The following is a 71,887-nucleotide window of genomic DNA, read 5'->3' on the forward strand; positions in this document are numbered from 1 at the left end:
GGCTCACAGTGTTTAAAAAATAAAATAAAATTTTAAAATAAATAAATTTATTTTAAAAAGCGGGAAGGGATTTCCCTGATGGCGCAGTGGTTAAGGATCCGCCTGACAATGCAGGGGACACGGGTTCGAGCCCTGGTCCGGGAAGATCCCACATGCCGCGGAGCAACTAAGCCTGTGCGCCACAACTACTGAGCCTGTGCTCTAGAGCCTGCGAGCCACAACTACTGAGACTGTATGCCACAACTACTGAAGCCCACGTGCCTAGAGCCCGTGCTCTGCAACAAGAGAAGCCGCCACAGTGAGAAGCCCGTGCACCGCAACGAAGAGTAGCCCCCGCTCGCCGCAACTAGAGAAAGACAGGGTGCAGCAACGAAGACCCAACGCAGCCAAAAATAAACAAAATTAAAAAAAAAAAAAAAGGCGGGAAGAGGGTGCAGGTAGGCAAAAGCTGTAGCACTTTACTTTGCAACCGCTGTGGCTCAAGTCCTTATTCTAGAGTTCAACTACCTTAATGAAGATATACTTTGGTGTAATAGAAAGAGCACAGGACTTGGAGGACTTATCAGTCTGGTATCAAATCCTGACTCTACCATTTAGTGTGGCCTTGGTGGGGACCCTTAACTTCTTTGAGCCTTAGTTTCCTCATCAGTAAAATGGAGATAATTCAGATTCGATGGGAAGATTTGAGAGGAAAGTATTCTGGCACACAGCCGAAGATCAATAAATAGTTATAAATTAATGTACAACGCGGTCGACGCTCAATAGAAGGAGATCCTGCAGGGTCGGATACTCCCATCTCCTGGGGAGCTCCAGAGCTGAAGGCTCTTCGCAGCCCTCTGACCACCAATGCCTGAAGCTCAGCCCAGAAACCGGCCCACATCCTTCCAGCCTCAATCAGGGCCCCGAGCAGGCCCCGCAGAGGACTCTCTGGGCCTCGTTCTCAGGCCCACCAGGGTACAGTAGGCTTAGAGCCTAGCTTCGCCTTCCCTTCTCTTCCCCGCCCTCTCTCCTCGGAGCCAGAATCAGAGGAAGCCTCACAGCGCTTCTCAGCCCCTGCGACACAACTCCACTATAGGGGAGTTTCTCCGGCCGTTAGCATTCGGATGAGGCATTTCGTTTTTTCTCATCTCATTTAACTCGCGGTTTTCTGATTCTCGTACACGCTCATCAGCCCCAGGACACTGCAGCAGGTAGCGGAGGCCACACCCCCCCTTCCCCAGCAGCGCCAGGTGGGCTCGAGGCCATTTAGGAGGCCTTGTTGCCTTGGAAATTTGGGCGGGGCTTGGGAAACGTCAGCCCCCGTGCCGCGTTTGCGCAGGCGCTCGGGCCCTGGACCCGAGTTCTATCGCGAGAACTCCTCCCGGAAGTTCCACGTCAAGCAGTCGGCCGGTCAGCGGGTCGGTGGGTCTCTCCCGGACTGCTTCGTCGGCAGCGAGTAAAGGCGCCCAGGCTTGGACCAACGGAGCCATGGTAGGTCCAGGCCCTGCAGGAGGGAGTGGGGCCCCTGCGGCCAAGGCCAATTTCTGGAGCTCCTGGCCTGAGGACCATAGTCAGCACCTGAGCACCTGGGCTCCCGCTACGGCCGCCGCCTCAGGCCTTGCGGGGTCCTGGTCCAGTTTGAACTCTGGGAGGGAGGAGGCGATGGGTGGTCTGAGGAGGCAGTGCCTGGAATTGAGGGGTCCCTGACTCCTCCGGTGCTTACGGCGTTTGCCAGAGGTCCTGCGGTCTGCAGCGGGATCCTTGGTGTAGGGAAATAGAAGAGACCGAAAACGTTGAACTCCGTAGAAGGCATTGACGAAACTGCCTCATTATGCCTTTAAAACGGCGACAGCTGATTTTGCACTCATGTTGGGCTTGTTCTGGTATAGTATGTGCTGACCGCAAACTACGAACTTAAACAGGCAAGCCCCGCTCCCCCCAAAAATGTAAATAAAATGCATAGAGAGTCAAGAGTGGAATTTCAGATGCTTTGGGACCCCAGCTTAGGTTTCTAGGGAGAAACGAAGAGTTGGGGAGTTGTTTATAAAACTGGTTGGCGTACTTTTCTGCATTTGCAAATATAGCGGCTGATAAGAATGACAGTCATGACAGCATTTTTTATTATCACCCCCAAACATACTCTAAAATATTTTTGCACAAAATGAGTTATAATAGTAAGAAAAACAGTACGATAGTGTGAGAATTTCTTTCCAAAAAGATGTAAGAAATTCAATATTTTGTATTTAAACATTTTCCTGCTTTTTTTTCACTTGTTAGGAAGCACAGGTTCAAGGATTTTGGAGCTTGAAGACCGTAGGGATTAATAAGTCCAAGTTCCCCACCTTGCAGTTAAAGGAAAAAAATAAATAAAAACTTAAAATCAAGTTAGTTGAAGGCTCATTGCTGAAGAGTTTTAACTACAGCAGAAGTTGATTCCCTGGGGAAACTTGTGAACATTATGGATACTTCCAGAAAAATGCATAGAGAAACACAGCATTACATAAAATTTTAGTGGGTTCACTCACAGATACCCCCCCCCCCCAGTCCTCATGCATGAACTTCCTTGGGTCCCCAGGTTAAGAGCCTCTGAACAATACTCAAGTCATTTAATTATGCCACCTCGTATTACCAGCCACCTGCTCTGGGGTGTGCTGTGCTTTCAGCACTGGACATTTTTGGAAACAGCCCTTGCACCTGCCTAATTTAGTTTTCTTTTGCAATGTTTAAGAGTATTTTTATAATTACATATTTCATTGTTTAACACATTTAAAATCTTTTATATAACTACAAAATGTGAATTTATTTATTCACTCATTTACCATAGAGTGTTACTATGTGCCATGGATTTTGCTAAACATTTGCCTCCTAATTCTCACAACAGCTGGGAGAGTGAGTTATAAATGCTTATGGAGTGGTTACAATAGGCCAGGCACTGTTCTAACTGTTTAACACTGAATTTAATTCTCATTATACTAAGCGGTAGATAATAGTCAACGGTTTTACATTTTTCAAACCTGAGAGAAGTTAAGTAAACTTACCCACTGTTGTACGTTTGAAATGAGTAGTGGAACTGAAGTTTGAGTCCATCATGATTCTTTAGACCTCGATTATACTGTCTGTACTTAAACCCCTATACCCAAATATATAAGATACTGTGGAGATAAACACATGAATAAGCAGTGACCCTGCCCTTAAGGAGCATCTGTTCTAGAAAGCAAAAACAGACATGTGCACAAATGTTAAATTAAAACCTGTAGGATCCCGTAGGAAAGGATGCTTCTGGTAGGGTCATCTGAAAGATCATAGTAGGGGCAGTAGCAGTTAAGCCGAGTCCTAAATGCATCCAGCTTTTGGGAGATATAAGGAGACATTTAGAGTTAAGGCTGCAGTATGAGTACCTTACTCGTTTTGGTATTCCACGGTGCCTAGTACAATGTCTCATTCAAAGTAGGCACTAAAATCTTGGGAGAAATACAGCAGGAGCTCTTGGCTGTGCTTCTTAAACTGAGATTGTGCATTGGGGGTATGTAGAGTTATACTGGGGTTGCTCAGTCCCCTGGACCACCTTCCTGAAGTGTCACTTTTACTCAGTAATCAAGCGTTTAAAACATTTTTAATAGTAAAATATACATAGTTTATAAGTATACAGTTTCCTCATTTACTAGAGGAAAAAGCCTCCACCGTGGTTCCTGGCATATGATAGACACATCATGTTTGCTAACTCTGAAGAGACCAGAAAAAAAGAGTTAACATTTGTGATGGTAATTAATGGGACAAAATTCAGAAATGAGTGAAGTAAGAGGTCCTGCTTCAGCAAGGTATGTGAAGATGATGGTTTGAGAGTAGCAAGTTTGAGATGGAGAAGAAAGTAAGACAGTGGAAACATTTTTGTGGCTATTGTAGAGAAGAGCCAGAGAACTCGGATCTTTTAAAGGAAAGTAAGAGGTGTAGGTTGTTGCCAAAAGTGAGGGAGGCCTGTATAGAAGTCAGAGCAAGGTTCGAAGCAGTCAGTGACCCAGATTTGATAGAGATCGAAATCGATGAATAAAAGCCTTGTGAGGTGTTTGCTTTGTCTCAGGGAATTATCTCTGCGGAAATTATCTAGCAGTCTTCATTTGTGTAGAAAAGTAACGTTAAATTTCTGTCCCATTCATGATCATCACGGAAGATCGCAAAAATAAAAACTTGATGATAACTCAACTTGCCAAATAAACTTTTAGGTTGTGTGTAAAACCTGTTGAAGGAGAAACATATTTTAAATCCGTCTTCCTCAGATCTGCTTCCAAGAGAGGATTAAGACTACTGCCCTAAGCCATCATTATATATAATGAGTTAACTTTTCTCCTAGAAAGGTATCCTTGGGAGAATTGAGAAAGTAGTTATTCAGATCATTTTCTTTCTGTGGTTTAGATGAGGAATCCAGGTTGAAAAAGGCTGTTTTAAACTATTAGTATTTTATGACTCGAGGGAGTATTTTAGCTTCGGTTTAAAATTGTAATTTCCGTTTGGTTCTTGTAACTTAAATACATTAAAACATTATAAACATTCCCATTTGGCTCCAAAGCCCTTCATGGACATGGATATAACCCCTATTGATCCCACATTACATTGCCTAGCATTTACTAATATTATTGCCAAAATAAATCTAATACTTTTCTCTGAAGAACTCAGTTTTTTAAAAAAATAATTGAGGTATAATTGACATATGATGTTATATTAGTTTTAGGTGTCCAATATAATGATTTGATATTTGTGTATATTGTGAAACAATCACCACAATAAGTCTAAACACCTGTCACCATACATAGTTAGAAAAACGTGTTTTTTCTTGCAATGAAAACGTTTAAGATCTACTCTCTTAGCAACTGTCAGATATGCAACACTGTATTATTAACTACTGTGCTGTACATTACATCTCCATGACCTACTTATTTTGTAACTGGAAGTTTGTACCCTTTGACCCCCTTCACCCACTTATCCCTCTTCCACACTCCACCTCTGGGAGTTACCAATCTGTTCTCAGTATCTGTGAGCCAGGTTTTTGTGTTTTGTTTTTGGGGTTTTTTTTCATATACATCAACCAGAACAATATATCACAACATATTGAGGGCCGAAGCAGATATGGGAAAACAAATGTCTTCTATTAAGTCAGAATTTAAAGAGTTTTGCAAAAATGTGAAACATTGCTACTCTTCTCACTAAATTTCTTTTGAAACTATAGTTTTCATAACAATATCTTACTTAACATGTAATGGGGTTAGTTCATTTTTAAAAATGAATTAATACACAAATATTTTAATGTCTCAGTTTTAATTTTTAACATGGTAAATATTAATAAATATAATCTACCTGAAAAGAAGCTTTTTAGTGTCCTCAAAAATAAAGACTGTAAAGGCGTCCTAAGACCAAAAAGTTTGACAAGTGCTGCTACAAATTAAAAATTTTTTAATACTCATATTTTTTGTATATATGAGTGAATAAGTAGGTGTCTGTAATTTAGCAAAGTAAAAATTGTGTCTGTAATTTAGCAAAGTAAAAACTGAATTATTTTGTAGGCATGATAATGCACTGTTTTTAGTTAAGATCTCAAGCATGTTTTATTTGGCATAGCAATTTAATGTTTGTTTTTTATGTTTGTCCTTAGCCTCTGCGACTCGATATCAAGAGAAAGCTAACTGCTCGATCTGATCGAGTTAAGAGTGTGGATTTGCATCCTTCAGAGCCGTGGATGTTGGCGAGTCTTTACAATGGCAGTGTGTGCGTTTGGAATCATGAAACACAGGTAGGAATTTTTAAAGACTTTATTAGAAATACTTTCTTAATCTGTTTATAATGAAAGAGAAGAAATATAACAGAGTTCAGTAGTATATGCATACTGCTTTCTTAAATAAATTGGTACGAAGTATTTTTAATAAAGATAAACTAATACTTATGAGGGTAGAGCTTGTGGGAGAAACTGTCTAGGCTCATTGTATCCAATATTTAAGTGTTAAGTTCTGAGATAGGTAGTCTTAGCTCTACTTTGAAATTAAGGAAACTGACACCAATATAAGATCACTTGCTCTAGATGAAAGTATTTAATGGTACTTAATTTTCCATTCAGTGAGTATTCTACCCATCTTAAGAATGGGATTTTTACTTGTATTAAATTTTCCCCAAGTGCTCACTGTAATGCATGATGCAGGTAACTTTCAGTCAGCCATACAAATTATAGATTATATCAGAGAGAGATTTGTAGTCAGCTTTTCATTACACATGACAATGTGCCTTTTACAGATTATATCCCTTAAATGCTTTCATCTGAGTAAATAATAGGTCTTTCAGCTTAGTTTGTCTTATCTTTTCCAGTCTTTGTTGGCCATCCTTAATCTTTTTCTTTCAAAGTACAGAACATACCATACAGTTTTGAGTCTATTTATACAGTAATTATCCCCAACATCCAAGATTAAGTTCTTAAAATCCAGATAAAATTCACATTTGAGGGACTTAAGATGGCAAAAATAGGCCTTAGGGAACCAAGTTCAGGAGTAAACCTAAAAACACCCTTACAGCGTATATCACTCTAATGAAACAGTAAGGACTACACAGTCAGCCAAGTCCCACCAGTGACATTTTATTCACATTAACCACTTTGTTCTCTGCTGTATCCCAGTGCCTATGACATTACCTGACACACAGTAAGGGCTCAGTAGTTATTTGTTGACCTAGTGAATAATAAACTTTCCTTTTATCAGTATATCACTAGTTCAGAATTTCTGTCCTGTGACTTCAAATCTTTATCTCGTGAATTCCTTTTGCCCTGATGCGGAGAGTATGCTTGTTCACTGCTTTTGTGTGGGTGGGGGGGGGGGAGATCTACTCTCTCCATGTGTTTACAACCTTTCAGATTTTATGCTTGGCCAGATACACTGGTACCTGCTCCACCCCCACCGTGCTCCCTGATGCTCCCTGGAGTCCCCTCTGTCAGCTCCATTTAACCATTTCTCAGTTCTGCCCTGTCACTGTAGTTGTGCTCTAAAGCCCGGGTGTACTTCCCTTATCTTTCTCCAGGCTTTACTGTAACATAACTCTGCTTTATCTGGGTCATCTACTTTGCTTCGTTTTTCTTTCTGTACCCTTCTGTGCCCTCCTGCAGGGCCATCTACCTCCCCTTTCATAATTCATCTCATTGGTAATTTTTTGTTTAATTTCCTTCTTTCCTTCAAATATGGAGGTTTTATGAGGACGGATTATCCTAGTGTTAATTCCCATTGTTATTCCAAGTGGGTACCTGGCAGACAGGCTCATAGTAGATACTCAGTTTTTGTTGAATGGTTGACCTGTTTTTGGTTCTCCCTGCTTTTCCTCCTCTTTTTATCACCAACAGAAGTTACTTGCCACTTGTGTATTGAGAGCAAAATTCTTGAAAGAGCCAAAAAGGTTTTTGGAAGTAAATTCAAATGTACTTGAATTTCAAATAAGGAGATATTATACTCTTTGAGGTGATGGGTGCAGCAGTTAAAAAATCAGTATGTTATATACACAATGGAATGTTTCTCAGTCACGAAAAGGAACGAAACTGAGTTATTTGTAGTGAGGTGGATGGACCTAGAGTCTGTCGTATAGAGTGAAGTAAGTCAGAGAGAAAAACAAATACCGTACGCTAACGCGTATACACGGAAGCTAAAAAATTGGTCCTGATGAACCTAGTGGCAGGGTAGGAATAAAGACACAGATATGGAGAATGGACTTGAGGACACAGTGGGGCAAGGGGAAGCTGGGACGAAGTGAGAGAGTAGCCCTGACATATATACGCTACCAAATGTAAAATAGCTAGCTAGTGGGAAACTGCTGCATAGTTTCCCTGCTAATTAAATGATGTGGGCAAGCCTTTTAACCACGTTGAGGCTCGGTTTACTTACCTAAATGAAGATGATATGTTGCCTTCTTTACTTCGCAGGATTGTCAGAAGGATTAAATGAAGTTGATAAAATTGTGTACGAGACCTATAAGGCACCATACAAGTGTTTCTTTCTTTTCTTACATTTCGCTGGTGGTTTACATGTTGAGTGTGTAGCGTTTCCTCCTGTTTAGCTTGTTTAGATTCTGGAGTGGGAAGACCATCCCTTAGGTCATTTGTATCAGCCACAGCACTTAACGTGGACCTGAAACATGACTGTTAGTTCTGTAGCTGCTTTATTTTTAATTGCTCAGCAGATCCCTGAATTTGTTGGCTCCTCATGAGCTTTCGTGCATTTGTCTGTCATCTTATAGGTTGCATGTTCTACCTGTTCGCAGTGTCTGTATCACAGTCAGCTGCTAGTGGTTGTGCAGGTTGGAGCTTATGTCCCCACTTATTCAGCCTTTGACTGAAGAATCTTTGAAGTCTTGCTCAGGAAGCCAGAGTGGGCTCAACAGTTCTTGTGAACCAGTCCCTATTTTTAAATTTGGTGCACATGGTTAATCAATCAGAATATGCTCTTTTCATTATTGTCTTGTACAGAAAGATAGATTGAAAAGTGATAGTTTGATTTTCAGAATTTTAAAGAACAAGGCATCAAAGTGGGAGGACAAAGAGATGCATTCATCCCTGCTCTTTCTAGCAGGGTCTCCTAGTTTTCCACCTTTATCCTGTGTATATAATTCTATTCCGAGCAGCTTTAGGGACATCTAAATCACTGTGTTCTCGTACTTCACTAAAAGGAAACGGCATCTGTATGGAAGCATATTGCTGAAGTGTACAAAAGAATTGTATCTTGTTTATAAGTTTATTTTACGAGTTTATGGGTTTAATTTTTAAAAGAAGAAAACTAGGGGCTAATTCATTCAACAAATACTTATTACACATTCATTGTTTTTCAGCCGCTGTTCTAGGCTCTGGGTATACAGTGGTGATCAAGATTCCTGCCCTCAGGGGGCTTAGCAGGAAAGATTCACATTAAACACATAATTATGAAGGTGCTATGTTGTGAAAGTGGAGTATAACGTCCTCTGGGTGGGTTTTCAGGCGGAGGGAACATGAGCAAAGGTAAGGCACTGGGAGTAGCCAAGGCTGAAGCTAGAGAAGTAGGGAAGGGCTGGAGCACAGAGGATGGGGAACTTCATCTTGTTGACATTTGCTTTCTTTTGTCATTTATAAATATCTGCACTTTGAATCTGTTAAAGAAAAGATCTTTGGTCTATTTTTTTCATTTGACTGTTGCACTTTTATATTTTAGCCTGAGAACATTTTATGATTAGTAGTGATATAAAAAATCAGATGTTTTAAATATAACAGGATAGATTTTACAGTTACTTTCTCATGACTCAAAGTGTATATTCTTGTGAAATTTTTAAGACACTGGTGAAAACATTTGAAGTGTGTGATCTTCCTGTTCGAGCTGCCAAGTTTGTTGCGAGGAAGAATTGGGCTGTGACAGGGGCGGTAAGTAATTCCCTGCGCTTCTAACCCATCTCTGAACCTGTCAGTGGCTGCTTTGGCGGCGAGTGGCAGAGCTTTGACTCTTGCTTTGTTTTGTTAATTAGTGCATTGTTTTGGAACCTGGGCTTTATACCCTGAGCCTATAGTATACTTTTTTGTGCAGTTTATTTCATAACAGTAACGATGGTGTTAAACTTTCCATTTCTAGGATGACATGCAGATTAGAGTGTTCAACTACAACACTCTGGAGAGAGTTCATATGTTTGAAGCTCATTCAGACTACATTCGCTGTATTGCTGTTCATCCAACCCAGCCTTTCATTCTAACTAGCAGCGGTAAGAGATGACCCCTTTTGGTCGTGTGCATCTCTTTGAGTAATTCAGTTTCATTCAGTGAGACATGCAATTCTTTTAGTGCCGTTACAAGCAGAGTTCTAATTCCAAGCAGCCTTTCAACTATTTAAATCCATTAACGTGCTATCCGTGCTGCTTGCTTCTGTATTTTAATGAATATCAGCTCTACTTAGGATTTGTATAGCAGTTGCTCCAATTCCCGTCAGCGAAGACCTGAAGGTCTAGACGCTGAAACGTCTGCTGAACGGAAAGCTAATTTACATGCTGATTGCGTGAGGTTTTGGCAGATTGCCATATACCCGAGTCAATCTTATCTTTATACTCAGACTAGTTTCTCCTTGGTATTATGTATAAAACAGTGGAGCTTTAGGAAGGCATTTAAAACCAGTTGCACTGAACTGGTAATAGCACTTTGAAACATTTTTAATTTAGAGATTGTGAAGTAACTCAAAACTTTTTTTTTTAACCAATCTTGTATTAAAAGAGAAATGCTTATTTCTGAAATAGTCATTGCCGTCATTATTCATTCATACTTAGACTGTAATCAGACTTGTTCCTCTTTCATCATTCTGTAAAGCCCATTGAGTCTGTCTCAAATTTTTTTCCATGAAATTTGTATATTTGCTATTAGTAATCTCTCTCTTTTATCTCCAATCTTTAGAGAGTTAAATTTATTCTTAGAATTAATAAGCATTTTGAAAAATCTGTTCAATTCCGATTCTGTTTCTTTAAGACGTGGAATATATGATTTGTGTTAGATTTGCTGCCTTAAAAGACACAGAGACTCTGCACCTTAGTTCTGAATGAAAGAAATAGAAATTGCAGCTAACTGGAGACTTTCTTTTGGTCTAGATGACATGCTTATTAAACTCTGGGACTGGGAAAAAAAATGGTCTTGCTCACAAGTGTTTGAAGGACACACCCATTATGTTATGCAGATTGTGATCAACCCCAAAGATAACAATCAGTTTGCCAGTGCTTCTTTGGACAGGACTATCAAGGTAGGATGTCCACTGTTGGTGTCAGTTATGATTGTTGGTGAAATATAGTTGTGTCAGGTATTTTACTACTGGCTGCCCAGAAAGTTATTCCTGTCTGAGAAGTTTCTCTCAAAAGCTCATTTTGAAGCAAAATAGGACTTCTCATTTTGATCCAGAAGGGCATATTCTGCTGAGAAGAACAGTGTGGCAGCTCTGTGCTCTTAATGAAGGAGTGTTTTTCCATGTGGAAGCAATATGATGTAAGACCTTTTAAACCTTTGCACACCCAGAATAAGAAAATGCCTGTATCTTCTCTAGGTCACTGTTTCCTCTCCTTGAGTATATTTGTTGTTGACTTCTGCTGATTATTAATCTGTTTTATATTTAAATGTCATCTGCCTCCATTCTTTTTCTTACTTCATTTCTCCATACTGCTTCCAGTTATCTTTCTAAAACATGGATTCCATCTTGTCAGTTCCCAGTCTAAGCATAAAGTCCAGATGCCTTGGTGTGGAATACAAGCATTTCCAAGACTAGCCTTAGCTAATGTTATGAGATATCTCCAGTAACCCTGGTCTACTCACCATTTTCTAGAGAAGCCCTGAATGTTCACAGAACCTTACCTAATTCAGCTGGTCCTTCTGCCTGCGGTATTCTTTATTCTGCCATTTTGATTTCTTTTCCTCTGGAGAATTACTCATCTTTCAAGGCTTATTAGCACAGTTATTTACTCTGAGAAGCTCTCTTCAGACATTCATTTCACCTCTAGACAGAGCCAGTCATTTTCATCCCATTCCTTCCATCGCTTTTTGCCTCTATTATGGCCTTCATGTTGAATAATAATGAACGTGTCTCCGGAAATTTTTATCCCTGAAATGTTGATGTTTGGGGCAGGAACTGTGTGTTACCCCCTCCCCCAAACAGACACATGTTACCAAGCAGCACAGTGCCTTGCCTATACTAGATGCTTAATACATGTTGCAGTGAGTGTAAATACATTCCTTTTCCCACTGTGATATTTAAATTATTTCTATATGCATAGATTTAAAATATACATTACATAAACTTTTGCTTGCATGTATAGGCTTACATCTATATAACATTTTTATTAGTTTTCCTTTAACTTTTATAAAATGTTATATGCTGTTTGTCTGACAATTTATTATTAAATGTTATATGTTGAATATCTTAGGACTTCGGCTTACTTTATTTTTTTTCCTTTCACTGGATTGTCCTTGCTTTTGACATAGGTTGAAACTTTGAAATTAGTTTTAAACTTTCTTCACTAAATTAGGTATATCTTGAAGACAAAAATTGTCTTATCTTTGGCTCTAGTAAAGTTTGTTTACACATCTTTATACTCCCCACAGGGCCTCCCATGTAGTAGGCATACAAAATAAATACTTGTAAAGGTAAAGCTCAATACCAGTGCTGTAGTAATATTTGACTAGTTTTCCATACTTTTAATTTTTTGACTAAACAGTAGTTTTCTCCTTTTAATACATCCTACTAAGTCCACTTTCATTAGCTTTATATTAAATCTCTCATGAAGTCATTTCCTGCCCTTAAAGTAGTGTTTCTCAAAGTCAAGACACCTGGAGTGTCTGTTAAAAAAATCTAGATTCCTGGGCTTCCTTGTAGATCCACTGAATCATAATCTCTAGGGATAAAGCCTGGAAATGGGCATTTTTCAGAGAATGCTATAGTGATTCTGCCCCCTGGAAATTCAAGGAAAGTGAGAAAAAACAAACACAAGTGGGTGAAAAAATGAGCATTCTTCAGCGCCTCTCCCCCTGGCTTTGGCATTTATATGACCTGTCAGGGGTGTGGTGGAGCTGCCTTCTGAAAAGCAAGGCCCCATATTGACTGGCAGATGCTGTTGCTCTCTGAAGGTGTGGCAGCTGGGCTCCTCGTCACCAAACTTCACTCTGGAGGGACATGAAAAAGGTGTGAACTGCATTGATTACTACAGTGGGGGCGACAAACCATACCTCATTTCAGGTGCAGATGACCGTCTTGTGAAAATATGGGACTATCAGGTACAGTTTTTTCATAACTTACTTGCCATATGTTAGATATGCTTCTTACGGTTTCTTACAGGACAGTTAAAACTTGGGTTGTTGAACTCTGTTTATAGCATAATAACTTAAGGCATCAGAATTTGCACCTAAACTGTGGTCTCAGACTTTCATTTATATTTGAAAACTAGCAGACAAATGAATAATGTCATGACATCACCATGGTACAATCATTTTGCCACAAAGACTCCTGTAAACCTAGGTATGTTACTACACTTTTTATCTCCAAGAGTATGTTAAATTTTTATTTTTTTGTTTCTCACATCAAAATTTCAATAAACAGTTAATAAAATGAGGCCTAGAAACCAGTTGTACTGAGATACTCAAATTTGTGTTTAAATACAGGATAAAAATATTAAAGACATTATCTTAGGAATTTGAGGGAATGATACTTAGATGAAGACCACATCTTTCGGGGGTGTGTTGTGTTTTCTTCTTTAAATGTGATAGTTACATTTACATTTGCCTATACTATCAAATAATTAGAGAAAATGTGTACACAGTAAGATGGTTCTATTTCAAAAATCTCTGTATTGAATACTGTTAAGAGTCATAACCACTCTTATTTATATGTATCTGTGCACTGGGAAAATTAAGGATGAGTTATTGTTTGCCACTAATAAAAGTGTTTTCTGTGCACTGATTACAGAATAAAACATGTGTACAGACACTGGAGGGACACGCCCAAAATGTGTCTTGTGCCAGTTTTCATCCTGAGCTGCCAATTATCATCACAGGTTCAGAAGATGGTAAGTTAGAAATGAATATTTATTCCTGTGTTTAATCTCATTACTAAGTGGATATTTAAGCTGACTAGTGCCCTGCATTTTCATTGGAAGTTTCAAAGGATTTTGATATTTTATTAGAGTAGACTACTTAAGGTATAAAAGAGCAAAGGGGCATTATTATCAGCATCATTCTAACGTGTTTTGACTCTGTTACTTAAATAAGAGGACACCCAGAAGTGCTAGAGAAAAGCTGAAAAAGCCTGTGCTTTGGAGTCTAAAAGCCCGGGGTGAAATTCAGCCTCTGCCACTTCATAGATGTGTGGTTTGGGTACATTATGAAATGGGCATAGATATACCTGCCTCATAGGATTACAGTGAAAGGATGTGAAGAAATCACGTATAGAAAGCATCTGGCACATAGTGGGCACTGTACCCAGGAATCCTGTCATTATTTCACACTTAAGATCACATTTCTTAGTTTTAGTTTCTTATAAATTTTCTATTATGTATTTATGTTGTTTTATAAAATCACAGACTGTAGATCAAGAAATGAAGCTGTCAGGAAGTGTGTTCTGTTTGAATATAAAGACTTCTATGTGGCTGGTTCACCTGACAGTTCATTCTTGGTTGTTCAAATCAAAAGGGCATATTCACATGGTTGTTTTCAGGAACCGTGCGTATTTGGCATTCAAGCACCTATCGCCTCGAGAGCACATTGAATTATGGCATGGAGAGGGTATGGTGTGTGGCCAGCCTGCGAGGGTCCAACAACGTTGCTTTGGGCTATGATGAAGGGAGCATCATTGTGAAGGTAATCTCTCATTACACTGTCTCTGAATAGATGGACATAGGGGAAGCAGTTATCTTCCAAGTCACCAGTTTTGTTAAACTGGCACTTCTGTCATTAAGCTCAAGAGATTAAGCTCCGGAGATTTAAAGTGCAAGAAAGGAGCCCTCCATTAAATGAAAATAGAAAATGTTTATTTTTTCGTGGTTTTATTTTGTTGTGGTTTTATTTTGTTTTCCTTTTCGTTGCTAAGAGTCATTTGTCATTCCTCCAGCTTGGCCGGGAGGAACCTGCCATGTCCATGGATGCCAATGGAAAGATAATTTGGGCCAAACATTCAGAAGTCCAGCAGGCCAACCTAAAAGCAATGGGAGATGCTGAAATTAAAGATGGAGAAAGATTGCCACTGGCAGTAAAGGATATGGGCAGTTGTGAAATATACCCTCAGACTATCCAGCACAATCCTAATGGGCGGTAAGCCACCACCAAAATCTCCCTCTGGGCTTCTGTGTATGTTTGCATATCCACAGCATGTCCCACCCCTGCCCTTTGGTGGGCATTCCTCATTGAGCTTTTGCCGTGGCCTCACAATCCTCAACACAGCAGCAGGCAGCCATGCTTCTGATCGGGTTGGCATGCAAGGTGAAGCACAGTTGCCTTCTTGGCCTCATCCCACCACGCAGTTTTGAACAGTTGAATAGTTTTGTGTTGACTCTTTATTTCAAATGTGTTGGTATGTGTCCTTCCGCTCCTTCGAGGCATAGAATCATGTCTTATCCTGAGGCTTAGTGGGTGCTCTCTAAATACTTGCTGACTCATTGCTCTTAAGGAGAAGAGTTGTGAGGTCTTTGTCTTTTGAAAAAATATGGGGACTGCTAATAATTCTGCTTCTTCTCTGTAATTTGAATCGTCAGCTCTGTTTCTCCCTTAAGATTTGTAAAGCACTGAACATCTTGTGAAAGGAGAGTTTCTAGTACAATAAGTTTAAACCTGTGAGTTTTAAAAATTACTTTACAATAGATCTTGGCATTTTATAATGCTGTCCTGAGTATTAAAAAAGACAGAGTATATAAACCAAGTATGCTGCCTAGTTCAGTAAATGGTACCCATAATTACTTGTAATAAAATTTTCTTATGAAGATTAAGAACGCATTGCATTTTTCCCCTTAATATCATAAAATGTTTCTTGCTTAAGTTTTACATTTCACCTTGGCAATCTACTAACAGCCAATATGTCTATTGAGAAAATTTTGACTATGCAACATTCTTTTTTTCTTATATTTAACTGTTAAAATATCCTGTTTATTTTGATAAATTTAACAGTCATTAAAAACTGGGGTAAGATATCTTTATTCATTTGAATGATCAGCTTTAAAATGAAGATAGCCTTGCAACAAGATAGTGCCTTCCTATGGTGTAAATGTAATGAGCAAACTGCCAAGCATCTTGGTGCTCAACAGATGCTCGTCGAATTAGTGGAATCTTCCCCTGTGTGCCTCCACCCTTTCTCATCTTCCTGACCCTTTGTTTATAAGAGAGGCCACTGCAGTAACATTTTCAGCAGTAACCCCCTCTTCATAATCTGCTTTTGATTTGTTGGGTGGAATATTTATGTCTAGCTCCGTATTCAGAGAAATATATAACTTTAAAAGATAATAGGTTCATTGTAACAGTCAACTGAAATAATGTTTGTTATTAGAAATACTTCACCATAAAGATGAATCATTGTTTCTTAACTTTTACATGTCATTGGTCCTCTGTGCTTCCCTCCCTGGGTTCTATAATTTCTAGGTTTGTTGTGGTGTGTGGTGATGGCGAATATATCATCTACACAGCAATGGCACTGAGAAACAAGAGCTTTGGGTCTGCCCAGGAGTTTGCGTGGGCCCACGATTCTTCAGAGTAAGTTTTGGCTGTGTCATATCCAGCTTGCCCTGATTGCCAATGGGTGTTCTCTGTGCAGCTGTATTAAAAAGGTTTGCAAGGCTCAGTGTAGGCTGTGCTTCACCATGTTAAGGAACAGTTCTCACCAGAGCTGTGTTAGAAGATTGGTCAGGGGCAGCTATGCAGCCTGAGCTGCCTCTGCCTTTTCTGTGTTCAGTATTGAGCTGGCTCACTCAATCTGATACAATAATCACATTAAACCGGGGACCCAGCACCTATTTCCTTGGTGGAGCCCAAGGCAGGGCCTGGTACTTACGGGCTGAAGGCAAAGTAGGCCCTCAAATCAAGACCATGGCAGGCCCTCCCCAGGACCTGGCATCCTAAGCTGCCGCTGCCCTTTTCTGAGCTCCTGGGGAGAGATGCTAGATTCTGATGTAATCTTGATGAAAACCTCAATGAATCTTTTTTTTTAATATCTTTATTGGAGTATAAATGATTTACAATGTTGTGTTGGTTTCTACTGTACAACAGAGTGAATCAGCTATATGTATACATATATCTCCATATCCCCTCCCTCTTGAGCCTCCCTCCCACCCTCCCTATCCCACCCCTCTAGGTTGTCACAAAGCATCAAACTGAATCCCTGTGCTATGCAGCAGCTTCCCACTAGCCATCCATTTTACATTTGGTAGTGTATATATGTCAGGGCTACTCGCTCACTTCATCCCAGCTTCCCCTCCCCGCCATGTCCTCAAGTCAGTTCTCTACGTCTGCATCTTTATTCCTGCCCTGCCATTGCAGGTCTATTTACAATAGCCAGGACATGGAAGCAACCTAAGTGTCCATCAACAGATGAATGGATAAAGAAGATGTGGCACATATATACAATGGAATATTACTCAGCCATAAAAAGAAACGAAATTGAGTTATTTGTAGTGAGGTGGATGGACCTAGAGTCTGTCATACAGAGTGAAGTAAGTCAGAAAGAGGAAAACAAATACCGTATGCTAACACATAGATGTGTTATCTACACATAGATGTGGAATCTTTAAAAAAAAAAGGTTCTGATGAACCTAGGGGCAGGAAAGGAATAAAGACACAGATGTAGAGAGTGGATTTGAGGACACAGGGAGGGGGAAGGGTAAGCTGGGACGAAGTGAGAGAGTGGCATGGACATATATACACTACCAAATGTAAAACAGATAGCTAGTGGGAAGCAGCCGCACAGCACAGGGAGATCAGCTCTGTGCTTTGCAACCACCTAAAGGTGTGGGATAAGGAGAGTGGGAGGGAGATGCAAGAGGGAGGGAATGGGGGATATACATATGCATATAGCTGATTCACTTTGTTATACAGCAGAAGCTAACACAACATTGTAAAGCAATTATACTCCAATAAAGATATTTAAAAAAAAACTCGTTTTCTGTAATGTTACCTCCCATTCTTTTTTTTTTTTTTTTTTACTATCTTAGGATTCATTTCATTTTATTTAAATATATCATTACCCTCCTTGAGAATCTAAATCAAGGACTTGGGATCCTAATTTGAAAATGAAACAGAACAACACAGAGGAACCTGTTTCCTCGAAACAGTAGTGGGCTTACAGAATGCCTTTTAGGAACTTATACCTAATTAAATCTGTTCATTCCTTGCATAAACTTTAAGCATCCTCAAATTTTATACATCTCTAAATAAAGTGGAGAAAAGGGGAAAAACCACATTTATCTGCGTAATTCAAATAAAAGTATTTCTTTACTCACGTCCCATTCTTAACAAATTCTGTCTGAATTCAGAATGTTCATAAAATAGTCTCATTAAAAACAGGAAAAATTTATGTCTCAATTATTATAGTCACTGACCAGTTCCATTTTGATTCCTGTTTGGTGCATGTAATAAACTTCGGGGCTTACACGTCTTTTTCAGACACTGAATTACATCTTTACAGTTCTCTTAGTTTTGTTTTCCCCATATTTTGTGTTGCCTCTTCTGCCAGCAGTGGGTAACTTAAGCCTCATTGTTGCATAGTAAGATGCATGCTTTTTATTTTTTAACAAAAAGGTCACTGAGAGGTAAGATCTTTTCATAAATTTCCTAAATAAATTCACTCATGCACAGTTCCATATACTAAAAAGTACGTTGTTACCATCTTAAGCATGGTTGCCTTACCTCTCTCAACATACCTCTCCCTCCGTTTTGATAGTTTCCTCTTTTCAGCTTTATCCAGCCCAGACCCTGTTCAGCATCTTTCCCGTCTTGAGCAAAGTACTTGTCAGATCACTTTCTCATATACTCCCGAGTATCCAACCACAGCCCCTTTTCAAGGCAGAGGCCTGAGTATATATGATTTATTAAGTTGTTGCCAAACATGGCTGACTAATGAGCCACTTATAATAAAAGTTTTTATTTTTTAAGTTACTTTTATTGAGGTATAATTTATACCAAATAAAATGTACTGTTTTAAGTGTATATTTCAGTGAATTTGGACAAATGGATATAATCCATAACCACCAGCACAATCAAGGTATATAGAACAATTCTGTCATCTCAAAAACAATCCCCTTGTGTCCCTTAACAGTCAGCACCCCAGCCCCTACTCCCCAGTAGATTAGATTTGTCTTCTTTAGGGTTTCATGTCAGTGGAGTTGTGTGGTATGCACTCTTAGTCTGGCTTGTTTTGCTCAGCATAATGTTTTTGAGATTCATCCATGTTGTTGCATGGATGGGTAATTGGTTCCCTTTTTTGCAGAGTAGTGTTCCATTATATGAACAGACCACAGTTGGTTTAGTTATTCACCTATTGAGGAACATTTGGATCTTTTCAGCTTCTAAAATAGTTTGTAAGCCCTAGTAATTTGTGTAATAGACCTTGTGAAACCCATTCATTATTTGTCCAACTGTAAGCAGGTCACTGATCTCTGAGGAAAAAATATAATATTGAATTTTCAACTATTAATTTTATATTTTTGCATAATTCACTACTCACATATATTTGAATATATTTGTAACATTTGGTGGAATTGCAGTTTAGTATATACATAATATGCTATGTTTGCTTTCCTTTTTTCCCCCCCCCAGATATGCAATAAGAGAGAGCAACAGTGTTGTAAAGATATTTAAGAACTTTAAGGAAAAAAAATCATTTAAACCAGATTTTGGAGCGGAAAGTGAGTGCTGTTTATATATGATACAATTTTAGAAGCTTTGTAATGGCTCAAAAACATCTGAAGATCTACATATTTTTTTTTGTTCTTTTTAGGTATCTATGGAGGCTTCTTACTGGGAGTCAGATCTGTAAATGGCTTAGCTTTCTATGACTGGGACAATACAGAACTCATACGCAGAATTGAAATTCAGCCCAAACACGTGAGCTCCCTCCATTGCTGTTTTTGGAGTGTACATCTTTGTGACAAGCTCTGAGTCCCTGAGGCCAGAAAACACCCTTGTACCCTGCTGTCCCTGTTCCATTGTGCTGGACACAGTGCCACGTACCTCAGGATTGCTTAGAAAAGTAGAGTCGTGGTATTTGAGTGAGGTAGTAGATGTTGGGCTTTTTGAAAAGGATAAAAAGTTATACAAGTGCCAAGTGCTGTTCATATTTTAAATGGCTTTAATGCTTTGAAGATAAGTAGCCAGGGAGTTCTTGACCCGGAAGGGCCTGCAAGTCTCCCACTCAGTTCAGAAAGCCTTTTCATGCTTTACCTGATAATGGCTGTTTAAAATTTAGGTAGCCGTTCTGCAGTGACAACATTTTCAACCTTTAGATCTGCCTGCTTCTTTGACAGCTTTAACTGTCAGGAAACTATCTGTGGAGACAAATCCACCTCCCCAGGGTCCTGGTTCTGTCTTCTAGAGCATGCATTTTCAGCAGGGGGATGTCATCCCCTAGGGGGAGGAAATTGGTTCCTGAAACCAATTGATGAAAAAAAGTACACTCTTTATAAAGCATAGATGCTCATATGTTTATACATATTATGTGTTTGTGTACCTTATGTATATGTTTATGTGTTAATATATGTATAGACATATAGTATCTGTGATACTAAAACTTCAGGGGCAGACGATTGGGAAAAAAATGCCTTAAAAAGGTTTGGGGTGGGGGTCATAATGGGAAAGAAAAAAAAGTGAGAAACACTATTCTAGAGCAATAAGGAATAGGCTAGGGCCCTTCTGAATCTCAGCACACCTGGCGCTTACTGCCAGTGCTCCTTGCTGCTTCCCTTAGGTCTTTCCATTTTTATAAATAGAACAGTAGTGCCCTTCCACCCTCCCAAATATGTGTGTATATACATGACAGAATTGTTAAGTGTATACTTAGTATCTTAATGTAGGAAGATAAATCTTGTAGGAAACAAAGTGTATGCAGTTTGTCATACCCACTCAGAAATCCGAAATCATTTATCTGTGTTTTTGTTTGTTATGTTGCAGATTTTCTGGTCTGACTCTGGAGAGCTCGTCTGTATTGCCACTGAAGAGTCATTTTTTATCCTTAAATATCTGTCGGAAAAAGTTTTGGCTGCACAGGAAACACATGAGGGAGTTACTGAAGATGGCATTGAAGATGGCTTTGAAGTAATTGCATCAGCACAACTTTAGCTTTGTTTTTAAATGATTTATATTCTTATAGCAGAACTTCACTCCTTATAACATTTTACTATAAAATAGGTTTGGGGAAACTAATAAGCATTTAAGGAGTTACGGTAAAATGTGAAAATTAAAATCTTGGCTCAGAGATCAGGGTCTGAAAGTATTTGTTCAAAAGAAATTTGTGCTTTGATTTTAGGAAACCTTTAGACTAACTTTGATTATCTTTCAGTAAGGAAGTTAGAAGGTGTTTTGGTCTTAAGACAGTTTAGCCAGAGTTATTTAAAATGAGCTCTCAAATGTAAAGATGAATCATCCATTGTGGAGGTGTCTTGGAAGACTTTTTGAAATACTTATTATGCCAGTCTCATGTATGTTAGGAGTTTAGATCAACACATTCTTAGATTACAGCTTTGATGCAACAGTGAGATTTTACAGTACAGATACTCATCCAGGAATCTGTTCTTAAATGAAGAAAGTAGAAATTCCAAGGAAAGATTTTCTTTCTTGAAATAGGATTCTTTCTTTGCATTTCTTATTCTACGTATCACCCCTAATTATATTCAGTTTTCTGTCATTGACAGGATTCCTATTGCTGAATAAGATAATAATAGACTTTATTTTTTTCCTGCAGGTTCTTGGTGAGATTCAGGAAATTGTGAAAACAGGGCTGTGGGTAGGCGACTGCTTCATTTACACAAGTTCTGTGAACAGATTAAATTATTATGTCGGAGGAGAAATAGTCACCATTGCCCACTTGGACAGGTAGCTGAGTATCGTTTTGCTTTTTGTCTTTAGCATCCTAAATTTAAAAGCATACTTGTTAAACATAAACAAAACCAATTGCTGGCTTTTAACAATGATAGGCCTGATTTTTCAGCGTTATCGTTTTAATAGGTGGCAATTGCTAACCAAAATTGCATCAATCAAATGGAAAGATTTTGAGCAAGAGGCAGAGTGAGTGAGTGACTGCAAGAGAGAGAGAGTGTGTGTATGTACTGATTTGGGCTTAGTTCTAAATTAGTTTCTGTTTCTCTTACAGGACGATGTATCTCCTGGGCTATATCCCTAAAGACAACAGGCTTTATCTGGGGGATAAGGAGCTCAACATCGTTAGCTACTCCCTGCTGGTCTCAGTGCTGGAATACCAGACAGCTGTCATGCGGAGAGACTTCAGCATGGCTGATAAGGTCCTCCCGACCATCCCGAAAGAGCAAAGGACCAGGGTTGCTCACTTTTTGGAAAAGCAGGTACGGGGGTGGGGGTCGGTGGTTTGTTTTGTGTGCGTTTTTAAAAAACCAGCAATTTGAACGAATGTTAATACGAATTTGAAGAACTTTATTTCTTAACTGCCACTGATTTCCTTATGGCAATGGAATTTCTCTTGTGAATTTAAGTCACTTGTTACACTCCTCCTCCTCCTTTCTCATTGCCCTTCGCATCCCCTTTAAATGTTGGAGGTGATTATTAGTCTTCCCTTTTTGTAGACTTCTTTTCTGTTCTATCAGTATTTTCATTTTTATGCTGCATTTTTCTCTATCCTAGCTGGCTTCTCTCTCTCTCTCTGTCTCTCGTCTCTCTCCCTTTGTAAAATATACATAAAATTTACCTGATAAGCCTTTTCCTTACTGTAACAATTTTTAGTGTAAATTCAAAGTTATATGTGCACAAAGTATAACGTTTTGCAAGGCTTAGGGAAAAAACAGCCCTCCCTCTCTCTCTCATTTCTACTCCCTAGCGGTAATCACTTGTAATTATTTTAGCTGACTCTGTTGGCATTTATTTCCACATGTCTAACACACTTATATTGCTGTTTCTCAGCTTTAGGCATTTCTTGGGACCTTCCACTCTATACAAGATGAGGAATTTATCTTTCTTTCACTCCCCCTGCTTCTACCAATACATGCCACTTTCCTATTCCTTATCCTCCCAATATAGTTACATCATAATTTTGATTAAATTGGTATTCATTGTTTATATTACTGTGGCTGTGTAAACACTGTTCATAGCTGAGCCATGTGATATATTATAGCAATAGCTTTCTCTCCTTGCAGTTGTTTTTTCCCCTGGTGTTAATAATTGTTTCTTTTTTTTAAACTTTGCTTATTTTTCTATGTGCTTAGGGTTATTCTCCCCACTCTGATGGTTCTCCAGATTTCCTTGAAATCTCCTTTCAGTATGTTCAGTCTGCTTCAGGCTGAACTGGTTTCTGCCCTCATCACGGATATCCCCTCACCATCATGTTGGGGCTTCCCTTTGGCTCTCTTGAGTTGGATCCGTTGTTTCCTATATTCCCTATCTTCTTTCCTGGTTTACTCCCTCATTTTGCTGGAGTACGTCCTTCAGTAGTTTCCTGAGAAAAGGGTTATTTATTAATAGCAAGTAAATTTTTTTGTGACCTCGATTATCTGAAAGTGCCATTGTTCTACTTTAAAACATATTTGGCCGTTTAACTGGATATAGAATTGTAGGTTGGAGATGATTTTCTCTCAGAATTTTGAAGACGAAATTCTATTTTGCCTTCTGCCTTCTAGCTTCTAGTTGTTGAGGTCTAAAGCCATTTATATGCCTGATTCTTGGTACCTGATCTGTTTTTTCCTCTTTGGAAGTTTTTTTGATCTTGTCCCTATTGTCCTGTGATGTTATCATGATGGCGGGCCTTGGTGTAGGGGTCAGTTATTGTTCATTCTGCTGGGTATTAGATGAGCTCTCTTAATTGGAAACTCATTCCTTCATTTTTGAGAGATTTTCTTGAATCATTTCTCTGTTGATTTCCTTCCTTTGTTTTCTAAATTCTCTCTGTGCAACTGTTATTCAGATGTTGGACCTCTTGCACTGGTTTTCTCATTTTGTTATTCTTGGACTTTTAAAATCTTGTTTATGGATCAAAGTTTCTCTTCATACCCTCTGTAAGGGTATGAATGATAGTTTTTGTTGTTGAGTTTTCTGTTCCCTTTATGTGGTATGCTTTCTTCAGATTGCTTATTGGTTCATTTTGATCTCTGTCTTTCCTTTTAAAGATTTTCCTCAGGTATCTGATGATCTTTGGGCACGCATTTAAGAGTGGAGGTCTAAGAAGCAGGTCAAAAGATCTGAGTTTATGGGTGAATTTATTGGCTGGACTAAAAATAATGTGATGTGGCTGGACCTTTTGATTGGGGAGCCTCAATCAGTGTCAGTATCTTCATCTAATGAATTTAATGACTCTTCATTTATTCATTTAGTGAAATTAATGAGCACTTAATATTGTACCAGGCACTGTTCAGGCTGGCATATGGCCCTCATTGACATTTTAGTATTTTTAAGTCTTACCCCTTTGGCTGGTTAGTTTACAGAGAAGCTCCCCAATCACCATCCTTGTGCGGGCTGAGCAGAGTATGGCTTGGTGTCTCAGTATTTAGTATTTCAAATATTTAGTCTCAACATCCATTCTTATAATCTCCTGTTTTCCTTTTGCCACTCAGCACTCCTTCTGGGTGTTCAGGGATCCCTCAGACTGGGGACCCTCTAGTTTACCCTCTCCAAAGAACAAGATTCCTGTCTTCTGTGTGTGTCAAGAGTTCAGGGCGGGGAAAGGAGTGGGGACCTGGGGTATCTAACTGCTTCTTATATAGACTTTCAGGCAGTTTTGTTTATTTGCTGGTTTTAGCACTACCCTTCACAAGACACCTCTGGGGATTCTGAGGTGTGAATCAGGTTGTTTCTATGCTGTCTTCACTCCTGATTTAGGGATTAGTCTTCTCTAGTGTTTTAACTTGAATGTTTGTACTCCTCCACCAGCTTTCGAGCTTCCAAAATTGTTACTAATGTCTCTGCTGCCTTTCTGTGTGTCCTTGGGAGTTTATGCTTTTAAAAAAGAACCCCCTAAGTGTCATTTCAGTGGGGATTTGCAGGAAAGCAAAAGTAAGTGTATACAGCCCACTCATTCCATCTGCTTTGCCCTCACCTGTATCTGGCTAGTTCTATAGATCTTCCATCCTCCACTCTTGGATTTTATATTGTCTACATCAGTGCTAGGGAAGAAAGGGAGGAATGCAGGTTATTCAGAATGCCTTGTTACATTGGACTCCTGGGAGAGTGGAGGGAGGGTAGCTTGCATAGTCTGGGAAGTTATTTTAAGCACAGTGATACAGCAGTGCTGAATGTCTACCCAGACAGAGCTCCGACACCTGTCCAGCTTCTCCATCCTGACCGCCCCCAACAGAGCATTCACTCTCAGTCTGAGGAAGTCTTCTGCAGCCTGAGCTTTTTGACTCATATACCACATCCCTGGAGCTGAAGACCTTGCCCGTAGGGAAGACCCCATCATCCCTGCTTGTCTTGAGGGAGAAGCTAATATAGTAATTACAGTAGTCGGTTTAAAAGCTTGTTGCTGGGCTTCCCTGGTGGCGCAGTGGTTGAGAGTTCGCCTGCCAATGCAGGGGACACGGGTTCGTGCCCCGGTCCGGGAAGATCCCACATGCTGCAGGAGCGGCTGGGTCCGTGAGCCATGGCCACTGAGCCTGCGCGTCCGGAGCCTGTGCTCCGCAACGGGAGAGGCCACAACAGTGAGAGGCCCACGTACCACAAAAAAAAAAAAGAAAGCTTGTTGCTGTTGACTGGAGCATGGGAAGGCAGTTTTAGACTTCTGTGCTCTGGAATACTTGCTGATGAGTAAACTGGACATGAGACCAACAGTAAAGGCATAGGTAGTGACACCAGATCAATATGAGGACCTGAAAGCAAAATGTTTGCTAAATGACCTGCAGATGATAGAAAATTGGAAGGTTTTACATTCGACTTCCTTTTCTCTGAGGCACTGGACTAGATCGCTAAGGCCCAGCTCAGGAGATTACGGACAGCTAGGTTTACACCACTGTGCCTGTCTTTCTCTTTTTGAAGTGGCTCTTGTTCAGTCAACTTTCCAAAATCCTTTTCTTTTTGACATTTGTTTACTTTTACATTTCTAAATTTTACTGGTTGTTGTTTTACTTGAGTTTCTCAAGCATTGGTCAGCTTCCACTGCTTAGAAAACAGTAGACGTTGTGTGACTGAATTTTGTCTGCCCTGTTTTTTACCAGTTAATTTAACAGCTCCTTAATTTTTCTGTCTTCTAATTGAAGAGTATTTTTTATTTGTTACTTTGTTTGATTTAAGTAATGGGGCTTCCAGTGTCAGCAGCGTATTTAGTTTGAGAGAGCAATGGATTGTTTGCCATGTGTGTGCACTGTATATGTAGACTACACACACAGGTTCTTCTGTACATAAACACATATTTCATCTGTTTAGGGCTTCAAGCAGCAAGCTCTTACAGTATCCACAGACCCCGAGCATCGCTTTGAACTTGCTCTTCAGCTTGGAGAACTAAAAATTGCGTACCAATTAGCAGTGGAAGCAGAGGTATGTACTAATTTATGATTTTTTGTAACTGATGGAAGGGTCAGCAGGTACTTATATGTGTTTACTGTAAGTTGTGTTTTAAAGTTTTCTGAAATGCAAATTAGTGACTCATTTTGGTGAGGTTGCCGCCTTTCTTGGGTCTTCTTAAAAAATGAATTACGTTTATCTTTGCATAGATTAAATGGATTATATTGGAGATATATATTATTATATTCTTATTAATATATTCTTAGCATTGTAATTTAAGAAAAAGTTTTTTTTTTTTAATCTTACATGAGATCTGTTTTGGAAGAGAAGGAAAGCTAGAAGATAGTAGATAAAGGAGTCTGGAACTCTAAAAGGATGCAGACACAGCAGTAATTTGCCAATATCCCAAACTAGTGAGGAAGATGTTGTTTTTTGTTTGTTTGTTTGTGGTACGCGGGCCTCTCACTGCTGTGGCCTCTCCCGTTGCGGAGCACAGGCTCCAGACGCGCAGGCTCAGCGGCCATGGCTCACGGGCCCAGCCGCTCCGCGGCATGTGGGATCTTCCCGGACCGGGGCACGAACCCACGTCCCTTGCACTGGCAGGTGGACTGTCAAATACTGCGCCACCAGGGAAGCCCGAAGATGTTGGTTTTAAAGAAGGGTTCTGACATTTTGAGACAGTTTAATGACATTTTTATGGATCGTTGTATATTTTGTATATTGAGGGCTCCCAGTTGTGGTTTAAGTCTAGCATTTACTGGTAAATTCATTTCAGATGTACTAAATAAATTTTAGCTATGTTAAGATCCAAATGAGCAGCATTTTATTTGATTTCTGAGAAGCTACAAATGACATAAATAATATTTATTCTTAAATATTTAAGGACATAAAAAGTTTTTTCTGCTTTCAAAAAATGGTATTCAATCGTTCCTTAAAATAATTACAGCAGTCTAATAACCTTAAAACTCGTTAGTTTTAGTTTCACTATGTAATTACAAAATAAAAATATAACGGGCTGATGATTATTCACATGTAGCATTAAATTTGATTTGTGTTTGAGTTAATCTTATGTATGTGAATAATTTCAATTTCCTCATTATACATTTTGTCATTCCGTTCTTATTTTGATAGAACCTACTTAAGCACAGCTCAGTATACATAAAATATGTATTTTATAATTATAGAAAATATAAAATTGTTAGTACAATAATGTTCAGACTAACAGAATAATGTTGATGTTGGAAATTCAAATGTTTATTTAAGAGATATTTTAATGTGGAATCTCTTTTCTTACAGTCAGAACAGAAGTGGAAACAACTTGCTGAACTTGCCATTAGTAAATGCCAGTTTGGTCTAGCCCAGGAGTGCCTGCACCATGCACAGGATTATGGGGGTCTGTTGCTTTTGGCCACTGCCTCTGGAAATGCTACTATGGTGAACAAGCTAGCAGAGGGTGCGGAGAGAGACGGCAAGAATAATGTGGCATTCATGAGCTACTTTTTACAGGGCAAGTAAGTATTAACCCAAGGTCTGAAAGAGGTGGGCACAGTAATAAAGCACTGACTTCTGCACTGACTTCAAGGGTGGTCTTTGGAGAGGAACATGAAGAAGGAACCGTGGAGAGAGCGCTGATGTCTGGCCGAGTGGTGCTGCTGATGGCAGCAGGCAGGAGGACAGTGCTGCTTTGGAAGAACTCAAAGGATGCTCTTCAGCAAAGGATGTTCTTACCACTAACATTTGGTCTAAATGTTTGAGCAAAATGAGCTGCTCAGGGAGGCTCAACTGGGAGAAACGTTAAACCGCTTTCTCAACAGCCCTGCCACTTACTGGCTAAGGTATTTTATTTAATGAAGGCAGGAGGCTGTTGGGCTGCTTGCTTTATTTGGTACCTGAACGGCAGGTGATTTTACCCAAGTGGAATAATTCTGATCTGCTTACAACAAAAATAAGGTGGATGAGGATGCCAGTTACGTTTAGATCTGATTTCAACTGTAAAGCATAAAAATGTATTAAAAAGTCTAGCAGTTAGTGCGTATCAGATGATTAGTTGACCGTATTATGAAATAAAACACAAAAGCATTAACTTTGCCCTACGTACTTTTTAAACCTCACACTTAATCATAAAAACTTTGAATGTGTGTGTTTTATAACATGTATGTGTAAATTTATATACCTATAAGAATAGGTCCACTATTTCTTATCAATAACTCAAAAACCCAACAACATTCTGAGAATATTTTATTTGGTGGCAAAACTTGGCCTAAACGCTGAAGTATTATTATTAGTTGCTTTTATGCCACTTGGTTTGTTTTTATTGCATTTAGTATTCATGTGTTGTAGCAGAATATTGATGTTTGTGACTCTGATGCTGAGGGTATTATGTAACGTATGGTATATGTACTTTCTAAAATCCAAAAGGTATTACCTTTTTAAAATCCAAAAAATTCTGAGTTCTAAAGCACGTTACCCACTTTATCAAACTTACACAGGAAAAAGTTAAAAAAGAAAATGGACACCTGGATATTTTCCTACTGGGCACCACTGGATTGTCCAGCACAGTCCATGTTAGAGATGCTGCCCGCAAAACTGTATTTGTGAAACCGAGTTTCTGCTCTTCATATTCTGAAGCCCTTAAATGTGCTCATCTAAGCTACCTTGTTTTAAAAAGCCCCTTTAGATTCTTCTTAGGGAAGTTAAGGTGATTGAAAAACCTCTCACACTTCTGGAGCCCATTATGTAACACACTGGTGATGACAGGTAGTGGCTCAGTGACAGAAGAGAGGTGTCTGTGTGCGTTGGAGAGGGAGTGCTGACTTGCCAGCGCTAAACCCACATCTCTTTAATGTGGTAAAAGTGTTATTATTACGGCGTTTATTCTTGGTAACAGTGCTTCTCCTTTTTAATCTTTAGGCTTGATGCTTGCCTGGAGCTCTTGATTAGAACTGGACGACTGCCAGAAGCTGCCTTCCTGGCACGGACTTACTTACCCAGTCAGGTTTCAAGGTACAGACTTTTCCTTTTAGGAAGAAATGTTTCAGATAAAAACAGAGCCCCTAACAGTCTCCCAATGGTTCTATGATATCTGTAATAGGGTGGTGAAACTCTGGAGAGGAAATCTCTCAAAAGTCAATCAGAAAGCAGCAGAATCCCTCGCTGATCCAACAGAATATGAAAACCTTTTTCCTGGATTAAAAGAAGCCTTCGTTGTAGAAGAATGGGTGAAGGAAACACATGCTGACCTGTGGCCGGCCAAACAATACCCACTTGTCACGGTGAGTGCCTGGGGTGCCTCATCCCGTGTGACTACAGGGTGGAAAGGCATTCACGACTTAAGGTTTTGAATTGCACCACATACATTATGGTTCGATTAAGAGCTAGTATCTGGGATTTAGGCCAAGTTTATAGATGAATTATGCTTTCAGAATATTTCATTTCATCATTGTTTTATTCTTTGATAGCCAAATGAAGAAAGAAATGTTATGGAAGAGGCAAAAGGCTTTGAGCCCTCAAGATCTGCATCTCAGCAGGTCAGTCAGACATGAGAGAGTCTGGTTGGGATCTGTTGATTTTAAGTACCATTTCCCACTTCCCAATCCTGATCTGCCTTCCCTTTGGGAAAAATTTCAAATTCCTGAACAAATTCCTTTGTTTTCATGTGTTTCTACTTGGGTTTTCAGGAACTTGATGGGAAACCTGCTTCTCCTACTCCTGTTATTGTGGCCCCCCCCACAGACAACAAAGAAGAAAAGGTACGGACATCATACCCAACTTCTTATTGGACCCCAGCCTCACCCTCCCTCCCCGCAAATGTCTGCAGGATGTGCAGGCCTCTGCATTTTAAGTGATGTAATCAGTTTCAGAGCACGGGTTTTGAAATGAGAAGATGCCCCTTTTGGACTGTTGTTTTAGTTCTCTTTGGATCATGAATCACAGATAACTTTTAATAACTTGGCTTTAACACAGTACCATATAACTCACCCTCTTCCTTTTCTTTGCAGAGTTTACTTGAACTGGAAGTAGATTTGGATAATTTGGAATTAGAAGATATTGACACAACAGATATCAACCTGGATGAAGATATTTTGGATGACTGAATAATGTTTCCCATTTACTCAACTAAACAGATCATTATTATGGACAGGTATTGATCATCACCCTGACCACAGTGCTTTGGACTCTGAGAAACTCCTTAGATTTTTTATATGTAGATGCTGTGGCCCACTGGGAGCACAATGCCCTCATCTTCAGAGGAGTTTATGTGCAGCATCTAAATCACAATGTTTCCTTGTTAACTAAGACTGCTGTGGGCTTTGATTTTTTTCATACTGTCATTAAGACCATATCTCATAAAATCTTTTGAATTAATGAAGATACTTCAAAGTTTCCTTTCTGCATAATGAAAATAGGATTCTAGTTTTAGAAGGCTGAGCCAAAACTACACCTCACCTAGGGATCAGCCCGCATTCTCTTTTCTTTGAATAACTAGTTTCAAACACCACCAATCACATTTTTCTTAGAACTGAATATCCGGGCTAAACCATTTTCCTTGACCTCCTGGCATTATTCCTCTCTATGTAGCTTTCTTATGCCTTGCCCTGACTTTGGTAGGTACCCGTTTCTGGAATCAGGGTCTGAAACTCCAGCTCCTCTGACCTCATTAAGCTGGGCTCTAGTTAAATTACCGACTGGCCCATTTGGTAACACAGAGAGGCACAGTACTTTTTTTTTTCCCTTTCTTGTTACACTGTACTCATCTGACATGATTAGAAAAATTCATAACCAGGCACTAAGATGTACTTCTCAGTTATCCCCTTGTAGCCTAGGAAAGTGAGCAGAGTAACAAGTTTTTCTTTGTATTTCTGATAGAGGCACTACTTGGAATTTAAAAAACAAAAGAAGTAATTTTATAGGGAGAGAACTCCCAATTTTGACATTTTTAAACCGCTCAGTATTAACAGAGAAAACTAGCCAGTATTTAGTAAAATGAAATTTATTTAAAAAATATTTTTAGGAAGCTGCAGAATTGCTCATGAATGCTTCTTGATAAGCTTGCAGTGTTAATTCTATATATGCTCCCTTCTGTGCTTCTGTTTCTGCAAAGACCTGTTTAAAAAAAAAAGTTTGAAAATAATAGAGCATATACTATTGATAACGTTTTTAGTTTTGAGACATCACTAACAAACATTTCTGTAGTAGCAAAGGAAAGTCCCAGTTTAAAAAAAAAGCCTTCCACATTTCCAGTATTTTTCTGATTACCAAACAATAAGCATACTACATGGACAGAAAACAGTATCACAGTTAAAGTAAAGTAATACTAATTCTAAACACCAGAGGTATCCAAATATGGATGCCATCTTTCAGAAAAAAATTAAGAAACCTGACATTGCTGGATCAAAATAAAAACCATTAGGTTCAAGAGAAATCTGGAGGATGAGAGTTAGCAAACTGATTTTTCACTTTAAAGAATGGTTTTTTTCTACCCCACCTATGATGTCATCATCACTGGTGGTTTTTATCCTTAGTAAGCTTTATAACTGCTTTGAAGTACGCACGAAGTAATATTGGGATAGAAGCCAGATCCACAAATACATGTCTACCCTGAGCATTAGAATCTAGAGATGAAAATTACACAATGGTCTCCCCTTCCCTTCCTGAAAAAAATCGTCTCTCAACATTTACAGAGACATCTATGTTAGCCCATAGTTTTGAGAGGTATGCAATTCGTAAGGCTTGGCATTATACAAGCACTACGCTCCCAACTTCTGGACACCTGAACAGGAATGTGACCGAACTGGAGGACAGGAAGCGGCACTGGGGACGTGTGCTACCCGGCAGTCCTCCACCACACCCTGCTGGTGACCTGACCACTTAGTTGCCAGTACTGCAAAAACTAAGGCGGCTACTGCCCCACTGTCTGAACTTCTTGGCCTCCAGCAGCAGCCCTGTTTCTACTGTCCAGGCTAAAGAAATATGGGAGCTCTGATCACTCTGGTTCAAGGCCACAAATCTGTTTAGTTACCATTAAATATGACCCACTTAAAAATTCTTTCCGACTCAGTCACCCACAGTAGCTAATGTGAAACAAGTCCCTTTACCTTAACCAAATGCAACCCTTCGGCAGCCTGCTCGTTGGCCTGTCGAGCTGACTGGCCGTCTGGGTGGAGCATGTGATAGAGCTGGACCACGCTGGTGGCATCACCGACTCTAGAGGGCAAAAAGGGTTTTACTGTTAAAAGGGTTTATTGCTTTCTCCTTCTTAAAGTTTTCTTTGTACTGTTTTCTTCGTTTGCTTCACAGTCCTATAAAATGTGCCAAACTTTAAATTACATGTCAAACTTTCCTTGGGCCAGAAAAAAGTTTTCTACTGCCTTCAGTTTCATATTTTCAAAGGCACTTTCAGGAATACTGGCTAGTTTAGGCTTCATACCAACGCTGAGATAGGTAGGGCAGGCGTCAGTACAGGCAGGGCCCAATTTATGACAGTGAATATATTCTAAATGTGGCTGTATCCTTTTTGGAAGCAGAACATCATTTCTTGTAGAAACAGCATTCTAATGGTACATGATTTCCAAGCCGGCCCACATCATCACCAGATAACATAATCCAACTCAGAGGGTGTGACTGTACCTTCATCCTACATAAGCCGGAGGCTGGTGGTCATGGGGATTGCTCAATGCCACTTGCTTTTAGGTGCATTAGCAGTGACATCTGCTAACGAATTTTCATTGAGACTCTGAATTAGCGGACAGATGCCTCTGTATGAGGCATTTTAGGAGTCCAAGGCAAGACTCCCAGGCCTCCTGTATTCACAGGGACCCATCCGTTAAAAATCAGCATCCTAGGGAAGCAGATTTGAAATTATGCATACCAAACAAAAGAAAAGTCAGGTTCTACCTCAGCAACCTATCTTGTGTCGCACAACTATCTATGATGAAGCTGTAACAAAAGCTCAATTCTTACAGTTTGTACTTATCTTTTGTGAAACCTATAAACAATTTTTATCAACCTTAAAACTTACCTAGCCTTCCCCAACTAAATAATCTCTGTGCTCTCACATAGTCAATACCTTCCTACCATTTGCCACCTCAAAGCTGAGAGGGTATATAAAAATAACCCTTCTAATGGCTTCACAGGCAAATTCTATCAAACATTTAGAGAAGAGCTAACACCTATCCTTCTCAAACTCTTCCAAAATATAGCAGAGGGAGGAACACTCCCAAACTCATTCTACGAGGCCACCATCACCCCAATACCAAGACCAGACAAAGATGTCACAAAGAAAACTACAGGCCAATTATCTCTGATGAACACAGATGCAAAAATCCTCAACAAAATACTAGCAAACAGATCCAACAACACATTAAAAGGATCGTACACCATGATCAAGTGGGGTTTATCCCAGGAATGCAAGGATTCTTCAATATATGCATATCAATGTGATACACCATATTAACAAATTGAAGGGTAAAAACCATATGATCATCTCAATTGATGCAGAAAAAGATTTTGACAAAATTCAACAGCCATTTACGATAAAAACTCTCCAGAAAGTAGGCATAGAGGAAACCTACCTCAACATAATAAAGGCCATATAAGACAAACCCACAGCCAACATCGTTCTCAGTGGTGAGAAACTGAAACCATTTCAGCTAAGATCAGGAACAAGACAAGGTTACCCACTCTCACCACTATTATTCAATATAGGTTGGAAGTTTTAGCCACAGCAGTCAGAGAAGAAAAATAAATAAAAGGAATCCACATCAGAAAAGTATAACTGTCACTGTCTGCAGATGACATGATACTATACATAGAGAATTCTAAAGATGCTACCAGAAAACTTCTAGAGCTAATCAAGGAATCTGTTGAGTAGCACGATACAAGATGCACAGCAATCTCTTGCATTCCTATACACTAATGATGAAAAATCTGAAAGAGAAATTAAGGAAACACTCCCATTTACCACTGCAACAGAAAGAATAAAATAGAAACCTACCTAAGGAGACAAAAGACCTGTATGCAGAAAATTGTAAGACACTGATGAAAGAAAGATGATACAAACAGATATACCATGTTCTTGGATTGGAAGAATCAACATTGTGAAAAAGACTATACTACCCAAAGCAATCTACAGATTCAATGCAATCCCTATCAAACTACCAATGGCATTTTTCACAGAGCTAGAACAAAAAATTTCACAATTTGTATGGAAACACAGAAGACCCCGAATAGCCAAAGCAGTCTTGAGAAAGAAAAATGGAGCTAGAGGAGTCAGGCTCCCGGACTTTAGACTACTACAAAGCTATGGTAATCAAGACAGCATGGTACTGGCACAAAAACAGAAATAAAAGATCAATGGAACAGGACAGAAAGCCCAGAGATAAACCCATGCACATATGGTCACCTTATCTTTGATAAAGGAGGCAAGAATATACAATGGAGAAAAGACAGTCTCTTCAATAAGTGGTGCTGGGAAAACAGGACAGCTACATGTAAAAGAATGGAATTAGAACACTCCCTAACAGCTATACAAAAGTAAACTCAAAATAGATTAAAGACCTAAATGTAAGTCCAGACACTATAAAACTCTCAGAGGAAAACAGGCAGAACACTCTCTGACATAAATCAAAGCAACATCTTTTTGGACCCACCTCCTAGAGAAATGGAAATTAAAAATAAATGAATGGGACCTAATTAAATTTAAAAGCTTTTGCACAGCAAAGGAGACCATAAACAAGATGAAAAGATAACTCTCAGAATGGGAGAAAATATTTGCAAATGAAGCAACTGACAAAGGATTAATCTCCAAAATATACAAGAAGCTCATGCAGCTCAATATCAAAAAAACAAACAATCCAAAAATGGGCAGAAGACCTAAATAGACATTTCTGCAAAGAAGATATACAGACTGCAACAAACATGAAAAGACGCTCAACATCACTGATCATTAGAGAAATGCAAATCAAAACTACAACGAGATATCATCTCACACCGGTCAGAATGGCCATCATCAAAAAATCTACAAACAATAAATGCTGGAGAGGGTGTGGAGAAAAGGGAACCCTCTTGCACTGTTGGTGGGAAGGTAAATTGATACAGCCACTATGGAGAACAGTATGGAGGTTCCTTAAAAAACTACACATAGAACTACCATATGACCCAGCAATCCCACTACTGGGCATATACCCTGAGAAAACCATAATTCAAAAAGAGGCATGTACCACAATGTTCATCGCAGCTGTATTTACAACAGCCAGGACATGGAAGCAACCTAATTGTCCATCAACAGATGAATGGATAAAGAAGATGTGGCACATATATACAATGGAATATTAGCCATAAAAAGAAATGAAGTTGAATTATTTGTAGTGAGGTGGACGGACCTAGAGTCAGTCATACAGAGTGAAGTAAGTCAGAAAGAGAAAAATACGGTATGCTAACACATATATATGGAATCAAAAAAAAAATTGGTTCTGAAGAACCTAGGGGCAGGACAGGAATAAAGACACAGACGTGGAGAATGGACTTGAGGACACAGGGAGGGGGAAGAGTAAGCTGGGACGAAGTGAGAGAGTGGCATGGACATATATACACTACCAAACGTGAAATAGCTAGTGGGAAGCAGCCACATAGCACAGGGAGATCAGCTCGGTGCTTTGCGACCACCTTAGAGGGGTGGGATAAGGAGGGTGGGAGGGTGGTGCCAGAGGGAGGGGATACAGAGATATATGTATGCATATAGTTGATTCACTTTGTTATAGAGCAGAAACTAACACAACATTGTAAAGCAATTATACTCCAATAAAGATGTTAAAGGAAAAAAAAGACCCTTCTAGAGTGGGGTAAAGAATTTCTTAGGACATGGTGACCTTTGAGAGATGCTCTGGGCTCATTCCAAGGCCCATCCACCCTAAATGCCATGTCTTGGTAGAACTGAGAAGCCAGAGGTGAGAAACTAAAACTTTCCAGAGGAAAAATATTTTTTAAATGTTTAGTATAAATCTGTTGTGTTTGCTGTAATCTAATAGTCCAATAAATCTGACAACAAAAGATAACAGTAATTCTCTTTAGAGCATAACCATGTGAACCCATGAAGAGCTTAAATGGGTTTCTATATCTTAGTCATGCTTAGGGCTTCTTTACGTTCATGCTACGGTACAATGCCTGTGTCTCACAGAATAATTTAGCTTCACACCCAGCTCATATTTGAAAGTAAAAAAAAAAATTTTTACATGTAAAGATTTTAAAGACATCTCGATTCAAAACCAACAGTGGAACTTCAGTTTGAAATAAATGTGCAGAATCTCAATTCTGGCCTGGGCTCCGTTCACTGAGGACATGCACCCTCTACTGTTTAGCCTGGGATTTGCAGCAAACTGTCCTGTTCAGCATTCCCACAGAAGTTTTACTTAAGCAGATCAGGAAATTCAGGGAACTCAAAATTCCCTCCCAGTATGCAAACGAACTGCTTCAGAGGTAAAGCGTACGTGTGATGAGTATTACTATAATATTGCTTATTAGTACTCCTCGATAAAGAACTTTAATTTTCAAAGCAATACATTTTTTTAAAATTTATTCCTTTTTGGCTGTATTGGGTCTTCATTGCTGCACATGGGCTTTCTCTAGTTGCAGTGAACAGGGGCTACTTACTCTTCACAGCGGTGCGCGGGCTTACTGCGGTGGCTTCTCGTTGCAGAGCACGGGCTCTAGGCAAGTGGGCTTCAGTAGTTGTGGCATGCGGGCTCAGTAGTTGTGGCTCGCGGGCTCTAGAGCACAGGCTTGTGACACACGGGCTTAGTTGCTCCTCGGCATGTGGGATCTTCCTGGACCAGGGATAGAACCCGTGTCCCCTGAATTGGCAGGTGGATTCTTAACCACTGCGCCACCAGGGAAGTCCAGAAGTACATTTCTGTGTTGCTCTAATTTCTTATAAAAAAGGTTAAATTCTTTTTTTTTTTTTTTTGCGGTACGCGGGCCTCTCACTGTTGTGGCCTCTCCCGCTGCGGAGCACATGCTCCGGACACGCAGGCCCATCGGCCATGGCTCATGGGCCTAGCTGCTCCGCGGCATGTGGGATCCTCCCAGACCGGGGCACGAACCCGTGTCCCCTGCTTCGGCAGGCGGACTCTCAACCACTGGGCCACCAGGGAAGCCCAAAAATGTTAAATTCTTTTTATAATAAAATAATTTCAGAATATTTACATTTGAGAAGCTTTATAAGAAAATTCATTCACAGGAGATGTCACTGCTAATGCACCTAAAGGCAAGTCATTTTTGAGCATCCTCATGACCACCAGCAGCCTCCTGCTTATGTGGGATGCAGGTATATTTCTGCCCTCTGAATTGGGTTACACTACATATGCTGGAGAAGAGGGCTAGCCTGGAAATCACTTACCATTAGGAATCATGTTTCTATGAGAAATGACACTGTTTCCATATGGGCTGTAATTCTTAGACAATATGGAACCTTCTAGTTCCAAATGCCTTACCATTGTGTGCACGGTTCAGATTACACGGAGGATAGTCTGAGTCAAAACTCCTTACATTCAAGATGGCAATAATCACTAAGCTGTCTGGTGACTTTCTTACTACAGCCATGTTGGTTTCTTTTCCTTGTTATTTTGCCCTTTCTCTAACTCAACCAATGGAAAGATACTCGAAAACAATCTTCTCCTCAGTTCATCACAAGTTGTAAAGTATTATTTCGGCTAGAAGGCTGGGTGCACACCAGTTGCATGCTAAAATACAACAGACATTCTTTGTTTCACGCAACTTTGAAAAAAACCTGTAACCTTTTTAATGCCTTAAGAATCTTGCAAAAACAAGGAGGATCAAAAGCAAGAGTATTTTCATAAATTAAATGATGACTTTTACTGAAAAGCACCCATCAGAGCTTATGTCTACTTCTTTACATTTCCTATTTAATCCCCTTTGAGTATATGGAAAGTTCACTGGTGTCCAGGAGCACCAGTAAGGCCAGGGATAAGTCAATATCCAGGGTATATAGTACAGATCCAAAGCCATTTACTCTTTCAAAGAATCCAGCCCTGTTTACACAACACGGAAGCAAAGACTGAGAAAACTGGGTTATACTGGAAAAACAAACCCATAAATAAACTGAGGTAAGTGAAATCTATCACTGGACAGTACATTGTTATCACTGGAAAAGTAACATAGATTAAATACAAGTTTAATGATAATAAGAATTTCTTTACTTCCTAAGATCATACTTACAAATCTCTCTGAATCTGGTCAATCAGTAAACCATCAATCTTTTTCTTATTCACAAAATACCAAGCCATTCCACCGAAGTGTCTTGTTGAACGTAAAAGGTCATACTTTCCATATTTATCTATATCTTCGTAGGTCTGATGATGAATCTATCCACACAAAATACAACTTTTCAGAAACGTGAAAATAAATAGAAGTGAGCAGCATTACTGGGTATACATCTACTACCATGTGAGCTGCCCAAGAAAGTATCAGTAAATGAGGTCTACTTATACCGGCCTCCACTATCACTAACCAGCAGATATGATTTAGACCAGCCCTCCACTGTAGAAGTATATAGGGCCTGGAACAAGTCTGCCAAACATTTATGGCCAGATCAATTACTCTTCAGCAGCTACGCAGTATTTATGAAGCTCTTATTACATATATATATATATGGACCACTGGAAATAATGGGCCCCCCACTCCCTTTTTTCCCTATCCAATCAACTACCCCATTCCAACTTATTAACTAACGTTCCTTCAGTTCTTCTAGAGTGATCTTCCTAAATGAGGACTCTGATGAGGGCATTCTTGTGTTCAAAAGGCTGCTGACTGAAGTCCAGATTCGTCAGCCTAGCATCTGAGGTCACCTGTGATACGGCCCCATCTACCTTTCTAGCTTAATCTTGAACCACTCCCCTACATATACACTCCATGTGCAAGCAAACCAGATGACTGGCCACTTCTCAAGTATACTTTGTTTCCTGCCTGTTGTTCATACTTTCCCCTCTACCTGAAACACCTCTCCTCACCCAACTCCACCAGCCATAATGTTCCCTGCCCTCCTAGAACCCTCTTCAAGAACCCTATGACGCCTGAGAGCACACTGTAACCTTCTCTTAGCACCTAACACCTTAGGCCTACAGTGGTAATTATGTGTATACTTAACTAGCACTCTTCCCCACAATCATTTCTGGACTTTGACAGGGCTCCCTATCCTAGATCATGCCATAACCTATACCTCCACAATAATACCTTATACGTGGAAGGTACTATATGATTATTTATTAAACTGAACTGTAAGATACATACACTGCATTTTGGCAAATTTCAGTGAACAACTGCTTCCTGTGTGAGAAACTGAAAAAAGAATAGTCTCTGCCATCAAGTTTGGGTCTTATCTCTACCACTGACTAGCTGTGCAACTTTCAACAAGTTACTTAACTCTCCAAGCTTAAGTTCTCCCATCCTTCAGTCAAGGGCGGTTGTGAGGATGAAAATATCTATCTGGTATACATCAGGCACTGGACAGGTGTTCAGGCATTTCCCTTCTCTTCCCCCTGTATCAAAGCTTATAAACTAACTCATTGTGCTGGATTAAAACATCATACTCGTAATCATATTTGAGCCCATACTTTAGAAACTGTAAAGTATACTCACTTTGATATATTCAGCAGAATCTGGCTCAAACTGGGCAACGCAGAGATTGAGGACATCAACATGCCGGTCCTGGCTATACATGGTCTAAACCAACACAGCAGAGGTGGAATTAGATGAGAAGAACATGAGAGTGCAACACCTGTCCTGACGCCATGCCGGGCCTGCCCATGCACACACAGGCCACATCTGTGCCCAGCAAGAGGGATGCAGAAACAACACAGGCTTCGGAACTGTCACACCTGGATTCAAATCCTAGCTAAGCCAATTACAAGATAAATAACCCTCCTTATCATTAGAAATGTCTGTTTATCAAAGCAAAATGCCCAGCAGCACCAGAGCCAACTGTTCAACAAAGAAACCATCAGCACTACCTCTATGAAACCAAAATCACCTTACCTGAAGATTTTCTTCCTTGAAAATTACTGGCGTTAAAATTCTACGACCTTCTTTGGGGAAATAAACCTGAATCATCCGGTCCCTTTCTTCCCAAGAGGCTTTGCGTAGTGTGCCACTTGGTTCTCTGACGACAATAAAACGCTCCTGAAATAGAAAACATAATCAAGGATGAGTTCGTGAGGACTTAATTTTTAGTTCCAGTGTCCCACTAAGCACCATTATAAGAATAACTTGCAATCAACAATATAAAATGCAACCGGGAAACATAAGATGCAATCATCTGTATGATTTCAATGATAATAGTAAGCCTCAAAGACCCGGCGAGATTTGATACTCCCTTCACTAATCACTGCCGTGCCTCTGACAAGCAGAAACCTAAATGAAAGTATGTACTAAATGTGATCTATAGCCCTCAAGTGGATTCAATACATAAAACGGTTCAACTAAAAAAAGGTGACCTGAGATTCATCTAAATCCATTTCAGAAGAAGTGCTATAAAACCTTTCTGAATTATTTCATTTCCCCATCCTGAAGTCTCACACAGACAGACTTTACTACTGTTATGATTTATGTTTAAAGTCCCAGGGGTTGAAGGAACAAACCCACAGGTGTGGAGTCTTAATCCCACACCTCTGTGATGCCTCATACTGGAGACAAAAGCGTCAGAGAGACTGGCTGGTCCACCTGCCAAATCCCAGGCCACAGGACTGCTTCCTCCACTGAATTCCACCCACTGTGTGTACCACCCAACTGGCCATTTATCACGTGCAGGATTCTTAACACCTCTCAGATATTGTTAATATTGTTACAGAACTGGAAGAGGTCAGGAACTGTGGATTACAATTCTTTGCAACACCCAGAGTGACTTACACAGAGCTTTGCTTTGCACATAGCAGATAAATGAGACCCATCTGACTAATGTTTAAATTAACCAGATGGTACTGACACTCAACTCTTCAGAGATGTAAGAGTCTCTGAATGTGTTCTGAGGATAATATAATTAAAACTTTCATCAAGCACTGCAAATAGAAAAAACAATAGCAGATGGTAAAGTAACACAGTTGTTCCTCAAAAGGACTTTGGTAATTTGAATTCCAAGTTCCTTTCTCCCTCTCAGGTTATAGAATGCTCCCACAACCAGCCTGCACAGCACTGCAAACATATATAAAAGCAAAAACTCTCATTAAAAATGAAACTCTGATCCCTGTTCATTATGTCAGATATAGAGGTGACTGATGTACAGACATGGACTTTGCTCAAATCATGTCTTCTAACGAAAATCACGTATGATAAAAAGATTAGTACAGGGTGGCCCCTTTCCCAGCCCTATCACTATGCAATATTCTACTGCATTTTGTGGGCTGAACTGTAAATTACTCTTTTACTCTTTACTTGAAAAGGCTCAAACAACAACTAATATATTTTGTAAGTGCCAGAGTATTCTTTTGGAACTGGGGATCAGAGGAAGAGGAGCTAGACTTATTTAAAAACTACAACAGATGAAGTGGTGCCTGAAAATTATCTGGGGAAACCTGTCATTTTTACTGCAAATTCTGAACAGTGAAAATCCTTCAGGAAGTCTGAGTTTTTAGGGCATCAGCAAGAATTTCCATCTTAAAAATCAGTCTAACTTGAGCAGAAAGAATCTCCCTTCTCCTATATTGCCTTGAAGATACTTTCCTATTTGTGGTTTGAGGGCAGGTTTCTGTCTTGTTCTGTCTCAGCACACCTGTCTCTTTTTCTGCAGTCAATCTGGAAATACTGTGTCCATAATCTGTAAGGAAATGGTGACATGACGATGTGGTGGTGGTTTGCATTTTTCTTCTTTATGCTGTATCTGCCAGGTCTCATTCAGTCGCAGAAATTCTGGTTTGGAAGATTCAGAGGCAGCTGGGTCACACGATGTTGACCCTCGTCCCTCAGGCCCATCTCTACACAGTATTTCAAATAAAAATCATTTTGCAATTAGACATATACTTACCCGGTGTGGTATGCTATATGATATATCAGTAAACACGTATTTGGCTGTTTCTGTTCCTTCCAAAATCTTATCTTCAGCTAACACGTCATTTATTGGCGCTCGCTCTTCCAGAACTGGTGGCATTTTTAATCGGACTTTAGCCGCCTCGACTGCCTGTCTTGTAGCCTAATGAAATAAAATATTTCTTGGGAAAGCCACAAGGTTACAGAACAAAAGGATCACCTGACAAAAGCAGATACTAATGAAAAATGCTAAAGACTGCAAAGAGAAGAAGCTGTAGCCATGAATAAGTGAGTAAAAAGCCAAACTTGGGCTCCTGGGCCCTGGTCTTTGCCTCTGTGGTGTGGCTGAGAGCACTAGCTACAGGCTTAACCATTCTCAAAACAGCAAAGGGATGCTCTAAGACAGAGCCAGGCCACAAAAGCTGCCTGAAATAGGACAAAGGATTTCACTTACTGGGTGCTTACTATGTGTTTAAATATTTTGTATTATATTTGGCTCATTTAATGCCCACAACTACCTTATGAGCTAAGTGCTACTGTTTATGTCATTTTATGAGAGAGAAAATAGAGGCACATAAATGTTAAGTAAATTGCTAAGAAGCTGCAGCACCAGGATTTGAACCCAGGCAACTTAACTCCAGAGTCCATGCCCTTAACCACTGAGCACACTGCTCCATGCCATACTGTTAACAGTGGTTACCTCTGAGAGGTGAAAGGGGCCCTTCGTGTGATATGCTATTGGGTATTTGAATTTTTTGCTATGACTCTTAATTATTTTTGAAATAGAAAGAGGAGCTATTGCTCTTCACATATTCAAACATCAAAGCATTTTCCACAAAGCATTCAATACCCACGACTCCAGGAGCACCCTTGCCTGGAGTTGGACGCTGTCCAGAAGGATCTCATAATCTCACCAAAGCCTCAGCCTCAAAGTACTCACAACAAGTGTCCCTCTACGAAGGAAGCTGGAACAGGCAGCACAAAGGGAGGCTGATCAAGCTGGTTGTGGAGCAGAAGCGGCTCTGCCCGACAGCCAGGCCTGGCCCACACGCCCACACGCCCAGTCTGCCCACTTTGGGCCATACCCCCTGCTCCTCTCTGCCCACCCGCTCACATTTCTTTTCTCACTTCTGTGCCTGCAACTCCCCCTCACTAGCCCCCGTGGAAGAGCAGCTAACAGCATCTGAAGGGGTCCTGGAAATCTTGTTTAATCCTTTAAAGGAAGGTATTATACCAATATCCTTACATTCACATACCGCTTCCAACTGTGCTTGGGTCATCAGCTTATAAGTTGGTGGCTTCACTTCTTGTACAGCTGGCTTAAAAATCTTCTCCAGATCTAAGCCTGTCATCTTGATGAGTATCCTTTGGACTTCCTCATCCATAAAGGTAGGTTTCTTGATCTTTGAGCTACCAGATTCTGTTAAAATGAATTTTTAGTAAATAAGATGTCAAAAATGACAAACCAACAAGACCTCTAAATGGAAAAGTCAACAATAAAAATTAACACAAGGTCTACCTCAGTATGCATAATACTAATACCTACAAGATTCCTTCATTCATTCACTTAAAATTACTGAGCATTCACTATGATAAAGATACAGTTTCTGCCAAAAAGGTACTGAAAGTGTATAGTGAAGAAAGCAACATGAAAAAAGCAGCTAATGCAACATTAACAACAATCGTGGTTACTACCATCTACAGAGTTGTCTCCTATATGCGACTCATTACATACAATTTCAGGAGTGCTTACAACAGCCCACAAAATACTGATATCCCAGTTTTGTAGATGAGGATCTCGGATATTGGAGTCTTCCTAAAGACAACTAGCTATTAAATGACAGAGCCAGGATTTAAACCGCAGTTTATCTGATGCCAGAGCCTAGATCAATTCCACTCTTCCATTACGTTCCTTAGAGCAAGCGCTACATACAAGGAAGGTACAGGGGGTTCTGCGATTACAGAGGCAGAAACTAAACATAGCCTGGGAGCAGAGAAGGGCATGGTAGGGTCAAAGAAGGCTTCCCAGGGGCCTCAATAGAGCAGAGAAAAAAGGGAAGGAAATTCTAGGCTGAGGGGATCCAGCTAGGAAAAAGAGGCCCGGGTCACTGGACATGATACTGAAGAGGTCATGTGGCATCATGGAAGAAAGCTGGACAGAAGAGGAGGAGACTCAGATCTCAGCTCTGCCTTATGCAGCCTGCCTATCCCTCTGCCCAACCTCCATTTCCATTAGAAAAAAAAAAAAAAGCCACTCCTTCCCAACCACCTCTTCCTCTGCTAGTCCTATAAATGCTGGCATCCTGGTGTGCCTCAGGATTCTGAGCTACATTCTTCTTTTCTCCCTTCTCACAGTCTTGATGGATGATCTCCTAACCTCCTATAATTACTTCGATATGCTGGAGACTCTAAAATCTGAATCTCCAGCCAAGATCATCTTCCATCCAACTACCCAATGGATATCTCACATGCAGTTCAATACTGCCAAAGCAGAACCCATAACTTCTCTCCTGTCACAAACCTGCTTTTCCTATTATCCTTAGCACTATCCAATAGGTCTCGTGGGCCAGAAGCCTACAGTCATTCTTGACTTCTCCTTTACCCTCCACATCTAGCCAACAGCAGGAGTAATGTTAGCAGCTGACACTTGTTAGATATTTACTACGTGCCAGTACTAACTACTTTACATACTTGGCACCTTTAATCCTCCTAACAACCCCACAAATACTATGATTATCCCCATTTTACAAAAAAAGGATACTGATACAAAACATACTGCCTATTACACCTCATAAATCAGTCTTTAATCCTCCATTTCCCACTGCCACTACTCTAGTCAAGGCCATCCTATCTCTTGCCTTAGCCTCCTAACCTATCCCCGTGCCTCCATTCTGACCGTTCTCCACAGAACAATCACAGTCATCTCTTAAAAATGTAATTCAAACAACAGAAAAGATTAACAAAGAGTTGGTTCATTGCAAAGTTAAGCAAAATTGACAAACCTTTAGCTAGACCAAGGAAAAAAGAGGACCCAAACCAACAAAATTGTAACTGAAAAACACATTACAACTGATACTACAGAATTTCAAAGGATCATAAGAGGCACGAACAACTATATGCCAACAAACTGGACAGCCTAGAAGAAATGGAAAAATCCTTAGAAACATACAATCTACCGAGACTAAATCGGGAAGAAGTAGAAAATCAAAACAGACCAATTACTAGTAAGAAGACTGAATCAGTAATAAAAAATTCTCCCAATGAAGAAAAGCCCAGGACCAGATGGCTTCACAGATGAATTTTACCAAACATTTAAAGAATTAATGCCCATCCTTCTCAAGCTCTTCCAAAAAATCGAAGAGGAGGGAGCACTCCCAAACTCATGTTATGAGTCCAGCATTAACCTGATACCAAAGCCAATAAAGGATACTAACAGAAAACTATAGGCCAGGACTTCCCTGGTGGTGCAGTGGTTAAGAATCGGCCTGCCAATGCAGGGGATATGGGTTCGAGCCCTGGTCCAGGAAGATCCCACAAGTCGCGAAGCAACTAAGCCCGTGCACCACAACTACTGAGCCTGTGCTCTAGGGCCTGCACATTGCAACTACCAAGCCCACATGCTGCAACTACTGAAGCCCGTGAGCCTAGAGCTCAGGCTCCGCAACAAAAGAAGCCACCACAGTGAGAAGCCCACGCACCACAACGAAAAGTAGCCCCCGCTCGCTGCAACTAGAGAAAGCCCGTGCGCACAGCAACAAAGACCCAACAATCAATCAATCAATCAATCAATCAATCAATCAAACTACAGGTCAAACATTCTCAATAAAATACTAGCAAATTGATTCAGCATAACATTAAAAAGATCATTCACCATGATCAAATGGGACTTATTTCTTGGGCTGCGAAGACGATTCAACATACTCAGGTCAATCAATCAATATTCATAGAATGAAAGGGAAAAAACATGATTACTTTGACAGATGCAGAAAAAGCATTTGACAAAATTCAAAATTCACGATTAAAAACTTCTAACAAATTGCGTACAGAAGGATCACACCTCAACGTAATAAAGGCCATATATGACAAACCCACAGCTAACAATCTACTCAATGGTGAAAGGTTGAAAGCCTCTCCTCCAAGATCAGGAACAAGACAGGGCTGTCCAATCTCATCACTCCTATTCAACACAGTACTGGAAGTTCTAGCCACAGTACTCAGGCAAGAAAAAGAAATAAAATGCAACAGAATTGAAAAGGAAACTGTCTCTATTTGCAGATGACATGATTTTATCTATAAAAATATCCTAAAGACTCCATCAATAAACTGTTAGATCTAATCAACAAATTCAGTAAAGTTGCAGGACACAAAATTAATATACCAAAACCAATACCATTTCTGTACACTAACAACAAATTCTCTGAAAAAGAAAGCATCAGGGCTTCCCTGGTGGCGCAGTGGTTGAGAGTCCGCCTGCCGATGCAGGGACATGGGTTTGTGCCCCGGTCTGGGAGGATTCCACATGCCGCGGAGCGGCTGGGCCCGTGAGCCATGGCCGCTGAGCCTGCGTGTCCGGAGCCTGTGCTCCGCAACGGGAGAGGCCACAACAGTGAGAGGCCTGCGTTAACGCAAAAAAAAAAAAAAAAAAAAAAAAAAAGAAAGCATCAAAAACAATACAATATTTAGTAATAAATTTAACCAAGGAGGTGAAAGATTGGTATACTGAAAACCACAAAACACTACTGAAAAGAAATCAAAGAAGACACAAATAAATGGAAAGGTATCCTGTGTTCATGGATTAGAAGAATCAATATTGTTAAAATGTCTATACTACCCAACATCATCTATAGATTCAATGCAATCCCTATCGAGGGTCCAATGGCATTTTTTTACAGAGGCAGAAAAAATAAACCTAAAATTTGTATGGAACCACAAAAGACCTTGAATAGCCAAAGTAATCCTAAGAAAGAACAACAAAGCAGGAGGCACCACGCTTCCTGATTTCAAGCTATATAATCAAAACAGTATGGTACTGGCATAAAAACAGACACATAGACCAAGGGAACAGAATTGAGAGTGCATAAATAAACTCATGCATACAGAGCCAACTAATATTTGACAAAGAAACCAAGAATACTCAAAGGAGAAAAGACAGTCTCTTCAATAAACGGTGCTGGGAAAACTGGATATTCACATGTAAAAGAATGAAACTAGACCCCTAGCTTACACCATTCACAAAAATTAACTCGAGGTGAATTAAAGACTTAAATGTAAGACCAGAAACCATACAACTCCCAGAAGAAAACACAGGAAAACAGCTCCTCGACATTGGTCTTGGCAATGATTTTTTTGTATATGACACCTAAAGCACAAGCAACAAGATTAAAAATAAACAAGTGGGACTACATCAAACTAAAAAGCTGCTGCACAGCAAAAGAAACAACCAACAAATGAAAAGACAACCTACAAAACGCAAAAAAAAATATTTGCAAACCATATATCTGATGAGGAATTAATACCCAAAATATGTAAGGAATTCATACAACTCAATATCAAAAAAACCAAATAATCCAGCTAAAAAATGGGCAAAGGACCTGAACAGACATTTCTCCAAAGAAGATGTATGAAAGGTACATGTAAAGTACTCAACATCACTAGTCATTAAAGAAATGCAAATTAAAACCACAATGAGACATCATCTCATACCTGTTAGAATGGCTATCATCAAAAAGACAAGAGAGGGCTTCCCTGGTGACTCAGTGGTTAGGAATCCGCCTGCCAGTGCAGGGGACAAGGGTTCGAGCCCTGGTCCGTGAGGATCCCACATGCCGCAGAGCAACTAAGCCTGTGTGCCACAGCTACTGAGCCTGGGCTCTAGAGCCCGTGCTCCGCAGCAGCAGAAGCCACCACAATGAGAAGCCCGCGCACCGCAATGAAGAGCAGCCCCCACTCGCCGTAAGTAGAGAAAGCCAGCACGCAGCAACGAAGACCCAACGCAGCAATAAATAAATAAATAAATAAATAATAAAATAGTAAGTTAAAAAAAAAAAAAAAAGACAAGAGATAACAAATGCTGGTGTGGATGTGGAGAAAAAGGAACCCCTGTGCACTGCTGGTGGGAATGTAAACTGGTACAGCCACTATGGAAACAGTATGGAGATTCCTAAAAAAAAAAAAAAAGAACTACCATAGGACCCGGCAATTCCACTTCTGGGAATATATCTGAAGGAAATGAAAACACTACGTTGAAGAGATACCTGCATCCCCACGTTAACAGCATAAAAATAGCCAAGACACAGAAACAACCTAAGTACCGACTGATAAACGAATGGATAAAGATGTGAGATATATACTCACTCATCCGTATTTTACATATATATGTATGCATACGTATTCACATACATACGTATATGTTTATGTGTACACAAGAGCGACATGTGTTTATATACCTCACATCTTTATATACACCTAAACACATATACATACACACATGTATGTAAACTATATATATGTAAAATATACTGAATAACATATAATTTTGTTACAGATACTTCTGAATTTTTCCAGAAATATGGCTTAAACACATGTAAAAGGTGGTTTTGTTAGAGTAGGCACTCCTGATAGCATCCTGTCTTTACAGTTACTAAGAAAGACTATTATTAGTGAGAAGAAAAGCATCCCAAAGATCACGTCTTAGTAGAAAATCATGGCTGTCAGAGAAGTTTAAAATTTAATATGTAAAATAATACACACACACACAAATATTTTTCAGCCACAAAACAGGAGGAAATCCTGCCATCTGTGACAACATGGATGGACCCTGAGGGCATTACTCTAAGATTAAAGTCAGGCAGAGAAAGACAAATACCGTATGATCTTTGTCACCGTGCGTAAAGCGCAAGGTGCTGGGGGGCGGGGCGGTCAAAAGGTATAAACTTTCAATTATAAGATAAATTCTAGGAATGCTGTATGGTATACATGAAAGTTGTTGAGAGTAAATCCTAAAAATTCTCATCATAAGAAAATTAATTTTTTTTTCTTTTTCTGGATCTCTGTGAGACGATGGATGAGAAGATGGACGTTAACTTACTGGGGTAACGATTTCACGATATATGTAAATCAAATTACGTTGTACACCTTGAAGTTATACACTGCTGTATATCCAATATATCTCAATAAAACTGGAAAAAAACTTTTATCTTAACAATGTTATCAGGATCACTCCCATACTTAAAACTCACCAATGGCTTTCAACAGCATTTAGAAAAAAAAGTTGAGGTGATCTGCTTACTGCCCTGTGTTCCCACTGGACTCTGTTCTCCCAAGGCCACAATCCTGTTTTGTACTGGTCTCCGGCACCCAGGGTCTCTTACAGTGCCTGGCACACAGTTGTGCTCAGCACTACGCTCCCCTCAGACAATCCCTCCCATTCCGCCAGCTTCAGTTAACATTTTTACTCCAGTGCTTCTCAATTTCTATGTAACTGCATACCCGACACCTCCACCTGAATCTCAAAGGCACCTCAAATTTAATGCGTCCACAACAGACGTTTAACTTTGCTTCCCTTCCCATCTCCTTACCTTATCTACTCCTGCCTTTTCTCCCCCATTTCTCCTCTTCTCATTCCCCTCTAAAAAACTGCCCTGTAATTAATCTTCTCTGTCTTGGTGTAAATGGGACTATTCTCCACTCAACTTACTCAAGCCAGAAACTTGAGAAGTAACATTGATTTCTCCTTTGATAGCCAGATTCAAAGTCATAACCAGACTCATCAATCCTACCTCCAAAGTGGGTTCCCAAACTACCTGTGTTCAGTCTCATTTCTGGACTTTTGCTTATGCTGTTTCCTCCGCGTGGAATGCTTCCAGGTCTCAGCTTTGGCCATATTTTCCAGGAATTCTTCCTTGCCTTTTCAACCTAGTTTGAGTGCCACTCTTCTCTGCGTCCCCTATCACTGTCCGGGTCACACTGTACTGCTATTCCCCACTGGGCCGCGAGTTAGCTCAGGGCAAAACCCATGTCAGTCTTAGTCCACCGTATCCCCTAAACCTAGCTCTGTGCTTTACAAAGAGTGGAGCCCAGGCACTGACACTTAAGTGAAGGAATGAATGAACAAACGCGGTAGACGACAGACCCCCCCGAGTACAGGAGAGAGCCGGCTGGGTCTAAGGTCGCGCTGCGGGAAGAGCCGGGGCCCCCGCGTGGGTCTCGCCAGCCTGAAGCAGGCTCTAGATCTCCCAGGAGAACGCCCAAGCGGATGCCCCGCAGGTCACTTACCCGCCTCGGAGCCGAGCCCACGGCATGGCGTTCCCGCCCCGCAGACGCCGGGCAGACGCTGGAACAGGGAACCGGGCCGGGGCCGAGTGCGGGCCCGGAAACAGACCCGCCAGGTGACCCGAGAACCTTCCTGCAGGGTGAACAGCGATACACACGCTCTGAGGATCGCCATACTTATCCGGGCCACTTACGCCGGAAGCGGCTGAGAGCGATCCCGGGTCTCGCGCGGTTCTTACGGCATTCTGGGAAATGTAGTGTGGAAGAGGGAGGAGGGAGGAGGCAGCGGGAAGCTACGCAATTTCTATTTATAAAACAATAAAGTTCTGCTTATGAAGCAATAGATTGTTTCTTGTAAACCTCTTGTTCATAAGTAGAAGGTGTTTATGTGCTCTTCTTCCTAGACCTTTCCTTCGTTTCCATGACTCTCAATAACAAATTTCCTGCCCAAACCTTTTCTCCCAGCCCCAGGTTTAAATCCAACTGCCTATTCGACTTCTCCGTTCAAACTCCTCACGGGGCCCCACCCCACTAACCCCGCCAAATCACACCTGATTCCAAGCTCTGATTGCCACCACCATTCCCCATCAACTCACGCACCGTTTGCTGTCTTGGAATCTTAAGTCTCTTCTGTAGTAGCTCTTTTCTCAATTTCTGCTCAATTAGTTTGCTCATTTACCTGCTTGCTTATTTTTCTCATGCCATGAAGACAAGGACTTTATACACTGTATTATAATATCACCTAGCCTGGTACGTATGTACACAGCAAACATTTGTTGAATAAATGACTAACGGAACAATGAAAGGATCCCGTTATGTTCTTCCCAGCTGTCCAGGATGTGCAGGTTTTGCCCTCCACCAGACTATAGGTTGGTGCCTGTACTAACTTGTCCCATCACCTGGCTAAAGAAGGGTGTTAAGTAAACAACTGTTTGAATTAGCTAGACAGATAGACTCATCTTCTAACCTCACCTCACCCACTGCCCAGTAAGAGCTCTGTTTATGAACACATTCCCTATGCCGGCAGGGAAGGAGAGAGCCCTAGACTTGGTGCTGCATTCAGGCATGACTGCTGCCCAGTGTGTCCCAACACCTCCTCTCACACCTATAGGATAAAAGGTGTCAGGGAGTGCTAGTGGGATGCATGCAAGTGTCTCCCAGCTATGTCCTTTCTCTGAGAATATAGCAACTACTTTCTCAGAGGATAGGCCTCTGTGATGGTTCATTTAACATCCCCCTGGATATAACTGATTGGACAATGAGTGGACACCTAACGCAGGAGAAGTGAATCCATTGGCTGCTGTATTAGTTCCCTGTAGCTTCTGTAGCAAATCATGACAAATTTGGTTACTTTAAACAACAGAAATTTCTTCTCCCACAGTTCTGGTTGCCAGTAATCTAAAACCAGTAGTACTGGACTGAGGTCAAAGTATTAGCAGAGCTGTGCTCGCTTCAGAGGCTGTAGGGGAGAATCTGTCTCTCCCAGATTCTTGTGACTGCAAACGTTGCTTGCCTTATGGCTGCATCACTCCAGTCTCTGCTTCATGTCACCTTCCCTTCTGTGTGTGCCCAATCTCTCTTTGCCTCACTCTGTAAGGTTATACATATGATTGCACTTAGGGCCCACCCAGATAAACCAGGGTAATTTCTCCATCTTCAAATCCTTAACACTTCTACAAAGACCCTCTTGCCATACAACATTCACAGGTTCCAGGGATTAGGAACTAAATATCTTTTCAGGAGGGTGGACATTTTTCAGCTGACCCCAGCTGTCCAGGTACCAAGCAGATTTTATCTCAATATTTCAAACTAAGAAACACAGAAACTATAGTTGATGGCAGAAGCTTGAAGTGAGTAACTATTTAGAGTTAGGTTTGGAACAGCCTTTTTCAGCAATATGCTCACTAATGAGTGAGCAGAGAAAGCCAGTCTACAGAGAAAGGCAGGAAAATGGAGCAGAAGCAGAAATGGCAGAGCAGGAGGTCTGAGAAAGAGAGAGATGGAGGAAGGTGCTATCTTGGCCAGAGACGCTCCCACTTTCCTTCTGTTCACCTCCTTTTCTTGGGCTACACTAAATTTTACTAATGGGATGACCAAGTTTCCTGGTCCCAGCTTTAATCCACGGCAGATGCCCACATCTTTCAGAGCCTCAGTCTCTCACCTGAAAAATGGGTATGATGTAGTACTTATCTTGCAGACTCTGAGGATAAAGTACTTTCAGGATCTAATGCCTGGTGTTTCCAAAGGGGGTGCAAGAAGGTCATGTGGTAGCCAAGTCGGTGGCTTTCTGAAGATCTTCAGAGGGAGAGCTTTACAGAGGTATATGCTTATCAGTTAAGATTCCCTGGTTACAAGCGACTGAAATCTTTCCTATAAAACAGAGATGGAAGTGATGGGAAGGATGCTTAATATCTCACAGAGTTAAAGGGAAAGCTGAACAGCCAAGCCTCAAGCAGGACTTGAAGGATGGAAGCTCCAGGCAAGAACTGAAGAGAAATCTCTCCAGGAGGCTGCTGTCAGAATGACATGGTTCCAACTACAGTCGGCCCTTTGAATCCACACGTTACACATCCACGACTTTTTTATTTTTTTGGCTGCGTTGGGTCTTCGTTGCTGCATGTGGGCTTTTCTCTAGTTGTGACGAGCAGGGGCTAATCTTCGCTGCAGTGTGTGGGCTTCTCATTGGGTGGCTTCTCTTGTTGTGGAGCACGGGCTCTAGGTGCACAGGCTTTGGTAGTTGTGGCTCGCGGGCTCTAGAGCGCAGGCTCAGTAGTTGTGGCACAAGGGCTTAGTTGCTCCGCAGTACGTGGGATCGTCCCGGGCCAGGGCTCGAATCCGTGTCCCTTGCATTGGCAGGAGGATTCTCAACCACTGTGCCACCAGGGAAGTCCCCACATCCATGACTTCTGCATCCATGGGTTCAAACTGTGGATTGAAAATATTCAAAGAAACAAAATTCCAGAAAGTTCCAAAAAGCAAACCTTGAATTTGCCATGTGCCAGCAAATATTTACGAAGCATTTATATTGTATTTACAATGATTAATATAGCATTTACATTATATTGGGTATTATAAGTAATCTAGAGATGATTTAAAGCATAAGTGAGAATGTGTGTAGGTAATAAGCAAATACTATGCCATTTTATGTAAGGGATTTGAGCATCCTTGTATTCTGATATTTAAGGAAGTCCCAGAACCAATCCTCCATGGATTCTGACGGATGACTTTACATGCTTGCCATCAAATTCAAGTTCTGGTGAAAGAAGCTGATTGGCCTGGGTGGGGTTCTATTTACCCCTGGGAAATGGAGAGAGCTGGTCCTCCGACTGACAGTTCCAAGACAACTTGGCTGCATCTACTGGTAGGATTCATCAGGTCAAATCTGGGAGAGGGATGCCTAGCTCTGTGCAGCACGAATGAATCCTATTATTTGTAAAACAAAAGTGATGTTTCAATTACTCAACTGTCAGTGATTTTATAAAGCCTGAACTTTTCATTATTTCCCTAAAGGGACTAGGATTTTAATTCTTCAAGATGAGGGTATGAGGATAGATGTCAGGGAGAGGGACGGAGACAGAAAGAACAGGGACTGAGGGAGAAGGGTGACAGTCTGGACGATCTAAGAACCCTTGCAATTTTCAGCAACACCCTTGCAACTTCCGTAGAGTCTTCAAAACCTTATCTTTTTTTTTTTTTTTTTGAGGTACACGGGCCTCTCACTGTTGTGGCCTCTCCCGTTGCGGAGCACAGGCTCCAGACACGCAGGCTCAGCAGCCATGGCTCACGGCCCCAGCCGCTCCACGGCACGTGGGACCCTCCGGGACCGGGGCACGAACCCGCGTCCCCTGCATTGGCAGGCGGACTCCCAACCACCGCGCCACCAGGGGAGCCCTCAAAACCTTATCTTTGAAGCCTTTCCCAAGGGCCACACCTGCCCTATTTTTGTCCTCACCCAGAGTGTTTCTCCCCTGTTCCTGTTCACGGTCCAAACCCCCAACAGGTTCCTACAGACACAATTCCTTGGTCAAAGCCCCGTTGTGTGCCGAGAAGGGACGAGTAGCAAGAGAGAGTAAAGTGAGAAGGGATACGTGATGAGGGGAGGTCCCCAAGGAAGTATCAGGAAATAAGATTCTAAGTGGGGACACTGGCCATTGATGGGAAGGGGCCTCTGAGCCAGCAGGCAGGGAGTTAAAGATGGGTAGAGTGTGGATAGGTTTTGAGTAGAGAATCAGAGGGCCTTCCTGCCCCTTGGCCTCTCTCTTCTCTGAGCAATGGAAAGCAAAGTCATTGGTTGAGAAAAGGTAGGGTTGTGTTGGGAGCTGCAGGAGTGGGAATTCTGAAGTAGCTGCTGGGGGCTGTGCACGTGGCTGTGATGCTAGAACTTGAATCCACGCAGCCCACCGAGTAGTGGGATGGTCTGTAGCACTGCAGGGCAGTCCTTCCTGATCACTCAGAGCACAGTGTGTGTCCTCAGACTGGTGAAGTAGACAAGGCAGGCACTGATAGTCCCACCTTCTATATATAAGCTGAGGCTCTGGAATTAAGGGTTTTGACCAAGGCCACCCAATTTATTCAAAGCAAAGACGAGGCTAAACTCTGTGGTGCCTGGCAGCTGTTACGATGGAAAAGCTCTGTTTCACTTGTGTTTCATGGGGTAGGAAAAACACTGAGACTTGTGAAAATAATAGAGACTGCCTTCTGAGCCCAGAATGTGGCCCAAAAGAGAGCAGGCAGGGAGACTGTCTTCCACCACGAGATGGTGCGGTGGATGAGTCAGTTCTTCCAACCCTGGAATTATCAGCTTATCCCCAATTTTCCACATGACACTCTGTCTCTTTTCTTCTGACAACACCTACTGAACTACAATTCTACCCCAAACTGAACACTCAAAACAGAAAATAACTGCCCAAGGCCAAGGCTACATCTGTCTGTGATGACAGGCAGACTCTCTGCCCTATAGCACAGGGACATAAATGTCAAAGGCACTTGGGCCGGCTCCTTCCTGCCATCCCGGATGCCCCCACTGTGATGCAGGCCCAGAGCAATCATCCCATGTCACAGCCACTGTGAACATGATCTATAATAGCTGACACTTGGCCCCCCTACTCCCCAGAGCTGGCTGCTGTCAGGTTTGGTATGTGGAACATTTTGTCTGAGGGACATGCTGGCCTGGGTTGAAAGTAATTCCCATCAGCTCAGAACCGGGTGGTCTGTCACAAGGTTATTTTTCAGTTTGATCTGGACTCAGGAAGTCTTTCGGACTGAGAGCTGGTATTTTCAAAGGTTAATAAGCCCATCAGAAATTTCTTTCATGAGAAAATGTGATGCATCTGACTGCCCTGACTTCCATGCAGTTCCCAGATCAGGGGCCTGAGCATTATTTCACTTTAGACTCAGGACTGCAGTGTCCTGAAGATTCCTGGGGCCTGGGCTGGGAGAAGCTGGCAGTGGGATGCACTGGCCACTACTAATGGGAAGCCAGAAAGGACAGAATGTATGTTCTTAGGATGCCCTAAGTGTGTGTCTGTGTGTAGGTGCACATGCAGTGTGTGTTTGGCTGTGTGCATCACACAAATGTTTATGTGCATGTTTGTTTGTCTCCAGGGAACATGTGTTTGTGCATATGTGTATGTATGGGTTGTCAATTGGTGTGAATGTGTATTCAAATGTGTGTGTATATGTGTACACACGTGTATGTATGTTGAACGTGTGTGTGTGTGGTCCTATGTATGCACAGATGGACATGCATATGTTCACACGCCTATGCTGGCCTGGAAATGGGGCAGTTTAATGGTAAGAGCTTTGGAATCAGACAGATATGGGTTCAAATTCTAACTCTACAATTTATTAGCTATATGAGCCCTTGCTACTCACCACCTTGGCTTCCTCCTCTCCAAGATGGGATGATACCACCTTTCTCATAGGAGCAGGGTGAGGGTTAACAGCCATGAAGTAGATACTGCCCTGGCACATAGTCAGTGCCCAGCCCAAGTGGTAGATAATATTATGACTCTCATCACCACCATTATCATCCTTCTTGTCTCATCTTATTTTGTTCCCTGGCTGTGTGGCATTCGTTCTGTCTCTTTAAAACCCATCCAGTGGGCTTCCCTGGTGGCACGGTGGTTGAGAGTCCGCCTGCCGATGCAGGGAACGCAAGTTCGTGCCCCGGTCCGGGAAGATCCCACATGCTGCAGAGCGGCTGGGCCTGTGAGCCATGGCTGCTGAGCCTGTGCATCCGGAGCCTGTGCTCCACAACGGGAGAGGCCACAACAGTGAGAGGCCCACGTACCGCAAAAACAAACAAACAAACGAAACCAATATCTTTTAAAGACAAATTTTAAATTTATCACTGTGTTCTTTTATGGGTTGTGCTTTGCCTAATCCAAGGTCACAAAGGTTTTCTCCTATGTCTTCTTCTAGAAAGTTCACAGTTTTATATTGCACATTTAGGTCTATGGTCATTTTGAGTTAATTTTTGAAATATAGGGAAATTCCCTGGAGGTCCAGTGGTTAGGACTCTATGCTTCCACTGCAGGGGGTCTGGGTTCAATCCCTGGTAGGGGAACTAAAATCCCACAAGCCATGTGGCATGGCCAAAAATATATATTATATATATATATATATATATATATATAAAAATGAGGTATGGATTGAAGTATATTTTTGCATATATATGCCAATTCTTCCAGAATCATTGTTTAAAAGACTGTCCTTGGGGCTTCCCTGGTGGCACATTGGTTGGGGGTCCTCCTGCCAATGCAGGGGACACGGGTTTGAACCATGGTCCGGGAAGATCCCACATGCCGCGGGGCAACTAAGCCCGTGCACCACAACTACTGAGCCTGTGCTCTAGAGACCGCGGGCCATAACTACTGAGCCCACGCGCCACAACTACTGAAGCCCACACACCTAGAGCCCGTGCTCTGCAACAAGAGAAGCCACCGCAATGAGAAGCCCGCGCACCGCAATGAAGAGTAGCCCCCGCTCGCCGCAACTAGAGAAAGGCCGCGTGCAGCAACAAAGACCCAACGCAGAGAAAAATAAATAAATAAAAATTTAAAAAAAGAGACCGTCCTTTCTGCACTGAATTGCCTTTGCAACTTTTTCAAAAGTCAGTTGTCTGTATATGTGTGGGTCTATTTCTGGAAACTGTTCTATTGTGTTGATCTACTTTTATATCTTTATGTCAATACTATGCTGATCGTTACTGTGGTTTTATGATAAATCTTGTAGTGTTAGTTCTCCAATTTTGTTCTCTTTTCTTTTAAAGTTGTTTTGGCTATTTTATGTCCTTTGCATTTCCATATAAAATTTAGAATCAGGTATTCAATTTCTATAAAAATCCTTCCTGGAATTCTGATTGAGATTATATCATATCTCAGATCAAATCTAAGATCTCAGGTCAAATTAAACCTATTCTCTCCAATAAATCAACTTGGAGAGAATTTAGATCTTAAAAATATTGAGTCTTCTCATCTAAGAACAAGGTTTCTCTCTCCATTTATGTAGATCTTATTTACTTTCTCTCAGCAACGTTTTGTAGCTTCCGACGTACAGATCATCTCTTTTGTCAGACATATCCCTAAGTGTTTTTAACCCTCATACTAGTCTACACTGAGCCTCCAGCAATTTGTCACTTACAGTTCAAGTTTTCCCACCTCTGTGCTGGTTCCTGCAGAAGTTGGGATTCTATGTATCCACCTGTCTGTCTCTCCAATTTGGGGGTAGCAGTTTGCCCTGTGACCGCACCTCTCTGACAGACCTAAGAAGATCTGCTGATTTTCCATTTGTTCACCCATTTAATTGTTAGGATAGAGTGATGACTTCTAAGCTCCTTACATGCTAAACCAGAAAGCTGTTTAGGTTTTATTTGTCCAGACTGTTCATGATCTCTTTTCCCTAATTTTCTGCTTTTTCCCAAAGGGTTCGTTTTTTTTTTTTCATGACCCACTTTATGTCCTTTGTTGGCTTATTGTATTCTTATCTTAGTAATTATTTTAGGATAGTATATATCTATAACACATTTGGTGTGATATTACACACCATAGTATACTTCTGTTTTTTCCCCTCCAGTATTTATGCTATTTTATCATACCTTTCACATATATATCGACATATATACATATATTTTACATACATATATTCTAGACCCCAGAGTGGGTGGTTACTATTTTTGTTTAAACAGTCAATTACCCTTTACATTTTTAATACTTTAGTTTTTAGAGCAGTTTTAGGTTTACAAAAAACCTGAGCAGAAAGTACAAAGAGTTCCCGTATACCCTCTCTCCTGACCTCCACCCCAGTTATTAGTATTTTGCATTTGTTACCAATGATAAACCATCTTGATACATTTTTTTAAATGCTAATGTTCATAGGTTACTCTAGGGCTCACTCTTTGTGTTATACATTCTATGGGTTTTCACAAATGCATAATGTCAGGTATCCACCATTACAGTATCATTCAGTATAGTTTCACAGCCATAAAAATGCCCTGTGCTCCAGCTCGTCAGCCTTTACTGCTCCCCCAAACCCTTGGCAACCACTGCTTTCTCCAGGATGTCCTATAGTTGGAATCATAAAGTATGTGGCCTTTTTAGACGGGCTTCTTTCACTCAGCAATACGCATTCAACATCTCTCCATGTCTTTTTGTGGCTTAATAGCTCATTCCTCTTTGTCACCGAAAAATAATTCCATTGTATGGATGTACCATGGTTTGTTTATCTATTCACGTATTGAGAGACATCTTGATTGCTTCCAATCAAGCATTCCAACATAAACATTCATATCCAGGTTTTTGTGTGGATATAAGTTTCAACTCACTTAGGAAAATACTTAGGAGCATGATTGCTAGATAGTATGGTGAGAATATATTTAGTTTCGTAGGAAACTGCCAAACTCTCCCAACAATTACCTTTTAAAGATATTTAAGTAATAAGAATATACATATAGACAGACAGATACACACATACCCATATATGCCATTTCTAGTGCTCTTCATTCGTGGAGATCCAGATTTTCACCTGGCCCGTAGGACGTGTTCTGGGTTCCTGTCCAGCGCCCAACTCTGCAGGGTGAAGGGACGCATGTTATTCTGGGACGACACTAGGTGGCGCTGTGGGACCGCTGTCAGCCCCCCAGGCCCCAGGCAATGGGTCCTCCCGGGTGGCTCAGCCCTGGAGGAGCCCTCTCCCACCTGGTCCTTCGTAAAGCCAGGGTGGCCCCTCACCCTGTTCTCCTTCTCTCGGAATGATACAGTCGTGTCCTCCCTTTTCATGCAGCTTCTTGGTTCCTTTTTCAACGGCCCTGTGGGCAGAGAGAATCCTCACCCTCCCTCCTTCCCGCAGAGAGAGACACTGGGTCTCTGAGGATGGAGGAGGAAGTAGGGGGCAGACAGGAGCACCAGTCCTGGGGGAGACAGAAACCTTGCTACAGAGGCCAGTCTACCTCCTAAATGCCCAAAGCCCACATCCAGGCATGCTAACCCCTCTTTCTAATTTTGGAAGCTTGGTGATAAATCTCTGCAACCCTGTCTTTGGGGAGACTTGCTTTTCCAAACGGGCCTGTTCAGGAGAACCAGAGGACCAACTCTCCTCCCATCTGGCATTGAGGGACCCCACTTGTGCCCACACGGCTTGGCTGTGGATCTTTCAATGTGGGATAACAGAGAGAGTGTGGGTCAGGAAACGTCAGCCCTGCAAGCAAGCTCAGCCTCCACAAACTGGGCGATTTAGAATCAGTCAGCATGGTAGCTTCTCTGAGGCTTGTCTGCAGAGTGGGGAGAGGAAGTCCTGCATTGGAGGGCTGCAGTGAGGAATGAGTGTGTCTCGTGGAGGTGCTTTGTCCACTGGGAAGCTCTGAGCACCTGTGTGATGTGCTTATCACAAAATGATAACAAACTTGGACAGCCTTGGGACATGTACAGAATGGCTGGCGTGAGCAGCAAGGGCCAGGGAGGCCGGAGGAGGGTGGAAGGGAGAGATGGGCCTTGAGCCAGGTGGTTGGGATGAAGGATGAGGGTGGAGGGTTCCCAGCAGCACGGGGATTGCAGAGTGTGGGGTGAGTGGGGCTTGGTCCACAGGCTGGAAGGAGAGGATGGAGTCTGAGACGGGGACCTGAGTGCCTGGCTGCTGAAGCTGCACCAGTCCTGCGGCCATCAGAGAACTTCTACCCAAGAGGGGCAGCCCTTGCAACGATCCCTCTGGCAGCAGTGGGATGAGAGGATGGGAAGGCACCTGGAGGCTACTGAAATCAGCGTGTTTTCACCCTGTTCTTAGTTGTGATTTTGGAAGCACTGTTCCTCCTCTAACTTTTCCTGACTACAGTATTGAAATGGGCTTGAGAGTCGAGGTTTGCCCAAGGATGGGACTGGCCAGGTCGAGGCAGGCAGCACTTGACAGATGACACAGGGCTGTTCACACATGTGTTCCCGTCTGCACTGACACCACGGAGAGTGTCCCTAAGGCTTCCCCCACCCCGGCCCCCCGCTTCCCAGCGAGGCAGGGAGCCCAGCTGAGGCCTGTCTGGGTTGTCTCAAAGAGAGAGGCTGGGGCTTCCCTGGTGGCGCAGTGGCTGAGAGTCAGCCTGCCGATGCAGGGGACACGGGTTCGTGCCCCGGTCCGGGAGGATCCCACATGCCGCGGAGTGGCTGGGCCCGTGAGCCATGGCCGCTGAGCCTGCGCGTCCGGAGCCTGTGCTCCGCAACGGGAGAGGCCGCAACAGTGAGAGGCCCGCGTACCACAAACACACACACAAAAGAGAGAGGCTGGTCACAGAACCCATGGCAGCACCATCCCAGCACGCACACACATACACACACACACACACACACAAGGCAGTGGGGGGGATGAAATGTATGAAGGACAGGGCTATCTCTGCTCTGAGGGAAAGCTAAACAAACCACAGGGCCATGAGACGTGCCCGCACCTCTGGGCTTCATCTCCTCTGCTACCCACCAGAAGGAGAAGGCGCCGCAGGACCTACTTCCTTGGTATCTATCTCCTCCGCGGCAACCTTATCGCCGAGCCGTGGAACTGTGGGTCAGGAGCCCTCGGCTGGCCAGAGGTCTGGGGCAGTGGGCTCTTCTGTTGGGGAGGAGAGGGGGCACCTGAAGTCTCTTGCCTTTCCCAGCCTGTGGCTGATCATCTTTCTGAAATCCCAGCACTCCCATCTCTGCTGGTGGCTCTGCGTGAAATGTCCCTTGAATGTTAACTCTGAACCCCCAGCAACACAAGGACTTCAGAAAGAGGAGGAGCTGGGCTGGCCTGAGGACGCATCTGAGGACTCCATCCTTGGGGGGAAGCTCGAATCTCATTTCTCTCCATGCATTCATAGAGAAGGCAGAGGAAGGCGGCGGAATGTGGGACAATGGGAGACTTGGTTTGCTGGGCCCCGCCTTAGTGAGATTTCTGTTCTGGGCTCTGGGAGCAATTCCCCATGGCACATGGCTTCCCCCCTCCCCCGCCCAGGGGAGCCAGGAAGACCTCTGATCCAGAAAAGAGGCAGAGAAGCCTTCTATGCGCCCTGGACAGCCCCCTAAGAGCTTTGCGCTCAATTCTTCCATCTGTAATATGGGGACAACAGTACACAAAGGCACTTCATGGGGTCACTGTGGAGATTAATAGCTAGATGTAAAATAATTTGGAAAAGGGCCTGGCACCATTTAGTGAAGGTGGTATTTTTTCCCCCAGTGGGAAAAAGAAGCAATATCTTCTCACTACATAGAAGTAAAACCTTAGTCCCCAGAGCCAAGCGAGTCCAAGAAATGAAGCCAAAAGCAAACCTGGAAGGCTGTGGCTGGAATTCTCAGCAAGGAGGCCTTTGAAGTGAGGGCTCTCCCTCCCTCCAAGGGCTCCGGCAGCTCCCCGCTCCGCGCTTGATAAAAGGGAAGACAGGCTCTGTTGTGGTTTGACACATGCCCCAGATGTCAGGTTGCAGCTCCACTTGGCAATTAGCTCTCAGAGGTGGCAGCTGTGTGGAGTGGAAAGGACCCGGTCTTGGAATCAGGGTGCGTGGTGCCAGTGCCAGCTGTGCCCCACACAACTTATCTGCGCCTCCTTCCTTTGTGAAGAAAAGGGGGTGACACCAGCCCACGCGACCTCCTCTGCAATTCAGATCAATCTGAATTTCAGATAATGAACATATGATCTTTTAGTACAAGTATAGCCCATACAATACTTGAGACATACTTACACTAAAAAAAGAAAACCTTGTTTGATGTTTACCTGAAGTTCAAATTTTCCTGTATTTTATTTGGCAACTCTATTCCCTTGGAAGACTTTACAGGGGTCATCTGGGTGAAAGGGCTTCAAACTGTAAATGCTTTGAAAGTACAGGCTGGGAGGTATTCTGGAAAGATGGTAGACGGTAACTTTGGCAACCAAAAAGGCCTTTTATCTTGAAACACCCAAGGCCCTCCCCGCCCCCCGCATCCATACCCACTCCCACTGCAGTGGAATCTCTTCATCTCTAAAGGACTCCCCTGCTATTCTAAGCCCTGCTCCCCTCTGGCTCGCACACCTCCTCCACCCCCAGGTCCTGGAGAGGCTCCCTGGCTTCTTGGAAGCTGAAGTCATCCTCTGCTCTGGGTCCTGCGCACTGGGCTTAACCCACCTTGGGTTCAATGTGACTTTGGCCTTCATGGAGTGTGTGATGCAGTGGGGAGGCTCCCGGGTCCGGGCAACAGCCCTTGGCTGGAGCGCGTGCTCTGCTGTGGAAGCAGAGACCTTGGACAAGCTACTTCTGTCTCTGAGTTTCAGAGTCCTCATCTGCACAATGGGAAGATGCTAACCCTAGCTCCTCTTTAAGACAAGAGAAGAAGATGATGCTGGCAAAGCACCTAATATGGAGCCAGGCGCACAGTGGACACACAGGGAGCTAGTTCCAGTTCCACCTGCTCACCCCGCCCTCCGCCACACCAGGCCGGGCTGCTGGCAGTCACCCAAGTGTTCTGTCTAAAGGAAGGCTCTCCCTCACCGTTGCCTCCCCTTATAGGTCCCCACGCTCTCAGGATTCCAAGCTACCAGCTTTGCCAGCTTCTATCTCCCATCTGTCCGCCCCTCCCCAAACCGCACTGGATGCCCTCTCTTATGATGGGAATCTGGTCACTGTCATTGTCCCCCAAGTGCAGCAGAAAAACAGACACACTTAGCTCACACCGCCTCAATCACACCACCAGCCTATTCCCTTCCCTGCCCAGCCAAGACATCCCAGAAGTCCAGCCACTTCAGGGAAGCAGGGCAGGTGCCCAGGGTGGGGCTCTCTGCTGCTTCCCTGTCGGGACCCCAAGTGGCTTTCAGGACAAAGTATATTGGGGGATGGGGGTGGGCAGAGGACGATGACAAGAAGGGGGGCTCGGGGGTCTTCTGCTTTTGTTCTCTCAGTCCCAAGTGCAGCTGGGGCCAAGTGCCCCACCGGGAGGGGCAGGGTTAAAGGGTGGGGAGCCTCTGCCTTCCTCCCCATGGAACCCTGGCCCATTCTTTATCTCCACTGGGCTGCAGCATCTCCAAATGCATGGACAACCCCCACCCCCCAAATTATTCATTCATTCACCCAACACACAGACTTCTCGTGGGACTGGGGGACACGGCGATGAAGACACATCCCTGCTTTTGTGGGGCTTTCAGGCACGAGAGAGGGAGGGCCTGAAATGAGGCAGATGCAATGCAGGTAGGAAGAGCTAAGACAGAGGGAGGGCTCGGGTCATGCAGGATAGCATGGGGGGCAGGCGCCCAATGGTGTGCAGACCAATGGGTGTGCAGGATAACAGAGAAGGCAAGGTTGGCAAAAATGTTAAAGTTGGCCATCGCCAACGTGGGCAAGGACGTGGAGTGACAGGAATGTTCACACCCCGCCAGTGGGAAGCTACTTTAGTACAACTTCTCAAAAACCACTGGAGATGCCCATTCCCTGTGACCGTAGGAGAAAGTCTCTGCCCAGGTCTGTGCACCAGGAGGGCTGCACGAGGCCACTCCCAGTCTCACCGCTCGCCAAGGCCTGAGACCCAAACAGCCCCCAGGGCCACCAGTGCTAGGATGTGGGTGAGTAACATGTGGCAGGGTCACACGACGGAAGGCTGCACAGCTACGCAAATGCACGGGTGGCAACAACCGCAAGCAGTAGCAGGGACGAATCTCACAAACACAGACACAGAATAGTACATGCGTGATTCCATTCTGACCAAGTTTTAGAACAAGCAAAACAAAACCATGTTGCTTTCAGGACGCACACATGGGTGTCACAACTCTACACATCAAAGCTGTGACTGTCACCAGTCAGAGTACTGGCTTCCTCCATGGCAGAGGCTCTGTACTCGGGTGATTTTGCCCCCATGTGCTTGGAGAAGTATTTGATTGCCACAACTGTGGGGGACAGGGGAGTGTGCTACTGGCCAGGGATGCTGCTAAGCCCCCTCCCCCCATACACACCCCCTATAGTATTATCCTGCCCAAATCTCACAGTGCTGCTCTTGAGACACCTTGATCTAGGGGACCAGGAGGGTAGCTCACACAGGGCTTCTAAAATCTTGGCAATGTACAAAGGTGGTCATTTTATATATATCCTGTAAACTCTACATGATGTTTTATACATGCCAAAAATAATTCCAGAGCATGCAATTGGGCATTTGGGGGATGAGGAGGGAGGCGCATGAGATGAGGTCAGCCTTGGCCTCCAGCTGCAGGGGGAGGCCAGGGACCAGTACTGTTGCTGGGACAACCCTCAGAAGGCATTTCAGAGACCTGGGCAGCCCGACACGTGTCCTCAACACTCCTCCAAGAAACTAGAACACAGAGGGGCTCCCCATGCCAAGGACAAGTGCCCTGCCCAGTGAGGTGAGTTCTCCGGGCTCTGCTGCACTGTGGGGCACAGCAGGGTGAGCGGAGGGCCAGGTGGACAGATGGCCTGGCCAGCCACCTCCCCTCCTCTCTGCTCAGGAGGGCCTGGGTCTCCTGGGCTTCATCAAGGCATTGCGGGGGTGGGGGTGGGGGCGGTCAGGAGGTAGATCCTTTTGGTCCTTGGATTCCACAGGTGGGGGCACCATCCAGACACGGTCTGAGTGTTTACAACCCAAGATGAGTAAGGAAGGCAGCAGGAAAGAGTACTGGGATTCAGACTGAGGCCTGGGTTCGAATCTGGACGTGCAAGTTATAAGTGGTGTGACCTTGGACAAGCTACTTGATCTTGTTGAACCTCAGCTTCATTATGTGTAAAAAATGGAAATAGAGGTGCCTCAGTCATAGTGTTGGCAGAGGAAAAGATGTGCTAATGTAGGTAAGATGGCCAGACTAGCTTCAAGGCCGTAGTAGCGGCTGTTACTGTGGCAGCTGGGAACCACTGCTGCCATATTAACACAAAGGTGATGGCTGCTGTGGGCTCTCAACCTGCTGTGTGTCACCCGCAGTGGTTCAGGCCTCTTGTGTCCTGTTTCCCTGCTAATGTCCCTTGGCATTGACTAATTTAAAAACTAACAGCCGCTTTAGGGAAGGAAGGAAGGAATCTGGTTCCAGGCCTGGGCCAAGGCTTTGGAAGGAGACTGGGGGTCAACCCCAGGGGGCGATGACATGAGCGCTCACACGTTAACAGGAAATTTAGGGCCCCTTGGCTGTGCTTCCACCACCTCCACCTGCTCCCCAGACTCTCTTGCCAGTGTCAGAGCCTCTGATTTGTTTTACCAAAAAGATCATGTGCTCTATCAGTCAGGATCCCAGCAGGCAAGGTATGGCACACTCGAATTAGGATGATTTGAAGGGGGTTTAACCAATGGACCATTCAAACGTTGTGCACAAGTGTAGGGCCTCCTCAGGGACAGTGCAGACGCTGAAAGAGTGGGAGTATGGAAGGGTCACCAGAACCTGGAAGGGAGAGTGGTCCAGACAGGACTGCCTTGAGGGGCCTGTGACCTACAGCCCAGGAGCACCGGTGGCCTGCAGCAACCCTACAGGATCAGCTAGAGGAAGAGATACTCCTACTAACCTTCCTCTTCCTTTGAATCTGCTGGTGCCTGTCATTGGCTGAATTTAATAGGAAGACAACTGGCAAGGGGCTGTCCATGCAGTCCATTCTGGTCAGCCTCCCGGACACAGAGCAGGATGGAGTGGGGAGAGGGTACCCAGAGATACCCAGCACAGGGATGTGAGGAGTACATGAGGGGCGCTACTTAGGGGCTCCCTCTGGTGATGGGTCCCTGCCTGAGTGATATCTTTAAAATCAACTTTCTATGGGACTTCCCTGGCAGTCCAGTGGTTAAGACTCTGAGCTTCCAATGCAGGGAAGATCTAACACAGGTTAGATCCCTGGTCAGGGTACTAGATCCCACATGCCTCACGGTGCGGCCAAAAAAAAAAAAAAATCGGTATTAAAATCAACTTTCTTAAGGTATAATTGAAACACAATAAAATGCACCCATGTTAAGTGTACGTTGTGATGAGTCTTGACAAATTTATACACCCACGTAACCATTGCCATAATCAATGTATAGAACATTCTCATCACGCTAAAGTACTCCATACCCCTTCCCAGTCAATGCTCCCTTCCACTTTGGCTGTAAGCAACCTCTGGTCTACTTTCCATCATTAGAGATTCCATTAATCTTTTCTAGAGGTCCATATAAATGGAAGAATACAATGTGTAATCTTCTGTGTCTGATTTCTTTCCCTCTGCATGATTTTGAGATTTATCCGTGTTACTGTGTTCAGTTGTTCATTGATTTCATTGCTGACTTGGTATTCCATTGTACTAATATGTCACAATTTATTCGTTCACCTGTTGATGGACATTGGGGTTGTTTTTAGGTTTTTGCTGTTGTGAGTAAAGCTTCTACAAACATTTGCTTACAAGGCTTTGTAGAGACAGATACTTTCATTTCTCTCAGGCAAATGCCTGGAGTGGGATGGCTGGATCATTTTGTAAGTGTTGTTTAACTTTATGAGAAACTGTCGGAACTTCCCTGGCGGTCCAGTGGTTAAGGCTCTGCGCTTCTACTGCAGGGGTTCAATCCCTGTTCTGGGAACTAAGATCCCACATCCCACATCCCACATGCTGTGTGGCATGGCCAAAAAAAAGGAAACCTGTCAAACTGTTTTCTAAAGTGGCTGTATCTTTTTGCATCCCATCAGCAAAGGAGGAGCATTACAGCTGCTCCACATCCTTACCAACACTTGGTATCGTCAGTCTTTTTAACTTTAGCCATCCTAGTGGGGGATGCAGTGATATCTCACTGTGATTTAATTTGAATTTCTCTATGACTGATACTCAGCATCTCTTCACGTGCCTGCTGGCTATTCAGATACTTTCTTTTGTGAGGTAGCTATTCAAATCTTTTGCCCATTTTTTTAAGTTGTTTGTATACGTATTAGTGAGTTCGCTGTTCCCTGTCTATAGTTTGCTTTTTTGCTTCTTATCAGTGCATTTGAAGGTCAGAAGTTTTTGATTTCTCATTGAGGCCCTTCTTAAACGTGACTTCGGTCTGGGCAAGAAGGCGGGTTTCCCTCGGCCCCCACCCCACTCCACGGTAGAGAGACACGCGGGTCCGGGTCTGTCTTTTATTCCAGCAGTTCTCACAAGAGCTCCTGGCTGGAAAAAACTGCCTCTTTGTCAGATGAGAGGAACCCAAGAGAGCACTCTCCTTCTTCCTTCAGCTTAAAACAGACACAGGGTGCTGCACTGGGGGCCCTCGGCTGCTGAGGCTTCAGGCACCCAAACCACGTCCTCCCTGGGCGCCGGACCTCGGCCCATGATGCCCTTCACAGGCGTCTCGTCACTGAGCCCTCATGACCACCTGTGTGTGTGGAGTCATTGTCCCCACTGGACGGATGCAGACTCTGAAGAACGAACAGGTGTGTCCATCAAGAGATGGAAAATGTCTTTTTGACAGAGCCAATTTCACATAAGCATTGTTAACTGCAGAACTAAAAAGACAAAAGGGAACACAGAGATATCATAGAGGTAGTAATGCGTTTCTTAACAGCAGGGATGTGTAAAGGACTCCTGTAACTCAATAACAAGAAGGCAATCCAGTGTTTCAAAATAGATTTCAACAGATGCCTTAAAGAGAAGACAGGAATGGCCATCAAGCACATGAAAAGATGCTCAATATTGGTAACAGCTCCCAGGGCTGGGGGAACAAAGGTGAGACTTAGGGGTTATAAAGACCTAGACACTTGGAGGAGGGGCCTTTGAGGCTGGGACCCAGACCCTGAAGGTACACGAGGCCTGTGGAGGACACAGACGACTGGAATCAGCAGCTGCTGCTGGAGTGCAAGGCGACTGCTGATGGGAACAGGGAGCAGGTCCCTTCCCCCTTCTCCAGACTGGCGGGCTCCCTCTGGCGTCCCCTCTTGGCAGAGCCTAGAGAGCCCCTGGCAGGGCATAAACCTGACTTGTAGCATCCCACAGGGCCGGTTTGGAGCTGAGAGATAAGAACTCAATAACCAGTAGCACAGATAAAGTCTCTTGCCCAGGGAATACAGCTAGTAAGTGATGGAATTTTGATCCAGGAGCGTGTGGCTCTGAGGCCAACGCCCAGCTGGAGGCTGGCAAGTGCCAGCCCTGGAGCTCGGCAAGTGCCAGCCCTGGAGCTCAGAAGACACCCTGAAAAGTCTGATGTGGGGCACGGGGACCGGGGCAGAGGGCTGGGCAGGCAGCTCCACAGAGCTGCCAGTGGGTACCAGGGACCTGCCCTGAGTCCTGGAGCACAGAGCCAGGGCTGCCGGGGAAGCCAAGCTGGAGCTCAGTTACGGGGCTGGGGTATGTGCGTTACATGCTCCTGAGCTGGCCCCCATTGCAGCCCAGGTGAGGCAGCAAGGGAGCCAGGGTGACCGCATGCCCTGGCTCTGGGTTCTGCATCCATGAGTCGTGGATGGCCCTGCCCAGGATGTCCTGGTGGCCTGAGCCAGGGCCTCCCACCAGGGAGCCAGAAAAGCAGAGTGCACAGAGCTGGACACCAGTGCCTCTCCCCTAGACACAGCACCCTCTTCTTCAGCTGAAGTCTTCCTGAGGCAAGGCCATTAGGATCCCATTTGGAACATCTCCCATCTTTTTTTTTTTTTTTTTTTTTTTTTTTGCGATACGCGGGCCTCTCACTGCTGTGGCCTCTCCCGTTGCGGAGCACAGCCTCCGGACGCACAGGCTCAGCGGCCATGGCTCACGGGCCCAGTCTCTCCGCAGCATGTGGGATCTTCTTGGGCCAGGGGTCAAACCCATGTCCCCTACATTGTCAGGTGGATTCTTAACCACTATACCACCAGGGAAGCCCGCAACAGCATTGTTTTTTTTTTTTTTTTTTTGCAGTACGCGGGCCTCTCACTGTTGTGGCCTCTCCCGTTGCGGAGCACAGGCTCCGGACGCACAGGCTCAGCAGCCACGGCTCATGGGCCCAGCCGCTCCGCGGCATGTGGGATCTTCCCGGACCAGGGCACGAACCCGTGTCCCCTGCATCGGCAGGCGGACTCTCAACCACTGCGCCACCAGGGAAGCCCCATCTCCCGTCTTTATTTGCAATCTTCTCCTGAGACCAGCCTCCTTGTCGTGATGACCATGAGCCAGCCACCACTCCCTCCACCTCTGTGAGTCCCTTTTTCTCAGAAGGTTCTAGAGGGTGGGGCCACTCCCCAGACTCCAGGGTGCTGGGCAGAGCTGTGAGCTGGGGAGTGTGGGCTGCTCCCCCCAGCCATCTCTGGGCAGGGCCAGTCCGGTTGGCCACCAGCAGGACACGCCACACACGCATTTGCTCCGCTCCTCGCCTTCCAGTCTTGCCGGGCCGCGCAGCTGCGGAGCTGCACACGTGGCGTTGCTCTGAGCCAGCCTCCCACTGCAGAGCCCTGCACCCCAAGCTCTCAGGCCCTCTGACACCACCTCTCCTCTCTGTGATGAAGCCACGTCCAGTCTGATCTCTGAACACCGAGGGGTTAGGGGCCCCAACTTTGGGCTCAGCGGCCACGGGTTCAAATCCTAACTCTGCCGCAAGCCAGGCGCATGAAGGTGGGCACGGCACTCAGTCTCTCTGTGCCTCGTTGCGGTATGTGTCAAACCAGGTGACACGAGGATGCCCCGCCTTGCAGCCTGGTGGGAGGACTGCCCGAGGCCAGGTGCGAGAGCTCCGGTGCGGTGCCGGGGCGTAGGGCTGGGGCTCATGCAAGGGCGCGGTGGTAGGTGGAGCTAGCTTCAGATTTGGGGCTTCCGGGGTCTCCTTTGGCCCTCCGCCCACCGCTGGGACATAAACACCAGGTATAAATGCTTTCCAATTTCCCACCCAGCCCTGCTCCTCAGAGAACCAGATTAATTCCCCAGCCCGGCCCGAGCTGCTGTGGTCGGCTTCGGACAAGAGGAGTCACTGACCCGACACAGACACCTTGGGCGCAGGGTCCATCCAGGTGCCTAACGGGTCAGCAGCGGCTGGCCATCCCCGCTCCCCCCCCAATTAGCGGGGCCGTCGGCCTGCAGTCCCAGCTGGCTCCTCCCCCATTCCGCTCCAGCACTACCCATGGGCCGCGGACGTCTGCTACCTCCACTTTGATCAGGACAGGGGGGTGTTCAGCGGTGGGTGTGGGACCATCTCTGTGATGCATTTTGACAGCCTTGGCCAAGCATATGCTTTAAATCCTCAAGAGAAAGGGTCTTTTTAAGTGGAGAGGAAGCCCTTTGCATGCAGCCTTCAAAGGGCTCTCTGGACAAATCGGGGTGCATGGAAAAGACCCCCGGCTCTGTATCACCCTGCGGCCCATGTGCAAGATCAAGGTGGCCTGAGAGAGAAGACTCCTGGCCTGTCCTCAAGCCCAGACGGCGACAGCAGGGGCGAGTCATGGCCTCTCTCAAGTCTCCCCTCCCAGGGCTCGTCCTCCTGAAACTTTTCCCACGTTTTCCACGCCCAGCTTCTTTACAGTCCCTCTGAGCAGGTCTCCCTTGGCGCTCCTTCATCAGCCGCCTTAAGCAGACCCTGCATTCCTTCTAATGGCTTCAGAAGGAGTTAGAGGATGTGTCACTGACACACCTGGAAAAACGTAATGAGATTTCAACGCAGTCCTTTTGAAAAAGCAGTGATATCCAGCCACAAGGACTTGGACAGCAGAAAGAATATTGCCAACAAAAAGATTTCACCCTTTTCTTCTTTTTTTTTGTTATTAGTCCCCCTGTTCCAGTCGATATGAACATATCACCTGGATGCAATGCCACCTTGGGGTCACAGCTCCCCAGCTGACAGCAAGGTCAGCCTCTCCCCTGACGGTGTTCAGAGCCAGGCTGGGCCTCCAGGAAGGCAGGGAAGGAACCTCCCTGGAACTGGTGTGTCCTTCTGTGTTTAATTTTCCCACAAGTCAGCTCTGATTAAGGGGGATGGCCTCATGTTTCGTGTATTCAGAGCTGGGTTCTGAGAGCACCTTGCGAGGGCAGGGGAAGCCCCCTGGCTGGCGGGTGGGGGCAGAGGGGTAGCTGCTCGCCCGGTCACCCCCACCCCCACCCCCGCCCAGCACACACGT

General features: G+C 43.2%; 2 protein-coding genes across 2 annotated transcripts; one reads left to right on the plus strand and one right to left on the minus strand.

Annotated features, from left to right (window-relative positions):
• The first annotated feature begins 1,378 nt into the window (after window positions 1-1,378).
• COPB2 (COPI coat complex subunit beta 2) lies at window positions 1,379-30,481 on the plus strand. Its single transcript, XM_081234604.1, has 22 exons — window positions 1,379-1,470; window positions 5,624-5,761; window positions 9,296-9,382; window positions 9,588-9,714; window positions 10,585-10,733; window positions 12,605-12,751; window positions 13,440-13,539; window positions 14,187-14,329; window positions 14,580-14,779; window positions 16,097-16,207; window positions 19,265-19,353; window positions 19,446-19,552; window positions 20,615-20,758; window positions 21,405-21,535; window positions 21,813-22,020; window positions 26,039-26,149; window positions 27,413-27,627; window positions 29,027-29,119; window positions 29,208-29,388; window positions 29,575-29,643; window positions 29,794-29,865; window positions 30,115-30,481. The coding sequence occupies exons 1-22, from the start codon at window positions 1,468-1,470 to the stop codon at window positions 30,208-30,210; spliced, it is 2,721 nt and encodes a 906-aa protein (XP_081090730.1). The 5' UTR covers window positions 1,379-1,467; the 3' UTR covers window positions 30,211-30,481.
• A 609-nt stretch (window positions 30,482-31,090) lies between these two features.
• On the minus strand, window positions 31,091-50,603 carry MRPS22 (mitochondrial ribosomal protein S22). Its single transcript, XM_081234605.1, has 8 exons — window positions 50,420-50,603; window positions 43,402-43,565; window positions 42,144-42,308; window positions 40,163-40,306; window positions 39,767-39,850; window positions 38,348-38,493; window positions 32,212-32,320; window positions 31,091-31,219 (listed from the first exon to the last, which is right to left on the minus strand). Exons 1-8 carry the CDS (start codon window positions 50,589-50,591, stop codon window positions 31,124-31,126), a joined length of 1,080 nt encoding a protein of 359 aa, XP_081090731.1. The 5' UTR covers window positions 50,592-50,603; the 3' UTR covers window positions 31,091-31,123.
• Between the last annotated feature and the right edge of the window lie 21,284 nt (window positions 50,604-71,887).

Source organism: Mesoplodon bidens (assembly GCF_964165515.1).
Source record: "Mesoplodon bidens genome assembly, chromosome: 5".
Taxonomy (NCBI): domain Eukaryota; kingdom Metazoa; phylum Chordata; class Mammalia; order Artiodactyla; family Ziphiidae; genus Mesoplodon; species Mesoplodon bidens.

What these genes read in the sequence shown, in the direction of transcription:
- MRPS22 (XM_081234605.1), bottom strand. Translation starts at nt 50,591, where the DNA reads ATGGCGATCCTCAGAGCGTGTGTATCGCTGTTCACCCTGCAGGAAGGT. An exon ending in TGGGCTCGGCTCCGAGGCGG is followed by an intron (nt 43,566 to 50,419) that starts GTAAGTGACCTG and finishes TCATTTTAACAG; the next exon opens with AATCTGGTAGCTCAAAGATC. An exon ending in CCCAAGCACAGTTGGAAGCG is followed by an intron (nt 42,309 to 43,401) that starts GTATGTGAATGT and finishes TTATTTCATTAG; the next exon opens with GCTACAAGACAGGCAGTCGA.
- COPB2 (XM_081234604.1), top strand. An exon ending in TTTCATTCTAACTAGCAGCG is followed by an intron (nt 9,715 to 10,584) that starts GTAAGAGATGAC and finishes CTTTTGGTCTAG; the next exon opens with ATGACATGCTTATTAAACTC. An exon ending in AATTAGCAGTGGAAGCAGAG is followed by an intron (nt 26,150 to 27,412) that starts GTATGTACTAAT and finishes CTTTTCTTACAG; the next exon opens with TCAGAACAGAAGTGGAAACA.